The sequence below is a fragment of the Agelaius tricolor genome, unplaced genomic scaffold (genome assembly GCF_023055355.1).
Source record: "Agelaius tricolor isolate 1412-34295 unplaced genomic scaffold, bAgeTri1.0.p SCAF_45, whole genome shotgun sequence".
NCBI lineage: Eukaryota > Metazoa > Chordata > Aves > Passeriformes > Icteridae > Agelaius > Agelaius tricolor.
This window is the reverse complement of record NW_027269305.1, coordinates 1,233,058-1,305,146: the sequence shown is the minus strand read 5'-3', so window position 1 is coordinate 1,305,146 and position 72,089 is coordinate 1,233,058. Positions and strand designations below refer to the sequence as shown.

General features: G+C 34.9%; 1 long non-coding RNA gene across 1 annotated transcript; it reads left to right on the top strand.

Moving 5' to 3' along the window:
- The first annotated feature begins 16,158 nt into the window (after positions 1–16,158).
- LOC139604165 (uncharacterized) lies at positions 16,159–41,384 on the top strand. Its single transcript, XR_011683902.1, has 3 exons — positions 16,159–16,579; positions 41,010–41,142; positions 41,228–41,384. It is a non-coding gene; the product is annotated as an uncharacterized lncRNA (long non-coding RNA).
- Positions 41,385–72,089: the final 30,705 nt, after the last annotated feature.

Genomic DNA, 72,089 nt, shown 5'->3' with positions numbered 1-72,089 from the left:
GAGAGTGGAAACTTGTGTTTTGTTAGCAAATTAGTCAGACTAGGTTAGTTTTATAGGAACTGTATTTTGCAATCTTCCCAAAACATTATTTAAAATAATTCAAGAGTTGAAGAAGAGCCTACAGCCTCAGGGAGAAAAAAGCTGAAAAGAAAAAAATGGGTATTCTTGTTGTATGCTTTATTTTTCTTTTTAATAACAAATATACTGACTATAATCCACTTCCAAAAAGAGGTTGAAGTAGGAAGGAAATGGGATTTATTTGGATCTTCTGTGTCTCATATACAAAAAGACTGTGAGAATTAGACAGAGTATCCAAAGTCACTCAAAAGACAACCATATCCTAATAGCCTGTTCAGCAGTTCCCTTGAAGTTAAGAGGTACCACTGTCATCCAGCAGGGATGAACATCTGTGTACTTGCAGATCATGAATTGAGCCAACTGAAACTCAAGAGCAGATCATATAAATATGTGCTGGGATTATAGTTGGTTGCATGAAAGCAGCTGATTCTGATATGGATAGAAAGTTTTGAGACTCTATGGCACAATATGGGTTCTTGCACAATTTCTTATCTGAGCATGAGCTAAGGAAAAAATGCATCTGGAAACTGAAACAGTGAACACTGCTAGCAAGACGCAATTGGGTTTTGGTTTTCTGATAAGAGAAAATAATTTGGATTTTTTTGCTTTAAAAATATGATTTTTTTTTCTTTGCATGCTTTAAAGGTTTTCAGGGGAGACATGATACAGTATACACCATGTAACCATTTAAGTACTGAAAGATCAAAGGAGAAAGTGTGGTCTTACATACATGCATTGAGATAAAGTATGCATACACTATGTCAAACTATATTTTAAAAGCCTGAATTATTGTCCAAAGTTTATTCTCATTATGTTAGGTAGTAATAACACTGTATTCCAAAATTCCTGGTTAGGGAGGAAGAAGTAGAAAAATTTAAAAAAAAAAAAACGCTTAAAAAAAATTATTCATTAGCTTTAGCATTTCTTTTGGGTTATTTAAAGACACTGTATAGGTACTCCACATTATTATTAAATTTTATTTTTAGCAAACATCTGTGTTCTGTTTATGTAATGCTGGTCAGAATGTATTGCTAATATTATTGTTTCAATTATAGGTTTTGAAGCCTGTAACAACAATTTCTTAGAAATTTCTTTGAGAGTGGAATTTTGTCCTTTTCTTTAACTCACTTAAAAGAACTATAAAAAGTAGAATAGTTTCATAATACTTTGATCATCAACAATTGTATAGGAATGCTAAAAGAAAACAAAATCTGCTTAGGGACATAAAAGAACATTTACAATAAACTAGTTCCAAAACTAAAAATGGAATTTTGACTAATATCAGGTCTTGACCTTGAATCTCCTGAGTCTGAGCTCTGATCTAAAGTCAGGACCATGTCTTTTTAAAAAAAAATATTGTCTAGACCACAAGCAGTGGAAAATTCTTCAAGCTTACAGTTAACTATGTCGAGGAGAAATGAACCCTGAAAACTACTTAAGGTGTTTGCAACTGTCAGACAAAGTAATTTGTATTTTAGTAAGGTTTAAATGTCTCCTAGTGAAATAAATTTCACCAGTAATTTTAGTTGAAACATTCTTTTGGGTTACAGACTTTCCCTTTTGGTCTGTGTCTCATGTAATATCTGATGAATAAGTGAACAATATATAGTGAAGTCTTCTATTTTAGGGCAAAAAATAGCTTTATACGCTCAAGAAAACTTGTAGAGCCAAGAAGAGAAATCAGAAAGAAGTCATTTAACTGGACAGAAAACTTAAAACTACTATTTAACAAACAAAACAAAATTTGTCTCTGGGAATAGGCATGAATGCAACTCACTACATGAATTGCTGATGCTGCAGAAGCAGTGGTCAAGATCTCTACAGCTTACTAAATTTCATTAGGGTTTTATGTAAGAAAGCATGCAACAGCCATTGAATTGACATTGTTGAGATCAATTTCAAGTCAACTGTATATTAAAAAAAAAAAAGAAACCAAACCAAAAACTGGAAAAGTTTGTAGAAGAGAGAGGAATAAGATAAAGACGTATCTGTGCTGGAGTTTGTCAAGAAGGTAGATTGCAGGGGATTTCTTTTGGTTTATGAAGGAACAGTAAGAGGAGGGTATGACAATAGGTAAAGAATATTGTTGGGATGAAAAAGTTCTAAATTCACTTTAGGTCTTTCAAAAATTTAGTTGCCTTCTTAGAATTAGCTCTGATAAATCTGCCTTTGCTATTCAGAATGAAGACATTGAATAACATTCAAAACCTTTAGGTCAAGTTAGGAATATATTATTTCTTTTATCCTTTTCAGACTTTTACTGAAATATCTTAACAACTTCTGAAGTAATTGCCATTCAAAGTGCATCCATGGAGAGAAGGTCTTGATTTGGTCCTATTTAAAAAAGATATTTGTTCATTTCTTATCTTTTACTTATTACCCCAGCCAGAGAGTTGACATCATTGCCTGCACAATAAAGATATATCCTGTCCTTTGTAATTTTATAAGAGCATATGATCTGCAATTAACTTAGCTTATTCTGAAAAATCAAGAGTCACTGAATCATGAAACCTTCTACCATGACCTAGAGCTGAAAGAATACCCACTGTGAAAGAATTATATAAGCTGACTATCCAGAACAGCTGGAATTGCTTAATTGGTTGCAATTCTATTTTAAATACTCTCCTTCATGTCTGTCTCTTTGAAACACACTCATCTTAAGGAAACTTCCCAGTCTGACCATTCATGACATTCTCTGGTAGTCACACTCCCAAGGCCAGAGACTTCTGCTGCTGGGATTGAAGCCCCTTCAGAACAGGCAGCTCCAGGGAGTGATGGGAGCCCTCCCACACATCACACTCTCACACAGTCAGACCAGGTTTCCTCACCATTTTGAGCCCAGGTTTGCCATAGTGGAGTCTGAGATGTCTCATTCCATAAGGACATTTATTCACAGTGCATAAACACAAACAGCCTGAGCTGGTGCCTCCAAGGAGGACAAAAGAACTCCTGAGGTTTTATACCCTCACAGTTTGCCTGCACACAAGTCTTGCTCTTCCTCCCGTCTTTTGCTCCAGAGGTGTCTCTCAGTGTCCACTCATCTGGCTGGTGCCACTGGGCTTCATGACCTTTCTTAGCCAAAGGATTTTCAGTCACAGCCTCTTGTCTATCTGGGCTCCACCCAGAGCTCAGTCTGCATCTCTAGCTTGCAAATTGAGCAACCTTCATCAGATGTATTCTCCAACACCAAATCTCAGAGAAGCTCAAATAAGCAGTCACAACTTCAGCAAAAAGCAAAATTAATCTTTTATTTGTATTGTCAGAATTATAATTTGCTGTTTGCTAAGTTCCTCTCTAAATTTTTCATCTTTGTGCTATTAAATCATAATATAACAATTCCGGTTGGTGAAAGCTATACTCCTTTCTTAAGTTTTATTTTTTGTTTTCTTCCAATTGCTCTGGTACACAAGGAAAAAGATGTTTCCACCTCTTTGCTTTGCAATTTTATTGCATACTTAGATAATTTTTTTAGGAAAACAGAAGGAGACAACCAGATGATGCAGACAAGAGCACGGTGTAGATGCTTGATGCAAACAACATTCTTCTGAGAGGTGGTAAATGTGAATTTTGAATTCTCTGGGCTTTATGAGATTTTAAATATGGGACTGGTCTTTTAAAATAAACTGCTCCTTTTCTTTAATTTCAAAAGAAAGTAACTAAGTTTTGTATTATCTGAGAATCCCAGCCTAGTCTTTATGAATTAAGTTTCCTGTAAAATTTCTCATAGGGGCAAGACTCCTCTCTCATCTCTCTAAGAACACTAATATTGAATTAACAGGCTTGAATTGTCACACTTGGTGTCAGTTTAGGTTGCTCAGGATGGCAGAAATTGCCAATATGACACAATACTCATGCTCTTCTGAAGCAACCATTAGAATGCCAACAGGATACAGCAAATCCTCAGAAATATCAAAAGGCAATAGTCAGGCATATGAATCCTATGCTTGGGCTTAAATAGTTGTAATAAACTGTAGTAAACTTGCTTAGCCAAACTTTAGACCGCATGATTAAAAAATATCTGATGAGGTAGTATTTTGTCTTGGCTAAATAGAAAGAAGCAATATGTTAAATTAATAGTTAAAACTAATTTTTGGATGCCTAGTAATAAAAATCTATTGGGTAGTACATACCCAAAATTGCCTATTTCTTAGTATGTCAGAGCTGATCTGGTGTCAGATGCATCTACATTATGGACTATTATTGCATGTAAAGGAAGGACCATAACTTATTTTTGTATGGTTAATTGTGGTTCTTGGAGTACACATCCATATTGTGTTTTCACAATTAAGTCAATGAAGCTAATGACAGCTGTGGGTTCTAGGCATGAATTGCACATATATAGAGTGCTAACTGCTGGAGGATCTTGCTTTCAATTTGCAAGGAGAGATCTACAGATGGCTCCCTGTTGGATGTCTTTGCTTCTGCTTCACCAGGAGGGAAACTGCTTTGAGGAAAACAGCAGCACAGCTCAAGTGTGTATTGTAAGATTTCAACTGCAAACTAAATTTGCACTGAAAAGAAACCCTTCAAAGAAACCCTGCAACACACTAAGAAAATAATGCATCCACTGTTTGAGTTCACAAATGAGCAAGTAAATGTGCCTCTGTACTTTGTATATCCCAGTTCTTAGACACTCACTTTGGGACATTGTCTCTGCTTTTGCTATTTATTCAGACAAATCTTGAATGACAAAGAATACTAAGCTTCTAGTTCCTAAGCAAGACAGTTATTAGTTCAGATAGTCTAGATTCCTCTTTCCATTTTATGGATTTTAAGTCTGGTGTTATTGTGTTCCATTTCAACAGAAGTAATAGATATTGCCCTCCTTCTTCCATTGAAAAATACTATTTATTTTTCAAATGTGCACATGCTGCCACGCCTGAAAAGCAATCTTTTTGCAGCGTTCAAAAAATGTGTTTGATTCTTTCTTCCTTCTGGGATGGGTTTGTTCCAAATCCTTAATGGGTATAATAAAACATCCTTCAGGCTTCCATGCTTCAGCTCTGTACAAATGCTGCATTTCATTTGCACCCTGAAGACAGTATTGCTTGCTGGCTACCTGCTTGCTGGTTGTTGTACATCCTAAAATTTTCTTTCTTTAGTTTGAACTCTAACATGGACACATTTAAATCTCTTTATTCATTTCAGAAACAGATCTAACAGATTGGAAAGCATGTGAAAAATAATAACCATTTCCTTTATAGGTTATGGTTCTTCATACTTACTTTGAATCTATAGAGCTAGATGGTTCCCTCTGTTACTTAAAATTTAATGACCTTTTAGATCTCATGATAACATCACTCAAAACAATAAGACCCTTCTATATTTAAGAAGGGTCTTATTCCTAGCAGTCAGTTTATTATCTTAGAAGAAAATAATTGTTTTCTAGCTTGTCAGAGGTGTTAATTGCAAACTGTATATTTAAATTGTTATTGGCATGCATTAGTGTGGTACATCTGGTAGAAAAGAGATGATATCATTCTCAGCCATTTCTGTAGCACAATTTTTTCCTAATTACTCTCTCATTAATCTGAATAGCTAAATAGTTGGTATTCATACCAATAAAAAAGAATCTTGGTTGCTACCCTGGGGAAGTTGTTTCTTTCTTTACATGATCTTTTTTACTTAGTATCAACACTAGCACCAAAATTAGTTGCGCGCCTCTTAAATATGTGTAACCAGCTGTGAATGTATTTTTTTAGTATGCTGCATGAAAAACTTTTTCCTTTTCTTGAGCTATAGGTGTTAATTGGTATCTTTGTATCTTGCTAATTAAGTTCTAGCAACACCTTTTCCTTCTTCCTTACTCTGAATTTAATGAGCTCCCTTGTTGTAATAATTTATTAGATAATTAGATAAAACACAACCAAAAGTTTTTTAGAGAAACTTTGAACAAGGAGGTTCAATAGATTTTAGAAAGACAATGTGCACTCACTAGCTTTTGGCTGATTCAGATTGTAAGTCTTCAGGAATGAGCATGAAATACTCTTAAATCATACTCTTCATGCATAAAGTTATTTTTTCTGTTCAGTCTCAGTTACAGGTTCCCAGGCACTGCTCTCCCTCTTTCCCGTTTATTCCCATAATTTGTAAGCATGAACATTCAAAAGCCAGCTTTTTGTAGAGCCCATATTCAACCCTAAGACAGGAAGGTGGCTATGAACCAAAATTGAGGGGTTTTCCATAGAATGTGTAGATTGTATGTCTTCTGTCAACTCAGGATGTTCCTTCTCTGCATAGTTTATCCAAGCAGATTAGTTTTGTGGTGATCATCCACCCTAATGGTCAGACACACTTGGTGACCTCCTTGTGGGCAAAAAAGCTCCTCCTTTCTTTTTTACTTGTTGGTCTAACCTTTGAGTCTGTTCAAAACAAACCAAACCAAACCCCCAGGGCAACAAAAAAAAAAAAAATAAATAAATCACGTATTTTCTGTTTCAGTGAGAATTGTTTCAGACCCTAATGTGAAAAAAACTGCATAAAAGAGAGCAACAAAGGATTGTGCCTGAATTAAACAAACAAATAAATCTAGTATTACAGTTCACTCTTTATCACATATAATTGATTTATAAGGTCTCTAAAGATTATAAGGAGTTATAGAAAATATTTGAAATAGTATGTTTGGCTTCCAAAGTTCAAAGAAATTGAGAAATGCGTACATATAACAACTTTTATTTATAAAAATTCAATTATTATCTTCTCATTTTAAATGTCGTGATTTCTCACCATGTCCTATATGTGATAGCACATATAAGAGAGAAAAAAAAAAAAAGAACAAGAAAAAAAAGCAAATCAAAATCTTAGAAAGACTGCATCAATTAAAACTCCCCAAACTCCAGTAAGGCCACTTTGGGAAAAATATGTGCCAAGCGTGGTTATTTTCCAAGTTCCATGGATACTTTCAACTGGACAAGGTTGCTCAAAGTCCCATCTAGCTTGTTCTGTTCAGGGTTGGGGATGGTGAATCCAAAAATTCTCTAGGTAACTTGTTTCAATGCCTCACTACCCTCACAGTACAGAACTTCTTCCTAATATCTAAACTAAACCCACCATTTTTCAGTTTAAAGCCATTGCCCCTTGTCCTATCACTGCATGCCCTTATAAAAAGTACCATTCCTTCTTGCTTGAAGGCCCCTACTGGGAGGCTGCTAAGAGGTCTCCACAGAGCCTTCTCTTTTCCAGGCTGGATAACCCCAAGTGTGTCAGCTTGACTTCCTAGGAGCAATGCTCAGCCCCCGATTGTCTTCATGGCCCTCATCTGGACTTGTTCCAATTGGTCCATGTCCTTATGCTGGGGGCCACAGAGCTGGACACAGCACCCCAGGCAGGGTTTCATGACAGCAGAGTAGAGGAGCTGAGACTTCCCTCAAACTGTTGGTCATGCTGCTCTGGATGCTGACCAAGTTGGCTTTCTGGGCTGCAAACATACACTTCTGTCCTGTGTTGATCTCTCTGTCCACCAACACCACCACTTCTTTCTCCCCAGGGCCCAATCCATTCTTTTCCCAGCCTGTATTTGTGCTTGGGATTGCCCTGATACAGGTAAAGGATCTTGCACTTGGCTTTGTTGGACTTCCTGTGTTTTGCACAAACCCACCTATCCCTCTGGGTGATATTCAGTCCTTCCAGAGAGTGAATTGCACCACACACCTTGGGATTGCTAGAAAACTTGCTGAGGTGCATTCAGTGCCCAGGGATATAGAGGATGACCAAACAGTTCTCCTTTCCTTAAGAAATAAGGCAAACACAGTAGAGTTGCTTTCTTCTTCAACTACTTAGAAAGCATTTTAATATTTTATGCAGTGACAAGGAATTGTAAGATAGTCTTTAAGGCATTAAGTTTATTAGTTTCTTCTCTCTATCGTTGCCGATTAGTTTTGTTTGTATTTGTTGATTTTTAAGTTTATTTATAAACAAGCATTTAGGAAGCAGTCAGTGTCTAGACACCTTTGGTTGCTGTTCGGGTTTGTATCTTAACATAGATTCATCCCACACAGATCCAAAAAAAAATTTGGACTCTTTTGCTCTCCTCTAGCTTGGACTACTTCCTAGAATTTTCACAAGGCTTACTTGAATCAGTAAGTCTCTTAAGACTGCTCTATCACATATGTTCCACATTATGGGGCACACATTTGCAAAAGATTGTCCACTTTTGTTCTTTTTTGGGATTTTATGTCTCAGACTTCCTGATTTTCCATATTTCTTTGAGTGTCACTTTTTAAGTGACTTTTTTACAGTCTATGTGAACAACAGTAGTACAATTTAATCTTCTCTACATGATTTTGTGAATGCAAAACTAGTCTATCTATTCTCTAAGTCTCTATAAGATTATTAGTTTATGTTGCAATTGATGTATTAGTAAGTTAAGCATGAAATCTGCTCATGTGTTTATTTGCAACTTCTTTCTCCTGCCTTCATGACTATTATGTGTTTAGTTTTACTTTCAAGTTTTAATGCAAATTGCTTTATCAGGAACTAGCAGAAAATATTTTGTTTAGTGCTTAGGCTGAAAGTACTGCTGCTTTCTTATATATGACATCCTCAGTATTAGCATAAATTTGAATTTAAATGCAAAAAAAAAAAAAAAGAAAGTTAAGATTCAGATCCGTTTCACTCAACTTTGCTAAATTAATAGTAGATAACTAATTCAAGATTTAAACCAATCTAATTAGTAATTTGTGGATGTCTTGAACTAATATTTAGGAAATATCTTTCAGTCCTATATCCTGTGTCATTTATTCGTTTTCTTGCTTATGATTGTCTTTCCAAAAAGGTTTGCATGCCTTTACTGGATCTAATATCTGCACCTACAGTTACTGGCACAGATAAGATTTAATTCCTCAGCATCCCATTAGTATCCCTTCTAGAGAACCAATTGCCTACTCTGCAGGAGACTACCAATAGTAGAAAATTATCATATCATCTCTTAGGAAGGTGCAGAAGTTTGAAACATACAATATGCTGAAAGAAACAAATGTGCTTGCAGCCCAGAAAGTCAACCTTGTCTTGGGCTACATAAAAAAGAAGAGTGGCCAGAAGATCAAGTGAAGTAATTTCTGTTGCTCTTGTCTGCTCTGCTGAGTCTCCACCTGGAGTATTGCCTCCATCTCTGGGGTCCCCAGTGCTAGAAAGTTCTGGGCTTGTTATAGTGAGTCCCAAGGAGGGCCATGAAAATGATCAGAATGCTCATCAGAATGCTAATGATCAGAAGGCTATGTAAAAAGGATGAGAGTTGGGGTTAAACGTGGAGAAGAGAAGGCTCTGGAAGACCTTGTTTTTGCCTTTCAATGTATGAAAAGGGGTTTATAAGAAAGATGGAGAGAGATACTTTTCCAGGCCCTATAGCGAGAGAAAGAGGATTATTGGTTTTAGACTTAAAGATGATGGGTTAAAATTAGGTGTAAGGAAGAAATTCTTTATGGTTAGGGTGGTGAGGCACAGGGACAGGCTGTCCAGAGAAGCTATGGATGCCTCATCTCTGGCAGTGTTTCAGATAAGGTTGGATGAGGTTTTGGGCAACTTGATCGAGTGAAAGATGTCTCTGCACATGGCAGAAGGGGCATAAGGATTCAACCTTTGAAGGTCTCTCCCAGCTGTAGCTTTTCTAGGATGAATCTGAAATTGTGGTTTGTCCCAGTTTTCTTATCTGTAAAAAATTAAATATTTTTGATACTGTTATGACGGTGATCTCATCCTTGTATGTTATAACTAGTATGGTTGCCTAGGTTACTGGCCTTAAAAAATTTTGCTCTCCAGAAGGTTTCCCAGTGTTCCCCCTCAACTTCATACAAAATTGAGTCACTTTTCAAGTAACTCCCCCTTACCCACTCATGATATTCAGCTTTTCCTTGTGATGCTAACAACTACCTCTGGGTGTTTTTTAGAATCCCAGAATCCTTTAGGTAGGAAAAGACCTTTAAGATCGTGTCCAACCACAAGCCTAAAACTGCCAAGTTCCACTATGCCACATGACCATCCACCAATTTATGTTCAGTATTTCCTCACATCTTGCTTCACAGAGCAATCTAAGGCCAGGGATGAGTCAGCAGTCTAGTCATATTTTCCCAAATATCCTTGTGACTTACTGTTGCTATGGCAGAAGCCTGAAAAAAACCTGTGTCATAGTCACCTCTGAGTGCTTGTAAGGCTGGGATTGTGTGGATACTTGTAGTATCAGTGTTTGTTCTTTGGTCTAGCCACAAATCTTAACCTTCATGGCCATTTGTTTTGGGTTTCAGTTTTTGACTGCAAAAGTAACCTCTAACTTAACTTTCCTGTGTTATGTGAAGGAAAAAAAAGTTAGATTATTTCCATTCCACTTTTCCTGTGCGTGAAAATGGATGATGTTTCTCAAAGCTCTGAAGTATCAGCTTGACATGATCAGTGCTGTATTCGAGGCTTACACAAATGCTGCACAGATCTGTATTACTTTATTTGCTTGACTCAGAAAGACAGCCTTTGACTCATCAAACACAAAGACTGAGCTTATTCTCTGTGTTTGCTAAAGCATTTTTCATGCTCCTTAGATTCATGGTGCTTTCTATTAACTTCTATCTGCTCAGATATGGCCAAAATAGTTGATGTCACAGTTATAAGTCTGCCAAAGTTACAGTCCCTATGAAGCATTATGTTTATAGAAAGATATCTGAATGCATTAAAGCAGTAATAAATTAATAAAATGCTGTTAAGAGTTGTGACAGATAAACTAGAGTTTTAAAGAAGAAAAATAGATTTTTAAAAAATACCACCCTACCCCATAACTTGTCCCAAGTAAAAAAAACCCAAAAGAAACCCACCCAAAATCAATAAAACCCTTCAAAACCACAGTTTCACTCTAACCAATTAAAATAAAAAAGTAAGGTTAGAAACTTACTAATAGTGGCTTGAAATCTTATATTTGTCTTTTTCATGTGCTTTTTTCTTTATTGTTTTCATTGTCATATTTTTCTTAGGATTGCAAAAATTTTGTACCATTTTCAGTTTTCATTAAAATACAGATTGCTTTGAGAATAGCTTAATTTTGTACAATTTTTTCATTTAATTTTTTTTTTTTTCACTGAAATGGATTTTTTCTGAGACACTTTTTAAGATACTTCAGTATTTTGAGGGGAATTCTAACATGATAGATTAGGTTTCAAAAATATGGAATCTTATTCTAACAACAAAGAACATGACCAGAACAAGTACTGGTAGCTGAATACAGTCACTAGCAACACAGTGTTAAGAGAATCATGAGAACAGAAAGATGCATACCTGCATACATATGTGGTAGATATTTAATGATACTGGGAAATTTCCTAAAATTATTTTCTTACTATTATATTTTGAAGATAGTTTGAATATGTACTTAGATTTCTACAGGGTTTATGGTGGTTTTTTGGGTTCCATTTTTTTTTTTAAATATAAAAATAAGTCCTGGTTCTGCAATCATGTACAATAGCAGGTGATCTTGTAAACATCCACAGGATTAGCCACGTGAATAAAAGATGTTGGTTTGGATCTGGTAAAAAATATCAATGTAAGAAGAGGTTCCAGTGAGATTTCCATACAGGTGATTTGTTCATAGAAGCAGTATTGTACCTTTAAGTGTCTTTATATATGTTTTATATGTATGATTGTCATGCTACTGGACAGTATGAATTATGAGAGGAATGTTATTTTGGAGAAGAAAACTCTTGTTATCTTTATAGCTCTGTATTGTAGTGATAACTGCAGTTCGTATTGAGAATTTAAAAATTGACAGGTTTCATATTTCTAATAATGAGAGCTGTATAACACAATGAAAATTCTACTTCTTCAATGATTTATTTGCATTATTATTTACTGTGATACACTCCATACCCCTTACAAATTACATTTGATACTGAAAACTTTGCATATATTTCTGTGCTAGATTGCAAACTTCATTTTGAATCCTTGTTTCAGTTTATTCTGTACCTGAATATTGGACTAAAATAAACAAATAGAAAATAGATGAGAGCAGTCTTACAGTAGAAGAGTAGGAAATGAATAAAGAAAGGATTATGGGCTCTCACCTAACAATTTTGTTTGACTAAACAAAAAAATAAATTCGGGCTGGAGCATAATCACAATTCTACATTATTGCACTGCTTCAAACATAGCTTAAACATACAAACAAAATGCAGGATTAAAGTAGTAGAAATTAAAATTTACTATTTAGTTGTGGGATTTGTTTAATTCCTCTGTCTTTTATTGGAGGTGTGAGTGGTGGAGGCTTATGATTTTTATGAAGACACATGGAATGATATTAGTTGAGCTGAAAGGTCTTGGTATCATGGGTGAGTACCCAGTATGCTTGACAAACATCTCACTGAGCATCACTTGCTCTTTAGATTTGTTACTGCTTCCTTACTTCAGTTTCTCTCACAGGCTTCTGTCCCACCAGTTGTTTATTTTTCTTCTCAAATAGAGGTTTTCCTTTGTTCTGTCTCTTACCATTTTTCTTTCTACTTCCTTAAGCTCTACTGTTAATAATGTGTCATTTTGCTCTTAAGTTCTCATTTCCTCTAGATCTCTTTTGCTCAAACTCCTTAAAGTCCATCTTTCTACTTACTCAGCTCCAGCCATGGTGAAAAATTAGAAAGAGGCAGTTACTTTGACTCTGTTCCTTTTTTGTTTAGTGAACCTGACAAAGATTTTGCTATTTGAAGACTAATTCCATTCCTGTGGCCAGGGCTAACAGATGCTGGCAGTAGTTCCAATTAAGAGGAAGAGTCTGTGAATTTTGAGAGGGGAAGATTTTACTAAGAGACTTTAAAAAATCTGTAAGCATCAAAAATAAATAAATACTGCCACAAAACTTGTTAATCTTTTCTGATTTTTTTTTCTATCCTCAACTCAAATATGGTTTGTTAGTCCAAAACTAGACTGTTAGCCAGCAAATCTATTGAGGCATTTTATATGATAGATAAAATTTTCAGGCTCTGTAAGCAATGAAGTCTCAATGAAAAACTGAATCAAAATGCTTCATCGTAATAATATTTTTATATTAAAAATACTTAATGGAACTATTAATTTTTGATAAATAGCTAGTAGATTGTAATAAGTAAAAAGATGAAATGTTTTTGTCCTGCATTTTTTCTTTTTAAAAAGATTTTGGCTTGCACCTAGGTTACATATAATCTGAAACATAGCATTGTTACTTTAATTTATCTTTAAATATTTAAAAATTTTGATTACATAAATATTTTTAGGGGCATTTTTGTTGGGTCTTTTAAATTTTTCTTTTTGGGACAAGGAGAAAAATTAAATTATTTTAGACATTGCAGATTTCAAGCCACTGAACAAATTAAAAAGAAAAATACAGACTTGGTCTAATACAGAAGTAAATTTCATCCATCAGCTCCTTTTTTAAATTCTATTTCAATATAGACATTTTAAAAAAGCTTAGCAAAATTTTTACACAGTCTTAAACTATCATCTATTTCTTTCACTTCATTTGCCTCCATATACAGAGACTTAGCTGAAATGTTACCACAAACTGTCTATTTGTCCCCTCCTTCCAGTTCAGTAGTCAACAAATTACAAAGAAAAAACAACATCTTCATATTTGAATTATTAATAAACAGTATATATACACTAATTATTACAGTTTATGTTTTTCAGAGAGTTAGTCTTTGGCACATGTGTATTGGAAAAATTGTTTCAGATTTTATGTCCTTTGCACACCATATCAATAGTATTAAAAGTGTTTATTATCCTGAGTAGAGAGTCATGGCTTGTTAGACCTTTTAATCTTCTAGTGTAAGTAATGTTACATACAAAAAGTAGATAATACTATATTGTGAAATCTAACATCTGATACTTACTTCAGAAGACACTTACTACCAAAATATTTTTTGATAATTCAGTCACATCTCTTCTAGCCACAAGAAAAAAACCCAGTATTTTTAAAATCAAGCCATTTATATTATCTGTCTGCATATTCTCCCTTCAGAGTGTTGCTAGAAATTAGTTTACTGTGTCTAGCCTCTAGAGACAGCCAGCAGGCAGTTTTGCTTTAACTATTTTTAATGTGTGTAAATACACCCCTCAGTTACTCATTGGATCATGTGGAATTTTTATTGCCCCTAGGAAGATACTGCACAGCAAAAAGCTGAGCACTGGATTTGTCTGGGAGTGGAAGCTTTCCTCCCACAGGCATCAGCCTGTGCACTTGGTGCAGTTAACCCACATTTTGTGACTGAAAAGCAGCACTGCTTGTTTGAGATTGCAACATCACCATGAAGCCACACCATATCACAGCATTCAGCCCCCACCCTTGAGACTAAATGGGTGTTCAGACCATCAGTGACTGTCATGATATATAATTTTTGAAAGATTGTACTTTAAAATGGTTAGTCTCTGGGCTGTTGTGAAGTTCATGATATAATTTTACATTATTAGTTGTCCTTGAATAGCTGCTGATAGAAATGAGATGTGAAATAGGGTCCTTTTCACTGGTGATTATTTCAATTCCCCGATGATTTGTACTGGGATGCTCTGTAAGCTGTGGTACACAAAGCAAGCTATTGAAATTCTGGTTACTAAATCCTTCCTTTCCTCTTGACATTGTGCACCAGGATTGCATATTGTCGAAGAGAAAGTATTACTGAAAGTTTATCAGGTTAGGTGAAGGGATTTTTTCCTAAACTGAGCAGTTTTACAGACTTTTCTCATGCATGAATAAAGATATGGAAGTTTTAGATCAAAGACCAAACAAAAGCATCTTGTGACTGAGTTATTTTTTTCTTTACTGAAATGAAGGCTTTGACAAAATAATGTTATTTCTTTCCTTTTCTCCCAACTTGTCAGAGGCTGTCCAACTATTTCCTTAATAGTTTCAAGAAATTCTTTCCATTCCTATTTCATGTTGTCTTAGACGTACATTCAGGCACGATGGGTTTACCTTCAAGATAAAGCACATTAAAACATATCTACTTACTTTTCTCTTACATGATCAGCAGTTCCCACAGTTAAATAGTTCAGTGCACCATTGGGTGACCAGAATCATGACAATCCTCTCATAAGTTTTTTTCTTCAGGTTAACAAAAATATATTTCAATGAAGTGTGAAGTAGAAGCTTGTTCCTTTAGCTGGAAGAATACTGTATGAAATTACTTATTAGCCACTCTCCTGGTGAACCACTCAGACTTTATCTGAATATCTTGCCAAATAGATGTCAGATCATGATGTGCAGCAATTTCAGGCAATAAAAAAAATAAATATTTTCCCTAGTTAACTGCAACATCCCATTTTAATTTTGCATGACTTTGACATAAAAAAAATAAAAAAAAGAAAGGTAGAGTTGCTGCAAAAGCAACATTCATACCAATAAATAAACTATGATTTAGTCTTACTCCATCAGGCATTTCATCATCTAACATTTCAAGCACTATATTGGGAGAGGTGAGATATGGTTGGGAGGGATAAAAGTTGATTTTTAGAACTTTCAAGATAGATAATTTTAACTCTTCATTTACTACAGGGAATAGAGAAGGCACAATTATTTCTGAATAAAATAAAGGTAATAAACCAACTGAATTAAAGGTAACATCAGTACATAAAAAAAAACAACCAAAAAAAACCAAGCCAAAACCCACACCAAATCGAACCCATAAAAATCACTGCCCTATTTTTTGTTTGAAATACTGCAGATATTTACTTTCAGCACAAAAAAGTTTTGTATGTTTGCTGTAGGGAATGTATTTATGGTTGACTAAAATTCATTAGTCTAAAAGTTCAAAGACACAATTTGGTTTTGGTGTTTCTTTATTGACACATTCTCTTCTATGGAGGTCTTGCAGATTTGAATCTCATACAACCATATATAATCTATTTCACGTCCTACATAGGAAATTCCTCTGAAAACATATTTGATGAATATATTTGAATTAGTGTTTTGCTCCGTACCTGCAAGGAGAGGAGGAAAACAGATTGGGGAAAGATGTGCAATTTTACCTGAGGGGATTGCAGGCATGGTAGAACTAGGTAGTAGAACCTCAGCAGATAGAAGATCTCCAGCAGGTGGACTTACTGTGCATAGTCAGCATGGAAGCAGGCATTCCTGGGAGTCCCTGATGGCCTAAGAATCATGAAAGAAGACAGCTCATAGTATTTGGAATATTACTACACATCTGCCTGTTAAAAATTAGGGGAGTTCAAGTTAGGGAAGCAGAAACAAACCAAGGTAAGTTCCCTAAAAGCGGTGTAACCCTAGTCTCACTTCTGAAGCAGAAATCCCTGTTAAAAAACAAGATATTCCATACCATTTTATATTTTTTTTTCTTCCTCTCATGGGAAACAAGAGCAGAAACAGCAATAAAAGCCTTCTACTGGCATACACATGCAGAGTTTTATTGCTACTGCTGCTCATGCTCTGTGAGAGAAGAGAATGAAATAAGGAACTACACACTGGAACAGCACAGGGTAAGCAGGCTCTACTGCTGAGCAAGTTTACCCTCACCTTCAGATATGGCAAATTACAGTACTGGATTTAAAGGTATTTGCACTGCATGATCCCTAAATAATAATGATAAGCTACAATTCTGTTATTTAATATTATATATAACCACATCCTTTCTGATGGATTCATTAATGTATAAACATAGTGATTATAACCCAGACATTTGATGTGGTGTTTGATACTTTAATTTTAAATTGGACAATAATCTTACGTGAATTAATCCCCAGATTTTTCTACTCCTTATACATGTCTCAATAATTTCAAAAGAGTAATAGTAAAAAGAAATTGTACCCTGTTAGGATAGAATTAATCATGAATGTTATGAAGAAATATGTTCATTCTGCAGGGGTTAGTTGCTATTAGTTACTGGAGATAAAATTCCAATGAACAAAGGTCTGTTGGTTTTAACATATGTGCAATGAAGGCTTCCCAGAAGGTTACATGGCTTTTTATTACTACTCAGGGTTTATTCATTTTTAAAAATATTTTACATGCTGCACTTTGGGTTTTGTTTTTATTTTCTTCTGATTTACAACTTAGAGCTTGCAAGAAAATCAAATTGACATTTCATACTTTTCAATTTTATTGAGATACTTTTCTGGCCTTCTCAATAAGGCCAAACCAAAGAAAATACATTCTGAGTATGTATTTAAATGATAATTTAATCTTCTGAAAGCTGTTGAATTTTCTTTTTAAAAACTTTTTTTTTCTTGTAACTTTAGAAGTAAATGTGAATTATGATGTCTTATGTTTATATGGATACAGTGTTTATCTGAAAACAGGAAGTAATTTTGACATAGGTCTGAGTTGGAGATGTAAATTCATAGTTGCTTCTTGTCAAAAGATTAGCAAGAGTATATGAAGAAAAAATGAAACTGGCACAAGCCAATTGATGAAGTTGCCTTCACTTTTATTTTAAATTACTCAATCTAATGAAGTTTTTTGTAATTATGGGACATGGTCATGGTCAGATTTCTGGAACTTGCTGTGCTTGATATGAGAAGTTCCAATGACAAGCAGAACACATTCTTTCTGAAAGACAGGAAATTGAGGATGAAAAATAAGTACTTAAAATAAGGACACAGTGTTTCCTGCTTTAACTTTCCCACAACTGCTCGAGTTTATTTATAATATTTCTATTTAGACTTCAGTTAAAATTTGTATATCTGGATAGAGTTTTGAAGTCTGACAATCATTAATTGAATTGTCTGAATGTGTTCTCAGCAACAGCCCTGTGTAGAATTTGACGGGTTTTCACCTTTTCAAAACATATTGACAAAGAAGTTTTAACTGGAAATCTCATGCATTCTATTTTTGTGGAACTTGACAGAAATATGAATTTTGGTGTTCTTCTGAGTGGTATGAATAACTCTGCACATCTCTGGAAGGTAATTTAGCATGAATGAATTCTTTGCCTTGATATTTATGAGTGCAGCTGTAGGCCATAACCTAAAGTCTGGAATAAATTTTCTGTGAAAGTGAAATACAACAACGGTTTTATGAGCCCCAGATCATATAAAGTGTTTGCAAAATTAGAATGATTAAAGGATGATAAAGCACCAGGCTCAGATAAATTGTTCTGTGACATGTTTGGGAAAACAGAAAAGTCAGTGTCAGATATTTCTGATAACTCACTGAGGTTAATGAAGTAGCAGAGGTGGGAAAATGTGTTTCTCTTTAAAAGTTTAAGAAAGAGTCTATGAAAGTTTTAAAAAATGACATGAAAAGCATACAACAGTTAGAAGAATAGTGTGAATGGAGCACATAAGACAGTATTATGAGCCATTTAAAGCAATGGCATATAAGGGATATGACTAATTTGCTTTATTTCTTTAAAATACACATATATTTGCTAAATTTATGAACAAAGTGGTAGTAGTGGAAATAATTAATGTGGATTTCAGAAACATTTTTATGTGCCATTATACAAAAGTGCATTTCTATGCTAGCAGTGTTTTGGCATAAGAACTGCAGGAAAGGGATTTTGTGCAATAGCTAAAAACTGGGCCAGGGTTACTAACTAACTCTCCATTTTTTATGGAAAAATAGGAATTTGGCACCTGAAGTAGAGTGAAAGGTGGCTCCCCAAATATTTCTGAGCTTGCATATTCTGTCAAAAGTTCCAGTCACATGTCTTACTATAGTATGACATGCAGATTTTAGTTAAACTGCATTTTATTCTTGAATATGAAATTCTGTATGGCTATGCAGATTGGAGTTTTTTGCTACATCTGTATTCAGAAATTAAAAGGGTTAAGAGCTCATTCTCTTGCCTTGATTGCTACTGATGCAGAAAATCTCTCCATTCCTTTAAACTGTTTCCTTAACCCAAGCAAAATGGTCAGCATAAATCTACCTAGGAAAAGATTTCAGAATTTTCATGGGATTTTAATTCACAGATTAATAAATTATGGGTGCCCGTTAGATAGGGATATATATGTGAATGGAAGATAAGGAAGAATGAAGAACTGTACAAGGATATCTGTTTGTCATATCAGAAAGTTTCTTAAGAGAATATTATCTGTGAAGTTGCATTCTCAGGAACTGAGATTATTAATACAAAATTCCTCCTAACTGGGTATGTAAATCTTACTGTGATTAGATTTCTGAAAATATCTGATTCACACAAAATAGTTCAAAAAGTTATGAAATCCCTAAATATAATTTTAAAACAAGATATTTTATAATTAAAATAATTCTGTTGTTTCTCTGCACACAGTGTGTGGTACTCATCAAGCTGTAGGGATGCATTCCATGGATTGTAGCATGGTAGAGATGCAATTTTTTTTATATGTGCTAATTCTTGTTTCCATGACAGTTGAAATACTGTAGCAAATAATAATAAAAGAGTATATCAGGTAGCATTCTAGTGACTTGAGAGAGTGTATCATCTAGTGATTAGAAAGATCCTGTCTAATCTTGATGACTAGGGAAGAAGTAGGAGGATTGGGAATTCAATGAGGTATGTCAAATCTTATTAGTCTACATAATTTCCCCTTGCTGAATTCTGACAAGGCAGCACTGTCATTGAAACTGAGCAAATATTCCTAGTAAATAATAATTCAATTACATTTTTAAAACTATGTCAGCAAACAATAATTTTCTTTCAAAAATTTATTTTATTTTTCTTACAAATATGTAGCTTGTTACTCAATATTTAACTGCTGTTGCTTAGCAATTATTAGTAAAACAAAAGATAGTGTGTCAGTTCTGTTACATCATTGGGTAAGGATATTTCAAGTTTTTGGCAATAATATTTAATAAAACAAATATCTCATTTAGGTTTCTGTTGACTTTTCTCAAACAATATCACAGTGAATCATGACACTGAGGGAGAGCATAAACTTGATTTTATTTAAATAATTAAAATTATATCAAAAAAATCCATATCTTATTATAATTAATTTTCTTCTTTATTTGAGACTGATCATTTAAGTTTTTTGTTTTCCCTGTAGGGAACACAAAAAATAGGAAATAAGCAATTCAAGAAAGACAGGAAATAAGCAATTCAATATACTCTCTCCTTTCTTCAAAGCATTTCTCTACAGTTTATTTCAATTCCAATGTATTTCCTTTGAAAAAAGAAAAGAATTTCCTAGAATTTCAATGTAGTAACATATTAGGCTTAAAATTCTATTTCTTGCTTTTGCCATATTCCTACTGCAATCAGATATACTGTGGTGGCACATTCTATTTGACACTTCTTCCTCTCAGCTGAAATTTGTCTCTTGAAATTCAAAATCTCTGTCATCTGACCCCAGTGATCTGTTATTCATCTATGAACAGGCAATCTGTGAATAAACATTATCTGTTCTTAAATCACCCCTCAAGAGGTGGGCGGATTGACATTATGTTTTTGTTACCTGCTGAAGCTTTGTTTCATTTAATTTTGGGAGTTTCTTCCCTTTACTGGGTACTGAAAGATGTTTGCCAGTGAGGGCATGTAAAGGATCAAGAGCCCAGACGACTGATCCCGAATGAAGCGGAAACAAATTGATATCAGCAAGCAGCAGAGATAGCAACTCGTTGCAAAACAAGAGGTCACAGTCTGAGGTTAAAGGGGATAGTAGCTGAGAGGCAACTCAAACAGTTTGTCTTTATACAAGGAAAAATTCAAATATAGAGCAAAGCAGCAAGGAACTGTAAAATACACAATGGGAGCTATGAAATGGGGAGAAGAAAAAAGGCATATTTCATTGATGGAATTATAATTAGAGGAAAGTCTGTGAATTTTGTTCAGATCAGAGTTAAACCTCAGAATCATAAGGGGGATTAGAAACAAAATTAACTATCAAAAATATATTCTTTCCCCCTGCTTAAATTGTAATCTAGGTAACTCCTGCTTTACTTTTATTCTTAATATTTTTGTGGGGTTTGAATTTTATAAGAATAATTTCTCCTACTCATTTTAAATTAGCTTTTAGACTACACCGTATTTCAGACTGATTTAACTTCTTCCTGTTTATATGTGCTCTAAGTCTGATCTTAGGATTAGTCTTTCATCTGCACAATCTCTTTTGACAATAGTTTCTCAGTTTTATTGTAAGGTTCCATGCTCTAAGTGGAAATCTCATGTATTGTCAGATAGCCTATGGACAGATACTGGTACTCAGAAAAAAGAAACAGAAACACATGAAAATATTATGTGTAGTAGGTGGGATGTTAGCTTTTTGCATTTTTTCTTGATTTTATATCTGGGGAAGCATATTTCTATGCAAAGTGATGGTGGCTACAATTGATTTTGTAAGGAATTTTGTAATTGCTGTCAAAAAACTGAAATCTTCTCTGGCTTCCAAGTACTTGTGGACTAATATTTATATAAAATAAAGCCTATGTGGTGTAGTGAGATTAGATGGAATTTATTGCATTTCCCCAGACAAGTTTTTATATATGGCACAAAAATTAATGTCCATACAACTTTCCTCAAATATTCTTCAACATTTTACTAGAAACAATATGATCAGGCAACTAGATGGGTTGAATCATATGTGAATCATATGTGAATCAGCTGCAACTGAAGGAAGTAAGGAAAACATGTAAACTGAAATATGTGATACAGCATTACATTATTGTCATGGAAACAGTAATGACAATAGAAGAAAAAGACATAAATTAAACAAGTTTACATTTAATTTTTCTTTTCAATTTTGTGGCAGACTGACCAAAAATGAGGAAAAAAATTCTCATTGTAACTTTGGTTGTATTCATAACAGGATAAATAATGTTATGCATGCTACCAGTATTAACACAGTATTACTTCAGTGCTACCAGTGCTAACACAGTGCTGCTGGAGTTCTGGTGTCAGGTGCTTGTAAAGCTAATATGTGGCATGTTAAGAGATCCATACAGTAGATTACAGACTCACTCATCTGTCTGGCTTGTGTCTCTTCTGCATGACTACAGAATACTGAGTGCAATACAGGATTTGGTTCTTCCTTCCACCTTAACTTTCTCTCAGGAAATTAGTAAAAGAGAATAGCAATGGCTTTTGTGGTATTTGGAATGTATATACCTAGAAGTAGAGATATAATGTTCAAAGAAGTCCTTGGACAGCCATTTCCAATGAATGCCAATAAATTAATTATGCTATTTTAATTCCTATTGTTCTCATCAGAGTCTAAGGATCTAAGTAAGACATAGGAGAATCTTAATTTCAACAGACTAGAAAAAAAGGGTGAAAGAAAACACACGGTATGAGAAGAAAGAAGTAGAGCTAAAAAAATTACTAGTTTTAACATAGAATAATTACCTTCAAGTAATTACATTCCTGTAATGTATCTATACTTAAGAGCTGAGAGAAAAACAACAACAGCAACAACAAACTAAAAAACCAACAAAACTACAAAAACATTTCCATGTCAAATGATGAAAATTTTAAGTATCTCTATATTTATATTAGATTCATCATGTAGAAACAGTAGAGAAAACTCCAGCTGAGAAAACATTAAACCAATTATTAGAAATCTTCATTATCATGTTCATTAGTGAAATCAGGGTATTTTATTTGCTCTGTTTAGTTATTTGCTAGCTTTTTTTCCTATTTGTCTATATATAAAGTTCATAATGTTTGTATTTAGAATGCATGTCATTACTCTAGATATTACTAAGAAATATTTTAATCAGGAAGATCTTTTCAAAATATGTTTTTCGATTTGAAAGTTTTAGTTATCCAATCACAGAAAAAAAGAATGTTGAATAATTCAGAGGACCAATCAAGTGCATGGAATGGTAAATCAATTATATCCAGTGAAAAGAGGGAATCTGCAATATAAACACAAAAATTGAATTGATTAGCAGAACGCATTCAGAGATTTAGATACTTTTTAATGCGTAAAAACTTTGGTATGATTGAGGGTGTTTTGAGAAGAATAAAGGACTGAATTTACAGCCAACATTAGTAAGCATATCATTTTACTTTTAATGTTTGAGTTGATGGATTTATATGTCTCATTTATAAAATTTTGTTTTAGAAGAGTGTGACTATGTGAACAAGATTGTGGGATGACATTCTGACAGTACTTATTACTCAGGCAAAATGAATTTGCATTGAAGTAAAGACAGTAAGACTGTAAGGGGGTTTCCGTGTCTCAGCTCTGGGTTCCAATTAAATATGCACTCCTACATTCATTGGGGTTTTTTTTTTAATTTGCTTTTCTTGTGAATTAATTTTGTTTCCCTGAAGTGTCTATATTCATCTGTCTCTTCCTTCTTCTAGATGCCTACTCAGTCTTTTGCTTAATCATAGAATCATTTAGGTTGGAAAAGATCTTTAAGATCTCTGAGCCCAACTGTTGCTAAGGCCATCATTAAACCATGTCCCTAAATGTCATATCTATATATCTTTTTAATTCCTCTAGGGACAGTGACCACCACTCCCCTGGACAGCCTGTTCCAATGCTTGACCACCCTTTCCATAAAGAATTTTTTCCTAATATCCAATCAAAACCTCCCTTGATGTCACTTGAAGTCTTTTCCTCATCCTGTTGCATGTTAGCTGTGAAAAAAGACCAACCCCTAAATGGCTACAACTTCCTTACAGGTGGCTGTAGGAAGCAATAAAGTCCCCTTTGAGCGTTCTTTCATCTGGACTAAACAACCCCAGATCCCTCAGCCACTCCTCATAGGGCTTGTGTCCAGACCCTTCATCAGCTCCATTGCTCTTCCCCGGACACACTGCAGAACCTGAGCATCATTCTTGTAGTGAGGGGCCCAGAACTGAGCAAAGCATTCAATGTGTGGCCTTGCAAGGGCCAAGTAGAGGGGCACAGTCCCTGCCCTGGGCTTACTGGCCACACCATTACTGATAACAGGCCAGGATGCCTTTGGCCTTCTTGGCTACTTGGGCACACACTGGCTTGTGCTGTTTAGCCACTGCTGACCAGCACCAGGTCCTTTTCTTCCAGGCAGATTTTCAGCCACTTTTCCCCCAGCTTGTAGCCATGTATTGAGGCTGTTATTATTTAAGTGCAGGAACTGACTTGTTCAGCTTCATACCACTGCAATGGAGTCCAGCCTGTCCAGGTCCTTCTGTAGATCCTTCCTACCTTCAAGCAGATCAAAACTACAGACTAACAAGCTGAATAAATAAGTGAAAGACCTCTGAGAAAGAATACTTGTGAAAGCAAACAAACAAACATAAAAGATAATTAATTGTAAGAAATTATCCTTCTGCCACAATTAGACTCCTGGCACACAGAATTCTCATAGAGGAACAATTACAAAATATTCTGTTTTGAAAGGTTTTAATCAAGAAATTAGTATGGGCTTGATATGGTCTAAATGTTTTGTGTTTGCATCACGGTAAAAATAACTAATTTAAAAATACCTCTTGCTTTCTCTCAAGTAGTTATTTGGACTACTGAGTGTTGATACATGGGATCACGCTATTTATAGTTCATGTAAAGAAAGGCTGAGAGTGAAACGTTATAAGAAATAAATTTTTAATTTAAGTTTTCATTTTAATGTCTTAATTGATTAAAACAAAATCTCTGCATATTTCTGCAAATGAGGATATTAAGCTAAATAAATGAACTATAAAGTGTCTTAGCGAAAAACTTTGTTCATTAATTTGAATGGATAAAATAAATCTAATGTACATTAACAAATGATGGCTTTATGGCTCATTTTCTAATGTCTGAATTAGAAAGTGAAGCAACCATGAATTGCCTGCTCCTCTGGTGAACAAGATCCACAGTATTTTTACAATTAATTCCTGGCAGGCTTACCCTTCATCATGACCCAGAATGTGTCCTGAAGTCCCAGGATGAAAGCTGAGATGTCTCTGCCCTTGACCCCTAGTCCCCAACACTTCATTTTCAAAAAAGCTGAATATCATTCAACAGAGTTGGTGGGAAACATAAGCTTTCCATGTGAGGGAGCTGACAGTACTGCTGAACCGAACATAACATTCAGCATGAGATCAATAACTCATGGTCTCCTTCTGAATGGGATTGCTTTTCTTTTGTGCATGTAAAGGGAGCCTGGGGCTGAGCTAGTTACTGCCTTGGAGTGATTGAATGCAGAGAAATGAATGAGCAGTAAAGCAGAGCTTGCCCGCCCTCCCCCTTCCCTCTCCCCTTTCTCTTTTCCTTTCTTTTCTTTGCTTTTTTGTTGTGTTTCAGGCCCAGTGTCAGCAGAGGAGGAGAGGGACAGGTTCAGGCAGTAGAAGTGCCCTGGTGTGCCCGTGACTGAGGCAGTGAATGCCATTAAGTGGAGTGGCTGTGCCCTGGGTGCCTGCCCCACCGCAGGGATCCTGCAGCACCGCCCTGACCTGCTGCCCTGGCAAGGTCAGCACTCAAAGGCAGCCTGGGAAGACAAGTTAGAGTTACTAACCTCTCCTCAGGGCACTCTATCAGCATATGACACTGACCTAAACACCTCCTTAACCTAGAAATTAGGATCTTATGCTAGGGAGGTAAAATGGTGGCCAGCGGAGAAGTTTAAATTCTACAGAGGCTTTTGATAGCTGAGTAGGTGTAACTTGTATGACAAAGGAGATACAATAGAAGCAAATAGAGTAGGGCAGAATTAATGCAGGCTTTCCAATTTCTCATTTGTTAATGTATGTTCACTTTAATCAACATTAGTTTTAAGCATTCAGTGGATGAAAATAGTAATAAGTACATATGCTTCTCCTTCCTTTATAAGGTGTCAAAGCATTAAGGATATTTCTGGACTTCCTACAGGATGCTAATGATGGGGAAAGCAACTTCTTTTGGAGAGACCACTGTATTTCTGTAACAGGGATGAGAGTGTTTCTGTTCTGTCACATGCTGAATGCAGAACTTCCATGAATTTCAAATGGGATTTTGCATTTTTCTCAGCTTTACCTGATTTTAATTTGTCTAAAACATTAATGAAAAAGAAAATTAGATTTTACTATAACATAGAATCTTAATAATTTCTGACAGGATCTTTTATTTTATCACCACTTCAAGTGTCAATTTTTAGCATGTTTTTCAAATTGTCTATTTTACTATTGCCACCTAATTCCCCTATAAACAGATTGACCTCTGCTCTGAAGTAAAGGGTTTGGTTTTCTTCTTCTTTTGCCATTGATTTTTGTAATTCTTCCTCTGCCTAATAGAAGTGACAAAGGAAAAGAGTGCTTTGACATCATACATCTTTGCTCAGCAGGCTTTCTTAAGCTTGCCTAACTAGTTAATTAAAAACATTTGACATTGGTCACAGAGTAATGGTCACCTAAGTACATTGATTGGTTACTAGTTCATACACTTGAAGTTAAAAGTACTAGAACTTTTACAACAAAAAACAACCTTTTGGTATTACTATCTGTCAGTTTCAAGCAATGATTATTTCATGTTCACGGTCTTTAATTGTTACATTTTTTTTAAAGTGCAGTACCCCATGTACCAATAAGTATTAAAAGATTTTTGCATGCTGGCTTTAGAGTAAATTTGGAACAATACTAATCTTGTTATAGTTGTATTTTTATTACCTTGGACATAAAAATCTTCCAAAGGTATATTACTAGAAGGAATGGAAAAGAAAGTAAAATACAGTTATATGAATTATAAAGACCACTCGAACAAACTAAACTACACAATGGTTGAAAATAGCTGAATGTCTTTTTTGCCCTCTTTTCTTCTTTCTGTACAGTAAAAGAGAGTAAGATTGAAAATTAGAATTAGCAAAGTTATTTTTTTTATGAAAAAAAAAACAGTGAAAGAATGCAAGAAATAAGTATATAGATTTTTCTGTGTCTAGAAAATCTGGGCTTTTACAGAATCCCAGCCTCAATCTAAGTCTTTTAGAGGGGAAGGAGAAAGACTTTAGGGAAAAAAGTTGAGAATAATTAAAACTATTGTTTTCACCCAAAGACATCTATTTTTATGGATACATTATGTTCATAGAATTATCTTTATTGAAATAAATACTCCTCTCTCTTTTTTGCTACTGAATTCTAATCATAGAAACCCCAAACTAACAAGGAAAAACCCTCCAATTCAAAATGCATCTCACTTTTGCAGTGACCAAAATTTAGCTGGTGAAAAAAGATTCTTAGTAGACTTTCTGCAGAACAGATACGGCATATTTATTTTATAATAACTGAGAGAAGGGCTACCAATTCTTAAGGGAGGAATGAAGAAATCCCCATTAATGAAAAATGTATATTCCAAAACTGTCTATAAAAGACAGATGTAAAATTAATTCTTGTGGATACCTAGATTCTTCGGCAAAACACATCTGAGGACCAAAAAGACTTTAGGCTTTCTCTTTACAGAGCTTTCAAGGATGATCAAATCATTAGCAAGAGCCAATCAGCAGAGACTGCATCTTCTGCTCCTAAGCTGAACAGAATATTGCAACTGATGTGTGGCAGGGAGAGCAGAGAGGGAGAAGATGCTGAAGTGGCCAGGTCACTCCATCTAATCCATATTCACACTGAGGACAGCAGAAGCTACAAATGTGCAACCCAAAATTTGTATAACACTAGGGATTCTAGAAAGTAGATGATGAGAGGATATACCTCTTTCAACTTAGTTTTAGAAAGGACTTCTTACCCTATTTGGTGGTGGTAAAAATGTTTAGCTACAGATGGAATCTGGACTTCAGCACTTCCTTCCAAAACAAGGACAGCTTCACAGTCTTCATTCTCCTCTTGTGTTTAATCCTGTATATCATAATGGGCAGGGGGTGGGGTGTGGTGGCAGTTGTTTGTTTATTTGTTTGTATTGTTTACGCCTTTTAAGAGAGGAACAAAAAATAGAGGCCTATTACTGTTAAATGACAATAACAAATTAGGTTTTCATTGCACTTAATCAATCTCCTTATCAACAAACCCAGACTAAGCACTTCTACCAAACAAATTTAACATAAAATATATAGAGCAAGCAAACAAAACCCCTACAGAATATCAGTGGATAGAATAGCTCCAGAGAAACACAAGATATTTGATTTTTCTTTTAATGAATTTTCATGTGCTTTTTGTTCCTGGTATCTGATCTCAATATTCTGAGAAGGGAAACTTTATTAAGAAGGTGTGATTTTGGAAAATCTGCTAAAACATGTTCAAATCAATGTTTCTCTTTCAGGAAAAAAAAACCAAAAACCCAACCAAACAAAAAATCCCACAAAAAACTCCAAAAAACCCTGGGGAGAGAATTAACAGGAATTACTCTATGGGTTGGTCTGCTACTTGTTTTGTATGCTTGACTGCTTGTCAGTTGGCAGAAATCAATGGTTCCCTTTTCATACAGAGAAGAGAAGGAAATGGGGGTCAAATTTTTCCTTATGGATAGTTTCAGTATAGATTGAGTATTGTACCTGTGTGTCTCCAGTGTATCCCCTAAAAATGAAATTTGCTATAGCATTTCAAAAATACACATTTATGCATGCATTCACAGTTGATTTATTTATGGTACATTTCTCTTTCTTAATTTGCTGTAACAGTTATTGTAGCTTATAATAAATAACTATGAGGGCTAAGAAATAGTAATGTATGCTTTACATTTAATACTCTATTTTTTCCCAAAAAGTCAAAAGTTGATTTTATCTAAAATCAAGAGAGTTTGAATTCCTTTGTCTAGAATGCCTTTCTTTTGATCCCAAAATACAGAGCACAACAGATAGGAAGAAATGCTACCTGTCTAACAAGTAAAAGAAATTTCCCAAAGGAGTGTTCATCCAGCATACTCATAGTGCCATGTGGCAGTAACTTGTTTCAGTCATTGATAATAATAATTTAGAAAAGAATGTTTCAAAGTCATTCTATATCTCAAACAAAGAAACTAAATGGGATACTGCTCAAATTGCTAGAATGACAAATTAAATTATTTTTGAAGATGCAGTAATTTTTGGCACTAAGGTAGGTTTTTAATGTTATTTTCCTGTGAATTTTGCATTAAATAATCATGTGAACATTGTCAGGCTGTGCTAACTATTCCTCCTCTTTCATTCATGATTATCCTGATTTTAAATAGGTGTTCACCTTAAGGTCAAGGGTGCAAAATCTGCTTTGATTGGACATTCATTTGTCTGTCAGGGTTTGTGATGTGGACAGCTGCATTTCCCACTATGGTGTATTCATTGCAGCACAGTCACAGCATCTGAATTATGTTATTGGTTCACAGGCATTCTTCAGGATGGCATATATTTTGAGGACAATTTTCTGTGTTTAACCACTGCTTAGCATGCTCTACTCTATACCCTTTACATTATACCAAATGTCAGGGAAACTATTATTGAAAAATGAATGCTTGCATGGCTGGCGAGGATTGCTGCATTACAAAGGCTTCAGCAAAGCCTGTTGCAATCTGTACTTTGGGCTGAGGTTATAGCCTTAACAATGCTGCAAGACAACCCATTCTTTTGCTGAAGATTATTGTTCTGACAATCCCTTACCCCATAAGAGAAAAGAGAGCTTTGATGGCAGCACTGAGGAATGGGACCGGGAAAAAAAACGTCCCTCAGTTTTATTTTAGTGCTGAAGCGAGAGATGTGGATGGCAAGTGTTGTGAGCTAACATCAAGTCCTGTTCGATTATGTGCTTCTGGAATGTAAATCATTTCAGCAATGTATTAATGTCAAAAGTCATAATTTAACTTCAAGTTATGTTTTCTTTCTTATATACTAATCTGTAGTTTTAGCCACACTGGATTTGAAATGCAATTGCCATAATCACATTTCAAATTTTCTTCCTGCTTTCATTTTGGTCTATAGCACTTATTTAACATTGCTCTCTTTATGAAGGTTTTTGCTAAGAAGTGAGCATATCTTTTTGAAAACTATGCAAACCCTTTTTACTGTAGTCTTCACTAGTTATAATTAGAAAGAATTTGGGGAGCATTGGAGCATCATCTGTTGCTTAAAAAACATGATAAATTATAATTACCCTCCTGATACAATTTCTTGATCTACTCTACTGAAATTTATGCAAGAACTAACTGATTAAGTTGCACCTCTGGTTTACACAGATGCACTGGAAGCAGTTTTAACACATTTAACACACACATTTTGACTCTTCATGTACATCTATAAGTAGTCTCTCTAAATTCCCACTGAAATTATTTCAGAATCTAAGCTGACTAAATCCATGAAAACCAAAAGGAATAAAAAGGAGGTAATGATTAATAAATAATAAACAGAAGTCAAATTTGCCTTGAGTGTGATTTTTCCATCCTCTGCTAATCACCAAAGCTGTGCCTATTTTACTCCTTTTCCTGCAAATTTCCTCTGAACTATTTATCCAATATTGGAATCCTTAATACATATAATACAATAATATTATCCAATATTGGAATCCTTAATAATAAGCCTTAATACTTATCCAGTATTATGTACCTATTTAGAAGTGAAAGTTATTCTGCTAAATGTATTAAAATTTTTTCCAGTGTACTGTAAGTGCAAGAAAGATAAAAACTAAATCAAAACAAGTGAGTAGTATGGGTCTTGAACAAGAACAATTCATGGCTCTTGAACAAGAACAATTCATGTCTCTTTTTGAAACTGTACATGGATGTATTTACAAAGAGCTAGCTAATTAGTTGCCTTTTTCTTTCTGATTTGGGCTGGTTTGGGGATTTTTTTAGAGTCACATTTATCTTATTGTTTTTACTTTGCCAAAAATACTATTCTTCTTTTTTACTATTATTAAAAAATTACATGCATCTTAGTTTAATTATGAGTTGTAATTACACAAATCTTATGTTTTCTCACACAACTGAAATTCAAAAACTTAGAATTAAAAAAATGTAACATATTTTCTGTTTACAGATTTAGTTAACTTTATATGCAGGCTATTGGATTTATGTCAAGATACCACATTTTTGCTTTTATTTTTTCTAAACAGAAACTTGGGGGATTGATCACTTCTATGCTTATATCACAGAATTATAGAATCATAGAATGGTTTGAATTTGAAGGGACCTTAAAGCTCACTGAGCTCCAACTCCCCTACCATAGGCAGGGACACTTTCCACTAGACAAGGTTTCTCAGAGCCCCATCAATCTGGCCTTGAATACTTCCAGGGATGGAGTATCCACAACTCTGGACAACATGTTCCAGTGCCTCACCACACTTACAAAGACATCCACCACACTAAAAATACATTTATCCTGCACTCTTTTACAAAAACGCAAAAAAAAACAGATTAAGCTTTCAGTTTTGCAGGATGTAAGTCTTATACAATAGGGCATTTCTCTTCTGTCTTCATTTATTTTCATCACTGCTTTGTTGCCTTTAAATAGGTTAAAAAACCACTGTCATTAATATTGATATGATATTTTTATCCTATCATGTGATCCAGACTAGCATAGAAAATCTTGTCTACCCAATCCTTACAGCTGGAATTACTCCAGGTTTCTTGAAATGTGAAATGATTTACCAACCAAGAATGACTGTCTCCAGAATTTTGTCAGGTAAATCATTCCCCAGGCTCTTTGGTTCTTCACTGTAAGTTAATCCAGTTGAGAAATAGTTGAAGTCTTAGTCTGATTTATGCAACGTTACTGGTGGTGTGTGCCAGTTTCTCTTCACATTTTACAGACCCATCTTTGGCAAAATTGAGTGTTTGCAATAATGTATTTGACAAAATCAGTTACAGTAAACATCATGATCTGACAAAGAGCTGGCCAGCTTTGAAAGGCTTAAAGCCTCTGGATAGATACAAATAAGATAAGAAAATGCAGACACGTGTTAAATCATCCAGCAGCAAAGGGGATACTTTATGGAAATGAACTTGCAAGATAATAATTTGAATTTGACAAGGTGATAATTAAAGTCCCTAGATAGACTCTTTCCACATCTGTATGCCTTTCAGTGAAGTTGGTTAGCATATTAACTACAGTTGGAGAATGATAAAAAATATTCATTGGATGTTAAACTGCATATTGTTATTCATTTCAATTTGTATAATAAATGTAACAGAATGCAATGCATACAGTATTACACAAGAGGTACTTATTGACTTATTTTAAAGAACTCAGATACCATACTAGGCTCTCAGATGCTAGCTTTATCCAGAGAAATTCAAAAGATTTAATATTAATTAGTCTTTCTGGCAAGAACAGCAAGGTGATAAATTTCTTTTGAATGTGAAACACCGAGGCCAAGAGTTTTTCAGTACAGTAGCTGGAACTATTTATATTGTACTTACTGAATAATGACTATCAATAGGTACTTTTACTGGAAATACTTTAATAGCAACTGGCTTCATGGAAGAGCTTTGAAGCTTACATCTGTAATAAAAGGTTTGTTGTTAACTGCTGATAGCTTTTTGGACCAACTTTAAACAAATAGTCCCAAAGAACTATTGGTAGATCATTGAAAAGCCAGTATTCTCTCCCATGGATTTACTGCATCAATGGGAAAGCATTCATATACTTCTATAAAAGACATAATTTCTTTTCAGACAAAAAAAAGAAAAAAAAAAAGGAAGGCAATTTTAAATGTAAACATTACATATCTATGTTCCCTAGCAGATTCAGGTGTCATTTCCATTTTACCTTTCATTAAAAGTACATTTTTAAAGTAAGACTTCTGCTTTTCCACACTTAGGTGGAGTCATGTAATGGAGTAGTCTCAGGGTGCTGGAATTGGATTCACTGCAGGTGAGACAGTGGAGGAATACATGTTGGGAGGCTCAGCTAGGACATTCTGTCTGCAGATGGGTATTTGGACCCTTGGAGACAGATGAGGACTGATCTGAAGTAAAGCCACTCCATATCATCTCCCTGTGGTCATCAGGTCCTTGGCACCAGCTGCTCTGCAAATCTATTCTATGGTTTACAATAATTGTTCCTGTAGGTGTAGTCTCTGTGTGATAGATAAAAGTGGAGTGCACGCACATTAAAAAGTGGGAGCCCTTGGGTCTGGAGAATGACTGGCAGCACCAGCTGGGGAGAGAGGGAAACTTTGCCACTTAAAGTAAAGATTGAGTGTGAAGAGCTCAAAACACTGAGAGAGCAAAGGATTATCAAGTCTGCTGTAGGAGTGATTGTCGTCTCTGAGTCACTGGAGTGAAAGACATAAAAAACACTGTGATATCAAAGTGCTGTAAAAGCCTATATGACCAAAAGGAATGTGTTTAATGTTCTTTTATTTTTCCTTTCTTAATATGCTATGTCCTAAATAAAGGAGAATTTTGCATTGACATAGCTCTTCTCAAAAGTTGATGTTAGTCTGTCATCTTTTACAGTAGCAACATAATTATCATATAGCCAAGAATTTATGAATCATTTTGAAATGCTACATGTTTTTGTTAGCATTTAATGCTGTAACTTAACACATGGTATTCATATTCTGTGGAGTGATTTCCAAGCATCATGATTTTCCCATTTAACTGTGCCAAAACTTATTTACAACTTGGAATATTTTCTCCTGACATTTTATTCTTCTTTTCCAGTCTTCATATCATCATATCACTATCTGTAGAGATCATGGATGCCACAATTAGAAAAAAGGCCAATTTATTTTTGCAACTAGATAGATTTTCCTACATCTCTCTTTTGCTTTTTGCTCCAAATCCTTCATTTAAAATAAAACAATGCAAAACATCAACTTCTGTAGCATGCTAAGTCAGTAGTTAGTGAAATACTAAATGACATTTCAGCTTGGTTTTGTTACAGTTTCCAAAAACATAAAACACATGCAATACTTCTTGATCTTGACAGATTTAATTTCATGCAGTTTAAGAGCGTGGTTTTAAAATCTCCATGACTGAGAAAACATCGATCTGATAATAGCTTTTTTTCCCTGGTTAGCTGCTACACAATTGTCCCTGCAGGAGGCTATATAGATGCAGATTTTAAAGAGCTAAAATTCACAGGAAGTAACTATTGTCTATTGCATTAACATCACAAAACATGCATTCATACATGTATTCATGTGTTCATATTTTTAAGGGAAATATATATATGTCAAGTTTACTTGCCATCAGTGAAGTAACTTCAGTATTGTATGTTAAAAAATTCAGTATTAAGTTAACATACATGCCCTCTTAACATTGTATTTCTTTGGTCTCAGTTACAAAGATATAAATAAGGTCTCCTCCTTTATCTCAATTCAGTAATCACCACTCTACTTCCTAACTCCTGAACTGCATTATACATTTAATTTCCAGCTGCTCTGGTGTAGCTGTGAACAGCTGAATTAAAGCTCTAATGCAGAGTCCCACTTTGTTAGAGAATGTCCTTTTGCTTTCTTTACATGTACAATATTTCTTTCAAATATTTTAAGGTAGAGGATGCCATGTCCTGGTTTTAAACCATGTTATTATCATACAATACTTAATACAAAGCATTATTATTAAAAGGAAATATCTCAATTAATTAAAGCAAATACATTTGTTATAAATTAAGAAAAACATAACTAGTTCTCAGAGAATTTTGATTTTCAAATTCTATGTTATCATTAAGAGATAAAAATTATTTTTGCAAATACCCCAAAGTAGAGAATATAATTTCCTGATGTTGAAATTTACTAAACCAAAGTCTCTACAACAATAACCAAAATGGTAGGTCACAGAGGGGAATATAAACAAACAAACAAACAAATAAATAAATAAATAGACACAGTGATATATTTTAATTGTAGATACCATGCAGAATATCATCTGGTGCAGTGTGACAAATCTGTCATTTCTGGTTTTGCTGTTGTTGCCACGGTGTTAATGAGAGAGCTCTCATTAAAATTGCAAAACTTAACACTTTCATTCACATTATTTCAAAACTTATTCAACATTGATAGGCAAGAGGTACCATTCAAATTTAAAATACTTTGCAAAGTACTGACCCTTTCAAGGAAGGAGATACCAATAGGATAGAAATCTAGTAGTTATGAAACAATAAAAATTTAGTAAAAACAGAAAAAAAGTGTTAGAAGAAGAGAGAAACAAATTGAAAATATCTTTATGGTAAGTAGAATTAGGCCACACACTTTCAAACAGACTCTGTTTAGGATCTTCTTGATTCATCTAGAATTTTGGACCTTTCTCAATATACATTCTTGGCTTTGTATTTTTGTTTGGGCATGATAACTGGTTAATGTAGCCTTAAAATGATGGAGGTAAAAATAGTCCACAGCCTCTTAATGTTGTGTCTAGCAACGAGGAAGTCTTGTTTATTAGTTTTAAGAAACCTTAAATGAATATAAATTTCACCTAATGGTGGGAAAAATGATAAGACCCAGGCCTAAAAGCAAAAGCTAGTCTAAGTTGCTTTAGTGGCTATTAATTCTGTATACTTCAATTTGATCTCACAAATAAGTGAAAGTGACTAATATTTTCCTTAATCTGAACCTCAGCTTGTAATGTTTGTAGTGCTGTCTGGGGGACACATTTAGATTAATGGGTTCAACAGCGAAGGTCAATAATAAGCCTGAGGGTCCACTGAAAATCCTGACAGTAACATTTGCCAGGTGTTTTCTGGACACGGCCTGCTATCACTAACTGACCAGTAACCCATAGATAACAGGAACAGTAAGCCTTTCACCACAAAACCTTGCTTATTTGATAAGAAAACTGACATTTCAGTCCTTTTGACTAGCACAATGTGCTCAGTGATTTCTGAGCATGGAAATGTATTTCTGTATATTTCATAAGTCCTGAAATGTATGGGGCTGCTCTTTCTTAGGAGGGGATCCATTTCAATGTGTGTGTGAATGCATGTGCATATGTATGTGTGTCTGTCTCCCCATTTTTTGTCCCCAGCATGACATCTCACTTAGTCTCAGTGGGACTATTCTTGCTCTGAAGCATCCGTTCAGCAGGAGTGAAACAGCTTGCATCTACCCTTGGAGGGTTTGACTGAAAACAAGAAGAGAAAAAAGAAGCTTGACTTCCCATCCAGTGGTGCTCTGAGGAACAGAAAAATAGGTGTTGTTTATGAAATGGTAGGGGAAAAAAGCAAAAACTTAGGATTTGTGGAGAGTAGAAGTTGAAAGAGTATAAGGTCATTGTGTAACAGGAAACATTTCCAGTATAAGAACAGAAGCAATTCTGTGCTGTTTATTAATTTCTTTTTTTTACCCCTTAAAATTTAAACTCATACTTTTTTTTTTTTTCATTCTTCTGACTTACTTCCCCATCATTCAGCTGTTATACAGCCTTCTTAAAGTACTGGCTTTGCATGGAGGGGGGTGGCACTTTAGATTGCCCTAGGGGGAAACCAGCAGAGTACAGTAATAGCATGCACAGCACTTTGGGTTTCTCTGAGCATATCAGGACTTTAAGATGTAGAATTCAGAAAGAGGGGACTGTTGGTGAGAAAAGCAGTTGGATATAGTCAACTTGAGCTTCAAAGATAAATCATTCAAGAGCAAGGTCATTATAGCCATGCTGTGAATTTGGGGCCTCTCAGCCTCTTACTTGCCACCCCACAGGAAGATTTGAAGAGAGATTAGAAGTTTCTAGCAGGATGAGGAAACAAAAAGACACGCTATTCAGGGAAGCTCTGTGCAAACCCAGTTTGTCTTTTCCTTCCCAGTTGTGGGCTTGCAACCCTGATGTCTGCCTTCCCCTCTGTCCCCTGTCAGTGACTGACCGCTTTCAGCTGCAGCATCCAGGAATTCACTCATTTCTAGTGATTAAAATGTTCACTTTCTTCAGTAATCACTGAGGTAGGCTCAGCTGCCTGCTTCTGCATTCATGTGAATATTAACTCACCTGGAAAGCCTTTCTCTGGAGTTGGATGTGGGCTGTAATTAAAGAGTGTGTTGGGAAGGAGCTAGCATTGTATTTTCAACGCTGAAGGTAGTCATAAGGAATGTGTACACAGAGAAAGAAAATAGATGAGCTAATAAGCCAGTAGCAAACGATCCACTTCAAAGCACTATCTAAGTTATGACAGCCACAGGCAAAAAATAGTGGGAGAGGGCTGTAAATCAGGGCTCTGCTTTGTAAAACACACTTCAGCCTGAGGGCCTATAGAAAGAGTCTAGTCCAGGGAGTGCAGACAGGGAAATAAGGCTGCATCGGTTTCTGAAAATGGGATAGGGCAAGCCTATTTTAGCTGAGGTAAGAAAAAGGTTTTGAAAATGTCAATAAACATAATCCACTGACAAATACCTGCTAAATAATTAATTTGCATCCCAACTGCTCAGGTTTAAAAACTTACACTGAATGTGCCAGCATTAAAGCGAGAAGAAATTGCAACCTTTACTGAGCAGTTAGATTTCCCACAGAAGTTTCTGGAAAGTGCCTGCACTCAATGACAATCAAGCCTTAAAACACAGATAAAGAATCTCACCAACTGAGTTTTATAGCATGTAGAGATAATATATCATTGAATATTAGGGAGTTTGAATTTTTTTTCATCATATATTTTCCACTGACAATGCTGATTTGCCCAACCTTTTTTCATTATTTCTGTCAATTCTGAACATTAGGGAGATAAGATTAGAAAATTGTCGGTATGCCTTATTTTGACATTTTTATTGAAAGTATCAAGTTTTATAGTTCAAAATTGCTTTGTTTGGCAATTAAACTAGTTATAACTGTAAAAGTTTGGCATTTACTGAATCCTACTTTTTAGGGTTTTGGTCTTTTTCTGAATCTTAAAATATTTTGTCTGAAATATGGTTTGAGAAAGTTCTCACTATGTTAAGCATAATTAAGGTCATTTTAAAAAAATAACCCATCTAATTCTCAAGCCATCACAATTCTGATCTCTGTCAATATTTGTTTATAATACCTGAGTAAGAGCAAATACCAGATGAAAATATAACTTGAGTAATAACTATTATATTAGTAGATCAGAGTTTCCTTTTCACTTCATTCATGTAAGTCTTATGGAAAAAGCAGTCAAAGTATTGCTTAAGAAAAGCAATACAATATCTGATTCCTTCTGATGCAAAATATACAAGCCTTCAAACACATTCATGAGCACTCACCCAGCTCAACAATAATAGACTAGCTGTGCAAAAACTGTGTAAATATAATTGGATTCTTTGGTTCAGATCCCAAGGCTTCACTCAATTTTGTTCAGTTGTTATTGAAACAAGCTCCTATTGAATGAAAAAAACATTCTATCATAGTTGAAATTTAACTGGGACCTCTGAATTTGACCTGCTTATAAGGCTGTATGTGAAGTATTTCATGCAGTGCATGAGAAATTTTATGTGATAATCAATGCTGACAAAAGTGCTATCAGACCAAAAAGAGTCTGACCAAAACCTGATCATAGTTATCAGTGTCTGAAAAATACCTATTGACTTTTTTTTTTTTGCCAAAGTACCTCTATTTCCTTCCCAAAATACAGTTGTTTTCTGTGATTGATAAGTTCACTAGCTTTTAAGCTCATTCACATCCATTAGTTCTGCCTTTTCTCCTCCCTGTTGAAAATCAGGAGCTGTCAGGCTGAAATGTTCTTGACAGACACAAATAGAGTCCCCAGGGGTAGCAAAAACCAGTCTGAATCAGTAAGAGATAGATCTTAATGCATTGCTTTGTTGACACTGGTCACTCCACTGACTTTACAGAAAATGTTGACATAAAAGACAATAATACAAATACTGTTTTTTAATGTCATGCTAAATTTTGTTGTTGTTGGGCAAAGCAATACATTTGAGATATTTTGAATAAAATTCATGGTGCAACAGTGTAACCTATATGTTGATCTTTTACAGATCCTTCACAGAATAATTCAGGTGTTGTGCATTTTCAGGCCTGATCCACAGCCCATTAAGGTTAACAACACTAATCTCTTTTTTTTTTACATTAATGAGCTTTGGGTCATATCCAGTATGTAAGCAGCAGTGAGCTATTTAAACTTGCAGAATGCATGATCCCATGTTACAGAGCCACGATCAGTCCTGGCTCTGCTGAAACTTATGTGAGTTGTGAAGCCTTCCAGACCAGGATTTTGAACTTTATCTCTGGGATATAAGAGCAAGCAGAGCTTTGGAGGAAAAATAATCTGCATTTACAACAGAATTATTGTTATTTGAGTGTCTTATGTGTGGTTAAGCTCAGAGTAATTGTCTATTTCCATACGTCTTCTACATAAAAGGAACAACTTACTCTCATGTAGGAGTATGCACAGTTCATTTAGTAAAGAATTGCATTTTTTTATTAGAAATGGTGACCCATTAAAAATTATTTCCCTAAGAATTTAAATTATTTTTGTTTTCAATGCTAACATATGTATAATTTCTCCCATTGCAAGAACATTGTAGTGGGAGAAATTACAAAACAAAGTGTAAAGACTTATGATTGTGATGAACTCTTTCTATTTTCTCTTTAATATGTGAATTTAATACATTGACGGATCATAATGAAGAAGTCCAAAAGTACAAGAAGTTTGAGAAAAGTGACAAGTGGGCCCATAACCTTATTCATTCTAACAGTGTCCTTTATTCCTGCCCCATCCCCTGCCCCCTCAGCTGTTGGAGTTGCAGTCTGAAAGGCCAGATGCTGGTTTAACAAGTTTTCTAGGCTCAGCTGCTTTGTCTCAGCCATGGCTTGGGGGAAATGGTGGCTGAAGAGGTGTAGGCTGGGTTTCCAGATACTTTTGTGACATGGGTGATCTTCAGTGCTAATTGGGTTGTTGCTTTCTGATACCATTTGAGGTGGTTACCTACACCACAGGAGACAGCAGACGTGACTGGGATGAATATGTGAAAGATTAAGGGACATTAAATGCTGCAGGAATCAGTTTTTAATGTTGATTGGTTGATGGAGCATAAATACTGTGGTGGGAAAAATCACTCAGGTTCTTTACAGATATACAGAAGATAAAAATATTTCTTCTGTATGAAGAAAACCAATGCTGAAGACTCCACTCTAAATGAGAAAGGGCTAGTCTGGCTTTTCCCATGTATTTTTTAAAGCCACCTAACTGTGATCTATTAGTACTTGACATACACTAACTGCTATCATCTTTATTAATACTGTTGCTGTCTCATCTGCAGTCATCATTATACTTGTCATTATTTTATAAAGTGAAATTGCTGTTTTCTGGTAACTGGATTGCCAAGACTAGGTCCCAGAGGACGCATGTAATCACATTTTTGGTCTTCAGTATGTGTGGTAGAGGAGAAAGGGGAAAAAATGTATTATTGGATAGGCTATGTTTTCTAAAGTGTCCCCTCAGCATTTTACACCATTCAGAGGGAAGATTTCAGAGCAGATGGATTTCAGGTCAGCTGCAGGGTGGGAAGTTCTGTAGTATGTTTCGATGCAAAAAATTATTATGAAAAACATGCTGAGGTTTAAGCAGTATCTGAAAAAGCATAAAAATCAATCATATAATGGTAAAACCTCCAATAAGTAGGATGCTAATATTCACATGGTATTTAAAAAAAGATCTGAAATATTAATCTTAGTACATGTTTAGGAACTTTAATATAAAATATTACTTTACAGTTTACACTAATTTTTATTGTTATTTTCCTATATTTCTCACATGAGTTGGAGCCTTAATAAAGTAAGATTAAAGTCATCTTTCCTAACACTGTGCTGGAGATTTTCTCACCAATGTCTGCTTTTGTTGGTCTATTGTTATTGCTAAACTAGTAGATTACCCATGTGTCAGGTAATTAAAATATTTCCTGACATATTTATTAGGTATTAAATACCTTGGGCAATGATTAAATAATACTGAACATTATATTTTTTACAAAATCCTTACTCTTTGACTGAGTTCTAGGAGTAGAGTTGGGGTAAAGAGAGGCACCTTAGTACCTAGTAAGGGGTAGTTACACATTATGTTGTTTTCCATATCTATCTCTTCCATTGTCTTCCCAGAGCCAAAATTTGTTTTGCATCTCTGAGTGAGGAAAAGCTATATTAGCTAGAAAACCTTTTCCCAGTGAGAGATGTCAGAGAGAATTTAAAAGTGGCCATCAGAATCAAACACATCCTGTTATCTATGATATTATCCCAGGATAATGCTTTACAATCCCTCCACCCTGACAGGGCCCTGATGCACAGAACAACAGGGAATCACACACAGAAAGAAGAAATAAAATGACCACCTCACATAATAATGTTTCTGTCTGCTTTGCGAGGTGACTGGTTTGATGGAGTCAAATTTCTGCACATATTCCTCTCGAAAATGAAAGAACTCTGGAGAGAAGAAACAAAAGTGAATGACACTCCCAGCACTTGTGACTACTGCAGGACACCCCTACATCTCTCAAAGTACATGATGCCACATAGTATGTCTGTGTTTTCTGTGTTTAAAACATAAAAAAAAAAAATTGAAAATTTTATTTTTCTTTTACAGAAAGCTTGGATTAACATAATGTTGCAGTTGAAAGAAAATGAAGAACATAATTCTGATGTACCTGGTCAAAAATAAAAATAAAGGTGGAAATACTCTTATGTCTAATGTCTGTGTTACTGCTTCCCCATCTTCATTAACTTTCTTGCTGCTGCATATTTGTTCATAATCCCCACTGACCAATAGCTTCTTTCCATACTAAAAGGGTGGAAATGGTTATCACATGGTCAAATACACTGTGACAAAATGGCCAAACACAGAGACATAAAACATGACTAAGAGCAGGGAATGGTGAATAAGCAAGCACAATGAATCACAAAATTGTCATCAGTGTGTCTTGATTAAGTCAGAGAGCCCAAGAGAGAGATCCCAAGCACAAATACAGGCTGGAGATAAAATGGATTGAGAGCAGCCCTGAGGAGAGGGAATTTGAGAACTTAGAGGATTTGGCTAAGGAGAAGGTCAATATAGACAGCAATGTGCACTTGCAGCCCAGAAAGACAAACATATACTGGGCTGCACCAAAAGCAGCATGGCCAGCAGGGCAAGGGAAGGGATTCTGTGCCTTTCTACTCCACTCATGAGACCCCATCTGATTACTGCTCTGGGTACCCCAACATAAGACCAATGTGGACTTGTTGAAGTAAGTTTAGAGGAGAGTGAGGAAGCACCTCTCCTATGAGGACAGGCTGAGAGAGTTGGGGTTGTTTAACATGGAGAAGCAAAGGCTTTGTTGGAGACCTTATGACAATGTTCCATCACCTGCAGGGGGCTTACAGGAACAAAACGTTGGATGGGGCATTGAGCAACATGGTGTAGCAGAGGATGTCCCTGCCCAAGGAAGAGGAGTTGGGACTAGATAATGTTCCCTTCCAACCCAAATCATTCTATAATTCCATAATTCTATGATTTTATTATTTCAGTTATCATATGAAAATATAGCCTGAAGTACATTTTCCTCATGTTCAGGGTAACAAGCACACTAATTGACTTGTATAATTTGTTCTTCAGAAAGCATACTAATTTGTGTAACTTAGAAAAGCATAAAGAATTCCTTCTTCAAATAGATAAAAGAAAGATGTATTGTACTGTGTGGTGTGATTAAAGTCCATAAAAACAATCTTGTGTGATACATAACAAATACTGTACCATTTAAAGCACAGCATTTATAGGTCCTCAACTAATATAAATTTATGGAACTATATCACAAGTAAAGTTATGAAGGTGACAATGACTCTTACTGGACAAGTGAAATTTTTTTTTTTCTTCTTTATGAAAAATTAGTTCAATCTGTGGTTTTTTTTAGGGTTCTAAGAGTTTGCAATCTTCTTCCGAAGGCAGATTTGGTGCATTCAAAAATAACACTATGCCCTGATAAGAAGAGTTAGGGCTCCTAGTGTAGTCAGACAATTGCTTGTAAAACGAAAGGGAGTCTTGGAGCATTAGTGGTTCTTGAAAACTAATTTATTGGCTAGTTTTCACTTTAAGGCAAATATGAGTTGTGCAATAAGATCCCAGGGGTGAGATAGTGCATGTAGTCTGTGTGCAGGCTGCATGTGTGTGCATCTGAGAAACCCACTTTGCCTGATTGACACTTCACTGCTTAACACTTGGCTCTTTGTAACTTGTTTATCCAAGTGGATGATATATTCTTGTGCAGCATGACTTTTTTTGAGGAATAAATTGTGATAGTCCAAGCCTATAATTTGATTCCAGCAGCAGGCCTTCAGGGACTAGAGTATTTGTTCTAACTTGACTTTGCTTCTCCCTTCTGAAGTACTTCACTCAGGATATGCACACCCACTTGCCTCTATGTTTAGCTAAGTGTGCTCCTTGTCCTGTATTGTAATCTCAAAGGTCAGGGCATTGAACCATTAAATATTAAATTTATTCATGTAGGTACTTTACATGTGTTTCAGTGTTGTCTTAAATGATTCGACATTAGCAAAAGAACACTGAGGCAAAAGAAACTGTGCAGAAGAGATAGGCCTTAGGCAATACACAACAACAAATCATAACAGATATTAAAACCAGATTTAATATACATATTGTTGTAAAACCCCTTCCTTCATTGCAGTAGTAATAGCTACTGATGGCTATTACAGCTCATGCAATTTGCTGTACATTAACTTACAAAATTCTATTAAACTTCTTGATAAAAATTCTGTTATAAATTAATTCATTGATGTCAAATCAATGTCTTTATATACATTCAGGCTAGAAATACATAAATTTTTCTTGTGTGATTCTATACCACCCTGATTCTGAGAGCTCTTACTAGAGCTGAACTAAAAGTGATGTGTTTTCCTTTTCTGCATTGAAAGCAGGCTTTCTTTCAGCTGTTTACTCATTTACTGTGTCTGCTTTTCATAAACATTGAAAAGTTAAAATTTATTGAGCCAAACATTCACTATTCACTATCTTTCAGTTTCTAAGTTATAGATATGAGATTTTGGTTAATGGTATATTTGTAGCTGTGAGTATTCATGATAGAAATTTGTGATTTTCCCTCAAGGGAAAAAATATCACTCCAAAATCAAGACTATTAAAAAAATATAAGCATACATTGCATAATAAAAGCATATTTTAAAAAATGATAAAAGAATAAAAAAATGGACTATAAGATAAAAATTATTTGTAGATATCTTGTGAAAATCATATACCTCTCATCCTTTTCCCTTTCAGGATTCTGCTGGCGTGAAGAATACAAAGACATAAAATAACATTTTTCATAATGGATACATTCTAAAAGGATATAATTTTGCAATTAGAAATATATGCTGCAAACTAATGTTCACAGTATTTACTGCTCTGAGAATTTAGCAAAGAAAAAATTTACTAATTATTTCTTTAAACATTTGGCAAGGAACAGTACTGACCTGTAGAAATAGAATGTAAGGAAGATGATAATTTAGAGACAAAATCTACCAACCTGCTTATATTGACCAGTTTTTTACTCTGAAGCTGTCCTAGTGAGATCAATAGGATTACTGGAACAGTAATGCCCTACTTACTGAGGGCATTACTGTGAGAAAGGCTTGCAGAATTTGGCCTTTAATGTGTCTTACTGGCAAAAATCTTCCTTTTTGTCCAATTCTTTTTTTTGTGTGTGCGTGAGTGTGCATCTGTGTGCATGTGTGCATAGATGTTAAACAGCTTCACTGTAGCTTTGGGAAATGTAGCTTTGGAACCTGGAAGTTTCCATACTTATTTCAAAGAGAAGACTTCAGGTTTGCTCATTCATTTTGAAAATGTTTTCTTCTTTTATTCTGCAATTAGATTTATGAAAACCATTTTTAGAAATAACACAATACCAGGACTACCAGGACATTTTTTTTTCCTGTAAGTATATTTATCTTGCAACTCACAGTAGCATTCTCCACTTAGAAGGATAAGACCTCTTCCTCTCCTTGTGAAACCAGAAAAATATAATCTATGTTTGCTCTTCTTCACTCTTGAACCACTGAAAGCAAAGCAAAAAATGGCATTGATTCAGTAAGAGTAGAGCCTTGACCCTGACATTCTGAGCCCTCTTGGGGACAGTGTAGCCCTTTAGTGGTGCTTGACATAGGCCTGGATCATGCCCGAAGTACATATCATTTGCAAAAGGTGAGTCACTTCACAATTTTTTTCTCTTCAAGAACTGGGGAAGACTTTCTTGCAACAGCTTGGGAGGGAGTAGAGACTTGGGTTGAAATAATCACTAAATCTTTTGCTAGACAATAAATTCCATTTTGAAGCTAACATGTTTTTCCTTTTTCGTATTAGTTGCTGCTGCTGCTGCTGCTGCCATACACTTGTCTTTGTTACAAGTTCCATGTGCCTGAACACGATTGGTTGGCTCCATGTTCTCATGCTATTGTTCAAGATGTTTCTATGGAGAGTGATTTAATTTCACTAGATTTGTGGCTTTCTCCTGCTGTGCCTGTATAATGGCATTGAGGCAGATTGTTGAAAGGGAGCGTCTCAAGCCAGGTGGAGTTAATTAAGCTGAGGTAGGTACCCCCAGTCCTTCTCACATGCAAAAGAGTACAGAGGAAACCTGGCAGCTGATGATATAAAAAATGTAAATATATTTTTGATGACAGATTATGTCATGTAAAAATAGTGAAAGCAACTGAAAACTAAGGCAATGTACTGTCTGCTTAAATTGCAATTTCCACTAAGAAAGAAGTAATTTATTTGCTGTGAATAAATGAACAGTCATAGGGCTTGAGAAAAACTCACTGAGTCTTAAAACGAGAGGACTTGATATACATGCAAGAAAGACAGAGGACCCCCCCTCTTCCCCTCCCTGCAAGGGTCCATGTTATGCTCACACACTGTTGATAATGAATTTGGAAATTCTTCTAGCCTCTGACATGATAAAAAGTTACAGAAATATATTAAACAGAAAAAAAAGCAGATGAAGTCCTATATTACTTGTGGCTCATTCTGTTGAGGAATAATTGTGTGAGGTTCAAGATTTTCCTGTAAACAGCTAAAATTTACAAGCTGCAGAAACATAGACTTGCTTAAACTGTATTTGCAATGACAAGATGACATGAAACAAACAACATAGAGAGCAAAGTACATATAAGGAAATCTCATACTATTTTAAGTAAAATCAATGGAGGAAGTTCTTTAACTTTTGCTTATATGAGCATATTTATAAAATTAGTGTAACAGTACAAGATACTGTGACAGAGTCAGGTGAGAACAAGCAGAAACTTATCGATCATCTGTAGTAAAGAATGGTGCTAAGAGTGGTAAAGAAACTCTGTGGATCTGGAGCTTGAGTGGTTGAGAGGCAGTGAAAAGATGAAACTGGGAAACAGCTAATGGCCACAGCATGCTTTTTGTCTTGATGAACTAATTTCCCGGTGGAATGTGTTTTTTTGCAGGAGTATGTTTGGTATGAAAATTAAATGGAAGTATAAGCAGTTTATCTAAGGTATTTTATCTAATCTCTGGGTATATTTTAAATCCATCAGTATAGATTCTCAGCACTAACAGTCTTTTATAGCAAAGCAGTCAGAGGACTGAAATTAACCACTCTGCTTACATAATCTGAAAATAACATATTTTTCCCTTGTCTTATACTCCAAGGGAATACTGTTGGGTCACTCAGAGGTGACTGCATCTATGCAAATGAAACGAGATGGATCTTCACTTTCACTTGTAAGGTCCCATGGTCCAGAACCTTTTCTAATTTTTGATGAAAAGAAATTTTCTGTCTGTAAAGCAGACAAAGGCAGTTGCCAAGATCTTAACCCTGGTCTCCGTCTGTCACAGTTACTAAGACTACAGCTGCCACACTGGGGCAGAGTAAGCAGCAGGTATGAAGGAGTCATGGCCTAGTTCTTTCAAAGCTTTGAAGAATAGGGCCAGCATTTGGCCTTGGAGTGGATTTGATGCCACCCAGGTAGAGAGAACAACAGAAAGATCATCAGAATGACGTGCTCTTTTTGTGCTGCTGAACTTAAGACATGCACTGAATAAGATGATTGCAGCCAAGTGTTTCTCACATTTCTGATTCCTTCTTAAGGGGAGAGAAAAGACACAGTTACTGAAACATGTTTCCTGGGTAATTGATTAGATAATGGACTTCAGAGTGATGTGGCAGTGGTACATAGCAAGATATTAAATGTATTTCTAGTTCAAGTTGTAGTTCTGGGCTTTCAACTTTCTCGGAGTTCTTATGATAAATACAGGGAAAAGAATCCTGGAGTTCCTGTGCCTCCTGTGTCTGTTGTAACACTAACACATTTCTTCGGTTCCCTCTGTTTAATCTATTGATAATAAACTTGTCAAAGGTAACAGAAGAAAAATTCTTTGGATCAAACAGACTCATGAGCTAGTTAAGCTAACTTCTGGGATTAAGGCCTACTATGAAGTGAGAGAAGTGCTAACAAGCACACAAAAATAAAATCAAGCAAAAATTTGGAGGTGAAAAGGAAGATAAGTATATGAAGCTCAAATAATGTCTTTCTAATGACAAATTTTCCTAGTTGAATTGCTAAATTCATTTTACAAGATAATTTCTAGCCTCCACAATAATTTCTTTGACCAAAATAGTTGAATTTATTATTTTTAAACTAGAGTTTCAATCCCACCCCAGCTATTTTTACATTTAAAATTAGTTTTAAACACATCACTCATTCTTGTTGTACTTAATTCCTGGTGTTCTGAATCTCTTGAAATACTAGGATTGCCCATGAATGCACTAAGTACATTAACATATTATTCAGTATTTCAGACACCTTCATTCCTAATGCAGAAATAACTCATTAGGAGTGAAGAAGACAACTTTATGGACCTTCATCAGGACTGGAAATGAGAAGTTTAATTTTCTAGGAATGACAGTAGGTTTTGGAAGTTCTCTGCAGGAATTTTCAGAATCTCAAATAACTTCAAATACTATCAGGTATAAATACATTCTCTGTACCAAACTGCCATACACACAATTGTTTTCACACAGAAACAAGGTCATTTTTTTATATTTATCTGGCTCACACAACTTCTACTCTGTCATTCAGTGGTAGGCTCAACATTAAGAGAACCTTCCAGTTTCCAGAAAATATTTTTTCAAGATACTTTTTCCTCATAATCACACTGCTGGTAAAAGTAGCCAGCTTGTAAAACTAAGGGTTGTTCTGCCAGAGGGTGAAAATTTACTACACTGAAGTCAATGACAAACACCTAGAGAGACAGTATTTCACTCATGATGTTTCACCATAATATATTATGACTCTAAAAGAAGTGGTGATTGTTCGTAATTGAATTGTGATTACAGATGAGAAGCAATGAGAAGAGACAGTGAAAATGCCACCTATGTTAAGAATAAGGTAAAAAACAATGAGTTAGATGAAAAATTAAAAAGGGAAATCAAATAAATTATTTCATTTTTCGGAGGCTAAGATACCATATTATTTGAAGGACCACATACTTGACCTTTTCTTTCTTTCATTTATCTATTTTCTTCTCTGCAGATTAAATCAAAAATGAAACCTTATTTTGGACATTCATGGGAAAAAAACCCCAGCAAAATGTAGCAATTAGTTTTTAGCAAATCCTGAACTATAAGAAAATTGTGCTATATCACAGTCATTTTTTCCTAAGTCATTTGGGGAAGAACACCTTTAAATTTGGGTGCAAATCAGACTTAGAAAAATGAGATCTGCAAAGTGTTTTACTGCTAAAATTGTTGTAATATTATTAAGAACAATTCTAATAAAGTATATTAAAAAAAAGCAGTCATCTCAGCACTTTCTATTTCCTGAAAATTTTTATTGTAAAGGAAATTGTGTTATCATGACCAGTCTCCCATCTAGAATGATTAGGCATGGAAAGCTATTTCAAAATATAAAAGCAGTAGGAAAAACAATAGAGTTGAAATATAGCATACCATAAAAAGCTGAAAGTATAGCGCATTAGAAAAAATTTGAAGGAAAGAAAGAAAAAATGTGCATCCCTTGAAGAGGCTTGAAAAACTGTCAGCTTTTAGCAGCAAGCTAATATTTCTGTTTGTGGGCTCAAGGGACTGTTAAATAACAAGCAATTATTTCAGGCAAGAGTAAATGTAAATGGCAGCATTCAAAAACCTATGAAAAGATACTGTTAAAACTGGTTTAGTACCTATTAGAATATTATGGCTGTGCAGTCCTACATATCACCAAGAAGATTTATTCCCTGGAGAAAGATCAAATAATAACAGGATATTCATCAGAGAGACAAAATTATGAAGCCAACCAAAGTGTGTTGCAGAATGACATATTCAATACTAAATGATATATTAATTCTCTCTAATGAGTTGAAGGCAACAAATAATTAAGACTCAGAACTTATTTTCTGCTTAAAATTGAACATTACATGAATGTTTAAATTGCATTTTTAGAGTCTTGTTTTAAAGTTGAATTATGAGTTTGGGGTGTGGGGGTGAAACCAGTGATAATCCTAATACAGTAACTCTCTGCTTGTACAAAAAATGGAAAAGTTAAGTGCACTACTTATTTTTTGTAGGTCACATCAAAAAATGTAAAATCAGTAGTGAGAAGGAGGTATCAGATTTTGAAAGTTTCTTTTGACATTATATTTTTGGATGTGCATTAAAAAGCTGAAAGTCTTGTAATTTTGGGGACTTGAAACAATACATACAGTCTAGATCGTCAGTGATCCTCTGTTCTATTGACAAATGCAGAAAAGATTCATATAGGTGGAAGTAATTCTGAAAGTCTTGCCATAGTTATGTATATAATTTATTAATTACTTTTCCTTTCTTCTGGTATTTTAAAAATAATAATAGTGGGTCATTTGGGAAAAGAAAAGGTAAAAGTTAGTTGACCAGCTGTGTAAGAAAGTAACTAATGTCTGGGAGTCAATATAAAGTGAATGTGTGCACACAATTAAGTATTTTACTTACATTATGAATATTGGAAAACAGGAAAGGCACTCACAGAAAGAAGAAATATCTGGCAAATAAAATTATGTGGTTAAAAAAAAAGGAAAAAAAGGTAAGATTTAAGACCTTGGTAAATAATGTTAGATATATGTAAATAGAAGCAGTAAATAGCTGCACAATGAGTAGCCACCTGTATCCCAAATATACACAACAGAACTAGCTTCCCAGCTGTATCTGATGTGAATAAAGTATCCATTTGCAAACCTGCTTTAGTCATGAACAAACGTATCTTAAAGGTTGCCAATGTTTAAATTAACTCTTTGGGAAAAGGAATATATTTCCTTTGAGCATGCACAATGCCAAGGTAAATGGCACCCTAATCCCTAATGAAGGCTTATCTGCACTGCCAGAACACAAACGTGAGAGAAGGAATAAAAATCCCCCAATGCACAGCATAAAACTACTTTACTCTGTATTGTCTGTGTTCACAGCTGCAGACCTTGCAGTGAGTAGGAGCAGCTCTCCAGACCCTGTATGTACAGCAGTGCCAAGTGAAGAATTTTGCAACAGAAATCTGTTCTCCTCATCAAGCATGTCCTTGCTCACATCCTTTTCCTTAGTGCACAAACAACACAGAGAGTGACTCTCTGGGCTCATATAACAAAAACAATTCAAAATATTGCAGCAATTTGAACTTCATGCTTTCAATCCCCTGTTGCTTTGCAATCCTTAATCCCTGAATACTGAAGACCTCTGAGAATTTATAAATAAATCTGTTAATTATTATGTGTTAAAATTAATTTAAATTATTTTAAAATTAATTTAACACTTAGTATTAGACACTGACATTTCTGTCCCAAGTGGTCTTATCAACACCCTCGTGCTGCAATTTCCTATTTACTTAAAACTGGCTGAATTGTTATGCAGGTTATCACTTCTGATTTTTTAAGGATGCAAGGAAGTTTCTCATTTTGTGGAGATTGGAGAGAAAAAAAACCAAAAAACCCCACCAACTCAACAACAACAGATAAACAGCACTTATGAAAATGTCAATGAGTTGCCATATCTCACAATGAATGCTGTCTAAATGCTCTAAATAGTATTGAAGCATTACAATTTCCCCAGCAAAGGTTTATTTCTTGTATCTCTCTCCATCTTTCTTAATCTTTTAACAACATAAGTTTTCTGCCATTTTCATTTAGAATAGCAGAGGAAATGTATTGCTATTTTGCCTGGTTTTCTCAGTAAGAGGCAGTAAAGATAACCCCTAAAAAGAGATTTAGATGTCCAAGTTTAAAAGTTAGCTTCTTTTTCTTGTTTAAAGTAGTTATCTTCATTTTCTCTATGTAGTAAGAGGCTTTTTCAGAAATTTCTAGAATCATCTAGTTCACTACCTCTAGTTTACCCACTTTTAATTATATAAAACCATTTCTTAGAGTTTACTTTGTAACAGTTTATTCCACTTTTGTTTATCTCAGTATTTTGCTATAGATTTCCCCAGACATGACTCAAGGCACTTGATATCTCACTTTAAGCTGTTCTCAGGAGAGAGACTCTTCTTTTATTTATATTGAGAGCCTAAAAGACAACCTTCCTGAAGATGCACTCACAATTAGGCTCTAAAAACCCTCCACCTTTGTCCATCAAGAGGGGAAGAGAGAGAGGGAGGGAGAAAGTACACTTCCATAAATATTTTTCTTTAAGATATACTAAGATCTCAAACTCAGAAACTTAAAAACAAGAAAAGTAGGCAAAGAGTGAAGAACTATAGCACAAACTAGTTATCTGCAGGATACACCTACTTGAATATGAATTCTTTACTGTCACAAAATGATAGATAATGGGACATATGCCACAGATTTTATTTATAGAGAATCAAAGGATGGAAGAAGGTGGGGAAGGAGGGGGGCAGAAAGCGTAATAAAATATAAACCAAAATAAGGTAACATTATCTCTGGAATTTTGTATTAGTTTGACATTGTTAAATTGTTATAGACTATAAATGAAGAAACATCTTCAGTAAAAAAATTAGTTTGAAGGATTAATGTAGTAATTTTGAGCATAATATATTACTGAGGTAAACATAAACAGTTTACTCTGGGACTAGATTTTAAAATTTATCATTTTATGTCCATGACATCCATTTCAGTTGGGTTGGTGATTTATGATGATACAATAATAATGCATAATAATAGTGTTAGGGCTAGAAAGTTTTTTAGAGAATTTCTGTAGTATCTTACATATTATAGTTCATAATAATAGTATGTGTAAGTTCAGGTGATTTATTGAGCATATCTGTATCAGAGACAGCACTTCTAGACATTTCAGAGATTGGGGTTTTTAAGAAATATTGTCACAATGAAAATTAAAAAATGTTAGGCACTATTATATTTTTAAATTTCTTTAGGGTTGGAAAAGTAATTAACTTTAATGAAACATTTTGTGTTTTACTGAAAGGACAAGAACTTTGTGGTGTTCACCCATTTATAATTAATGCAAGCAGTGAGCACTAAAAGCTTTCACTGAGATTTGCAGCGTGGCTTCTGTTTTCTTCTCTGTATCCCAGTGGCTGCTTTCTCTACCCCTGCATTTGACTGGATGATGTCCTTGGTGGTGTAGGCCTGGTTAGTCACTGTCTGAGACTATCTAGCAGACTCTCTCTCTTTATTCTCATGGAAACCATATCTAACAAAATTGCTTTGTCTCAAAAGACTGGAGCCTCCCAGGCAGTATCTGATAGTCTAACACAGCCTGCTAATGCATTATTTCAAAGTTTGTTGCTTACGCTTATGGGTGGTAACAAAGTAAATGAAAAGAGGTTTGCTGCATAATGCTGAAAGATAAGATTCCTTTCCTTTATTATTTATTTATTTTTTTAAATTTAATTCCTTTTTATTTTTGTTAGTCAGCACTGGAGATGCCTAACTCACATTAACAATTATATTGATACCAAGCATCTGAACAATAAGAGAGAGGAGGCATATGCTATGTCAATTTAGGCCATCAAATATCATATTGTATCATCAGTCATTTCTGAATAATCTGTTGAGAGTATATAATCTGTTTTGATATGCGTTCTTTTTTTTTAATATGAAATACAGATTGGAAAATATAGGTGTTATCTGTAGGAGGTAGGGAAAAAAAGGAAAACTGGCAATAAAGATTCAATTGTAAACAAAAATGGTCAAGAATAAGAAAAAGCAATAAATTTTCACAGTCAAAAAACAAAGTATGAAAACAGCAAAATTTTTATTTCTGAAAATATGGAAAGATTCAAATTTAATTTATAGAAAGAGGAGTTGTAGGCTATGTTCAGAGTTGGAAATACTATTTTTATGCAAATTATTACGATGTGGCAGAAAAATGAAATCTCTCATCTCAGTACAAAACATGGAGAACTAGAATATCACCCTGAGTGTCTGAGCATAGCATAGTATATATCCAAATGGGATTTCAGAGTTTAAAGTTATGCTCAGGGCAAAGAATGAACTTAATACAGCAAAGAATCCTCATTTTTAGCTACTTTCAATACCGAAAACCCCCCACTTTTCCAACATCATTGTTCAAGAAACTCTTAGAAATTATTTAAGGAATCAGTACTTTGAGATAAAAGGCTGTTTAATCAATGCTGTAGGTACATATCCTGGAGGACACTATTGACCAACACTTGTTTTTCATGTTCACATCTCATGAAAAACTTGAGCACAGAAGTACAAAACACTCATTACAAAGGTACTAACACTGCTCACTAATCCACAGGGAATTTTTACCAGCCTAATGAATGTATTTGGACTCCTGTTTATGGGAAAGGTATTTCCTTGATGAGAACTGAGCAGAGGCTTTCTGAAGGAAAATTCTGATCTGTACTGTCACATGCTCTAAAGACAAATGTAACGAAAAATCTGCTTCTTTAGAAAACTAAGCCAAGACAAACCAAAACAAAGCCCCACTTGTTTTAAAAAGTGTTTTTCTGACAACTTTACATAGTTTTCACCTTACTAGGTCTCAATGCAGTCTAATATGAATATAAACCCCAAGAATATGGATGTGTTATGACAAGAAAAAATATGTTGGCATATACACAGAGTCACAGAATAGCTGGGGCTGGAAGGAACCTCTGAAGTTGACCTAGTCCAACCCCTCTGGTAAAGTGTGTCCAGCACTCATGCCCAGAAAAGTTTTGAATATTTTCAGAGAAGTGGACTCCAAACCTCTCAGGGCAGCATATTCCAGCACTCTGTAACTCCCAAAGTAAAGCAGCTTTTCCTTACATTCAGATTGAACTTCCTCTGTTATGGTTTGTGCCTGTTTCCACTTTCCTCACTGAAAATCACTGGAAAGAGGGACGTTGCTGGGCACATCCTTTTGACACCCACCCTCAAGATGTTTCTAAACATTGATAAGATCCTCTCTCCAGCCTAAAAATGTCCAGTTTCCTCAGCTTTTTATCATAGGAGAGAAGCTCCTGTCCCTAATAATTTTCATAGTCCTTCACTGGATCCCCTCCAGCAGTTTCTTGTCTTCCTAGAACTGGGGAATCCAGAACTGGACACAACACTCCAGTGGCTTCACCAGCGAAGAGCAGAGGGACAGGATCACCTCCCTCTGACTCCTGGCAATTCTGTTCCCAATGCACCCTAGGATACCATTGGCATTTTTGGCCAAAAGAGCACTGCTGCCTCATGGACAGCTTGCTGTCTGCAAGGACCCCCAGGTCCTTCTCTGCAGAGCCTGCAGTGGTGCATGGGGTTGTTCCTCTCCAGGTGCAGGACCCTACAGTTTGTTGCTCTCTGCCCAGCTCTCCAGCCTGCTCCCATCTCACTGACTGCTAGAACACACTCTGGGGTGTCAGCCACTCGTTCCAGTCAGAAAACTTGCTGAGGATGCAGTGTGTCCCTTCACTCATGTTGTTGATGAATAGGATACCTGAAATATCAGCAAATTAGGTCTTTACCATAGTAAAAAATGCGTCTTTATATGGAATTGCTTTCAGATATGCAAGTGATCTGGAAATGTGTAATGAATGATCTGCCAAAACAATGGATCTTTAAACTCAGTTACAAAGGACTGTTGTTTTGCAGTGATGAGCAGAAACAGACAGGCCACCCATAAAAGGCTGGAAGTGCCAGACACCATGGATAGTACAACATAGGACAATTAACAATGACATGTTTATGCAATATGAAGTAAACCAAAAGTATTAAAATAAAAAATGTTTGTGTGTGCATGTATAAATATAGAATATAAATATAAATTATGTTTGTAACCCTACTATGGGGCTTTCCTGGCAGAAGCATGACCAAATTCAAGAGTCTCATTAAAAAAAGAAAAAAAAAAAAAAGGAAAAAAAAAACAAAAGAGCAAACAAAAAAGAAAAATTCTGGTCAGAAGCCTCAAATTTTATATTCAACTTTTTGTTTTTCAGTGAGAAATTTGCCCATTCACACATATGAATCCAATCACTAACATGACATTTGTATTAAAGAGAGAAAATAAAATTCTCTGTAGCTAGATCAGTGAGGGAACAGTAGCTCATTCTTTAAATGTCAGGGTAAGAATTCATGATCTTTTTCTCGGAAGTGGACATCCTTAGGCAAAGTTCTTTGCACCTTGGTACAACACAGGGCCTCTCTTCTCCAGTAAGTCTCAATCAGAGGTTCCACTGGGTAGTCTGGCATGGTTTAAGTTGATCTGATCCATCAAGTTACCATTTTTCATCAGCCAACTCGGCTGTCACCTGTTACTGCACCTGACCCTGTTAAAGACCTGTGAGTGATGCCATGTCCCAGCACTCACTTGCACATGCAATGCCACATGACACAGCCATTCCCCAGTGCTGGGGTTTGTGGCATCAGCAGTAACAATTGATACTTTGCTGCTTGCGATTATTTATTTCTCAAGAAACATTTTCTGTTGTCCTCCAACCATTTTATCTCTAATTTCTGTAATTTTTGTAAGACACACAGAAAAAAAAAAAGAAAAAAATGGAAAAAAAGTAAAATCATACTTATGTTTTAAAGTGAAAATAAAGTGGTGGTTTTGCACAGTTTAGTTGTGTAGACATTGCAATAACATCAGCCATATATAAGTGAAGCAGCAACAGCCCAAGGGCCTGCCCAGATGTGTTTTCATCACAAAACCATGAAAAGTTTTTAGGCATATATGGCATTTAATACTTAATTATGTGGGTGATTTCATCCAAAGCTCTTTTAAACATTGTTACAATGGATTTCTTGGTTTCAGTTTCCTGTAACTTATTGTTGCTACTGACAGCTAGAGCTGTTAATGAGTAGTCTTTGAACTGCAAGTACTGCTATTTTCCTTCAATGAACGAGAAGCTCTGCTAAAAGAGGCCAAGAGTTCCAAAAGCATATAAATGCCAATCAACACTTCATATATATTAATATTTCATGTCAAGTAATCAGGCTGACAATGCCTTTCTTCTATTGTACAGCGCTAAGTCATGACTATTTTCATTGAAACAAGTAAGAATTTTCCTGTGAGTAATCCTTTGCACAGAAGGCCAAGGGAAAAAGTAAGGTTTTCAAAGAATTGTCTAGAAAATTTTTGTGCCAATTAAATTCCATATGATATTGCATAGGGTTTCAAGATAAATATGGGAAAAACAAAGATTTATTTCCTTGATTAAGCTGCTGCACCTGTTCTCAAATGCTGGATCTGTCATTCAAGAGGGAAAATACTTTTCTAGTAGTCTCTGCTGCTTTATGAGTTATGACTACCAGTTTTATGTCCTTGTTTATTATCTCCTGGCTATAGTATTTAATAGGAGTACAGAGCTGCCCACATTCCATTCAGAATGTGGTAGGATTCACAGAAAAAGTCAAAAAAATTCAGTTTCATCTAAATTGATATGTTTACTTTTTGGACCACAGGGAGCTCTGTCTGGCTTTACAATAAAGTAATGATACAGGTTTTGGTATCTTACCATGAAGTGACATGATATCCTGAAACCAAAGAAAACCCCTTATTCCCTAGTATTTCTCAGTAGGTTTTCAATCTGAATGGTTTTTTGTGTTTCTTTGCAAGCTGTCATTTCCAAAGGACTCTAGCTAAAAGATCAAAGCAATCATACTTTAGCAGTTAGCTAAAAAAACCTTGCACTCACTCATTAAACAGTGTTGAAAAATAGATATTTTCTTTTATAACTATAATGAAGTTTCAGAGCCTGAAGAATCAATTCCACATCAAAGAATCACTGTCATGATAAATACGTATTTTTTCTCCTGTCTAACAAAACTTCATGGAAGGATTTGTGACGTATTAAAACATCAGTTTGTGAGAAACATTTGCTCTGAACTTTTAAGTAATTAGATTCAAATCACACACAAGAAATTTTTATATCAGACATTCCTAAAGGGATGAACCAAGTCAAAACCACACTGCTGCCATCAGTAGGCAGCACTTTAACAATAGAAAAAGGCACTCCTGAGTTTTATTATACATAGTCTACAAATATGAAACATAATCTACAATAAACAGAGATTCATTTAATTATGTTTCTGTGTGAGTGTCAAAATAACCAGCTGTACAGAAACATGTGGCTCAAGTAGGTAGACAGATCACCTTGGTTAGACAAATTAATAAATTTCACCTCTGTGGTGGCACTCTTTGTGGTCACAGGCAAAGCAATTTAACATGGAAAATATTTTGTTTCCACCTCCCAGTTAAATTCTAATCTATATTTTAGGTAACCTTGTGCATATGTGCATGGGGTTTGTAGTCCTGAAGGTAAATTTCCACTGGAGTAATTTTCACCAGCATATAAATAAAAGGACAAATACTCTGTTGCGTGTTTTGTGGTGAGCCAGACACATATATATAGCATACGTCATATGAATAAAGTGAACAGAATTTGCTTTATTCATTTACATAATCTATTTTGGGAAAAATCCCAAATCAACAAGAAGAGAGTATTTCTTGATTCTGATGATACATTTCAAAATTTGCCTATGCAGACAAAGAAAATCTCTTTGTCACTAACAATGAAGGTCATTGATTATAAATGAACATGAATTTTTTTTTTTCCAACTCATGTGTGGTTTATGCACTGTATTATCAGACACTAGACCTGGAGTACTGCGGGAAATAAAGCATCATCAACACTTAACATATATTGTTTCAGACTGCACATTTTGGAAAACACATAAACCATTACCTTGGATTTTCAAAGTGATCTTTAAAGCCTTACTACTAGTAAATAATTTCTTGAAAGAAAAATGTGTTATTCCGCTTCTCCCCCACCCCATGGAAAAAAACCAGAGTTTTCAAAGAAAAATACCTGCTGTTTATTCTCTTCTTAATTGATCCAGTATAAATTCTACATCTGCTTGTGTACTGTTATAAAATCTGTCTGTTCTATTAATGACTGACATTGATTCCAAAATTTGGTATATTTGGTAAAATAGTATAGGATTACTTTAATATGGAAAACTTTAACAGATTTTTGTAATCTTATTCTAGTTTCAAGGTATCACTAAGTCAAGGTGAGAGAGCTCTCAATCAACCTAACAGTTGCTCTACTTATTTTTGCCAAAAATACTAGAGTAAAGATGTTGTGGTGTATCTGATGAGTGACAGTGCGTGGGAGGAGACCCCAAACACAGATGAAATCACAAAAATACATCGTGATGTGGCCTTGTTACCTTTTAACTCTACTCATAAAAGGTAGTTTAGGACACACAAGAGTATAAGTGGGATAGCAATTTTTAGAGAGTTTACTGTCATCCTCCACAACCCTGAAGAAATGGCACTCCCTACTTCCTTAGGCTGTTGAGATCAGAAAATAATTGCTGTTATGACTATGAATCACAACCAAGTTACTGTCAGAGAAATGTAGTTTATTTAAGCCCCTTTTTAATATCCTTTCCCCCAGCTGCATGGATATATTAGTAACCACTTACATCATGGATACTGAAAATAACTCTTTTCCTGTTATGATTTAGATCACAATCTACAATTTGCTAATTTTGATTTTTTTTTTTAATTCTTGAAAAATGAGTTGAAATTTTAAGTCTTGAAAATTGTGGTTTATATCTTTGATTTAAAAGACCACTGATTAAAACATTTTAATTTTTCTTAAGAAATGAAATAAATTATGACAACAATATTTATGATAAAATTAATGATTAATTTCTTGTAGAGCTCTTATAGAAATACACATGTAAATATACATGTTGGTGCATGTATACAACTGTTATTTATATACAGTATAAAGCATATACTCTATCCTTATAGCATTTTCTTTATTTTAGCATTATAAATTGAAAAACCATTCTGAACTCCATAGATAGTTCCTAGATTCTGACATGCTTTTTCATCTTCTTAGATAGATCTCTTTACCACAAGCCCATCTACTTTAGTTTAAATAAAGGGTTAGGTATTATGTTTTTAATGGTGAAGTTGCAACAGAAATTTACAAGAGATAGTGAAATCTAGCTAGTGTTTGGGATAAACTACTTGACACTGCGTGTGATATCTGGATGACATAACCTGGCCATAGATGCAGCAGTCAGCACAGAACACACCTGGAAAGCTTTAAAACAACCCTGCCTCCAAAATGCTGACTAAATCAAGAGATATGTACATTAAACATACATATTAAATTTATATAGGAAGTTACTTGAGTTATATAAGCATGCATTTAATTAATCACTTTATTTTTTGAATGCTATTTTGTACTTTTGAGTGAAAAAGATAAAATAATCTGATGACTCTGAAGCGTCTTCTTCTTAATTCTTTTTACATTTGATCCTGTACTGTTGACTGACAGATTAATAATTTTTAAATAGATTAAGCAATTGATCTCAACATTTTAAGAACCAGGTAAAAAGCTTTCTGATATTTTTAGCTATACACACTCTGTTAAATGTTAAGGGAGTTGGGTTTAAATTTAAATATACTAACCTGAAAAGGTAATTTTTGTTTCCTCCATAAAATAGCTGATCTGAATTTCTCAAGCATTATTATAATAAGGTATTTTCTTAGTGTCCTAAGAAACATATAGATAGAATTAAATATAGATAGATCAATTAAAGCATTATCTAACAATAATGCTGACACCCTATAAATGCCTCTCTCACAGAATTGGTTTGTTTAGACATTTTTATGCTCTTAGAAACCTTATCAGGTATGAACAGCTAGCCTTTTAGATGATGCAACTCCTGTTAGCAAGGATTTATCAAGACTGTGGGATACAAACTCTATTTTGTAATAAAAACCCTTAGCTAATCTGCTTTAACCACTGCTGAGCATTCCATCACCACAAAAAAACCCCTGCTATTTTAAGGGTAGATATCAGATGCATGTTAAGGTTAAATAGTGATAGAAGGGTGCTAAATGAAGTCTTATCAGGTTACCATGCATCAGAACTGTGATAAGGCTTCCTCAGGATAGTATCAAATGGAACAAGGGTCTATTCAGAAATGTTTGACAGAAGACACACCGTTACAGTGGGACCTGTCTAATTGACAGCATGGCTTAAGTGCAGCATTCCTGATGCATAGAACCTGGTGACTGCCTCGACTGCAGAAGTCTGTGCTGTGTTCAGGCTATTTCAGGGTCAGTTTTATGAGTTAACCAAAACCAGGGATCTGTATAAGCACGCAGGAAATTTTGCAACAACAAGCTTCTCTTATCTTTTTGGGGGGTTTTTTGGCTATTTGTCACCATCAGAAAAATATGAAATGTTCATAAATAATGAAGTACCATGCATCTCTGAACCTCAGTAACGTTTTTTTTTTTTTTTAAGTTATTTATGCTGGACTGATTTACTATCTTTTCCCCTAATTTTTAGGCAGGGCCTTAGCTCTCTCACAAGTTCTCAGGATGACCTCATCTTCAAAGTAATTCATGGAAGGAGAAGACACAGACGACTGGACGCATGCAGGAGTCATCTATTTAAATGAGTTTTAATTTTGGTGCTTTCTGTTTGGATGTCCCACTTCTGTTTCTATATGCCCTTACAAAGCTCTGTTGCTATTGAACAGAATTTTACTTTATCATAAGTTGACAGTGAAGTAAGTAAAGAAAATTTTAAATGAAGTTATATTGTTTGCTCTTGGTCCCATTCCATGGACATGGGAACTGTTTAATTTACAGAGATGACATACTCCCATATGTCATTCCACAATAATCTTTGTAAGAAAATGCTTATTTGAGAATTGCAGAGTGTAGGAAATAATGACTGGAAAGAAATGGCAAGACCAAAAACTAAGGTTTTGAGGTGTTTAGATAAAAAGCTGTACCACTGGTTATCACTTTCTGATCTTCCTTGAAAGATGAATATCAGATGTTTTAGGCATCTAAACACACAAAGGGTTGAAAGAGAATCATCTAAACACACAAAGGGTTGAAAGAGAATCAGAGCAGAATGTTGTTTTTTTTTTTTTCCTTCCAGGCATGTGTTTACTGTTTGCAGTAAAAAAAATTCTATAAAGAATGTTCAGTAGTGCCTATAACCTACTAGTGGCCCTCTTGAAAACATTTATGAACAGCAAAATATGTTGTATTTAATCAAGTAGTTAACATTAAATCAAGACACTATTTGTCTCAGAGAGTGCAAATTTGCTGTTGAGGCAGATTAACTAGAAGAAAGCACAAGTCATAAAAAACAAAGAGGAAAATCAGAGTCTCTGACCAAAGAACACTCCATGTAAAATGATGCTGGCTCAAAAGGCAAGCAAGATTTAAAAAGGGGAATATAGTTCTTAAGAGAAAAAAAAAAGAAAAAAAGTATGTGTTTGGTACAGGAGTAAGGGAACAGACAGTTGAAAGGGTACAGATAACAGGAATGTAAAGGCCATTTTGCAATGCATTGTTCTGGAATGGTGTTTAGCCAGTAAACTACAAATTGCTAAAGAATAGAAAGAAGGAAACTGAACTGAGGATTTCTGGACTGAGCTAGAAAGCCTCTTAAAAAATTCACTTTTGAAAAAATGATAATCACACACTATTGCACAAGTGTGGCTATATAAATAATTGGTCCAGTACTTGTGCTTAGAATCTTCTTTCCATTGCATCATTTGAGATATGATGAAAACCAGATACAACTAAGAAACTAATGTGGTTAGGAATGTTTTTACCGCAGAAGGGAAAAAAGGTTTCAAACAGAAATTCTCTTTGGGGTTTTCTTGAATGCTTTTTGTGTTGTAAATTTTGGAGAGTCATGCCAGCTTTTATAATCTACTACTTCTTGCTTTACAAATACTCTCTTATGCAATAGAAGACTTCAATAGATGTACCTGGACTTAGAATATCAGAGATCTTCTCTGGTTAATATTACATGTTCTATGTAAGTTGGAACAGTCTTCAGTGCTGTTAGTAGTACTTTAATTGCATAAAGAAGTACACAGTTCATTAGCTACTATAGTCAACTCCTTTAGTTTGATAAAATGGGAAACACTGAAATGGGAAGGTGCTTTATTTTCCATTGAAAAGTGGAATGACAAGTGGAATAAGTTGTTTGCTTTCATTATTAGGTGCTAGGAATTGTTTGACTCCACTCAAAATTCTGAGTGAGTTTATTTGCATTTTCATCTTGATTTGGGTTTCATTTTTTGTCTTTGACCATAAGAAAAGACATATATGCATTCTACTAAACAGTAGCAACTTAAACAAAAGCTCAGAATTTGTGTTCACATTTGCTCCAGACAGCATTTAAAACTCTCTTACCTCTACAGGCAAAGTGTAACAGACTGGAAAGGTGAAGTTCTTAATTTTTGCACAATTTTTTGTGTATTATAATGTACAAAAGTTCTTTTTTTCATTTATTTGATGTTTAGTTTCTTCTTGAAATACTAAAATAGCTAATTTTTTCTGCTGCTAGAACAGGAAGAAATTATAGCATAAATCTGGAAAAAAAGAAAAGTTTCTATAAAGCAGCAAGATTAGAAGAAATTTTGTTATAACATTGTTTACAGACAGATATTTCTAGGGATTTTAATTGTTTATTTGAAGACCAAAGTATTTTTAAAAGCATGTAAATTTTATTGACCATCATCTTAAGTGTGCTCAACTGATATCAATATCTGCATGTGCAAAGAAAGAATGCTAGGAAGAAAATTTAGGATTATCCTGCCAATTTTCTCTCTGGATCGGAGCATTGAGGAAATTTTCTGAATGATAAATATCTATATATATTAATTATTTATAATATCAACATATTAAAGAAAACCAAAAAACAACAAATATTCTTTCTGTGGTATATTAGACATCAACACCCTAGTGGCAAAAAATGAAGAGAAATTAAAATTGACACTAGCCTCTAGAGTAAATTTGGGTAACATTGGATATTTAAAAGAAAACCAAAAATTTGATGAAAATATAATTGCAGGAATCTTTAGCATTCTTGTGATAAGGTTTTCTTATTTTTTATACTTCTTATGTTAGGATAACACTATTCTTAATAGGAGTAATTTTTTGTCATCCTGGTTTTTTTTGCCATACTGACCAAGAATTTTGTGCAACTTTGAGATAATTCAACAAAATTACTTGACTCATTCTGCCTTTAGAGGATTATCTGTTCCCCACTGATGTCAGCTTTTGACATCTGTGTGTTCTGTGTACACAACTTGGTACATATTTAATATAGCAACAGCAATGGGAGTCATGGGTATCTGGGGATCATTTCACTGACTGCCAAAGTGCACCCACCTCTTGGGGAAAAGTTATTCCAACATAAACAATTTTGGTATTGCCAACTTGCACAATATTTGATAATTTCTCTGTGGCCCAGATGTTCTCTAGTCTTCACATATGCAGATATAGCTTTTATTTGGCAAAAAAAAAAAAAAAAGGATTTTTTACTACTCAGTGGAGGAGTCTGGGGCAAACTATAAAATTAAGCTTGAAGCATTAAAGGATTTTTGCCACAAAACCCCTACAACTACTTAATATAGAGTGATCATCCTTTATGTTTTTATTATTAGGCATGATCTGGAGGGGAGGAAAAACTGATGCAGGGAACTTGGGAGAGCTCTACTGTGTCTTTTAAGTGCTTAATATTGTGAACGCTATTCTTTAGGAAGAATAAGCAAACATGGCAGGTATTCAAACTCTGCTCAGTGTAATTCTAGTTGCATAAGGACATTCAGTTTTATTTTCCTACAGACTTCTGGAGAGCAAGGCCACCTTTTTTTTTTTTTCAAATGTAAGGACTTCCATGCCACAGAAATTCCTTGTTAAGTATTTTCTGTACTTTAATGAACTTCAATTAATTAGAATATAAAATCTTGAAAGTTTTGCTGATGCTGGCACCCTTGACAGATAAGACATTGGTCTGATAACAGCATTATAAAGTTTACATTAATTATGTTGCTTTTCCACTTACATTTATAAGGTGATACATTATGTATAAAAAAAGTTTCTTTAAAAACAATCAACATATTTTCCTAATACACTCAAAGGTGAAATCTTCACAGCTAAATTTCCTTGCTAATAACTTGAGACAGCATGTGTTCAAAATAAGTTATCACAATATAAATGGTTTAATGAAAGTTTCAAATGGTACTTCTGAATTGAACTTGGATTTAGCTGAGAAGGTTTTCTCACAACTCTGTATGCCTCCAAAGAGAGAGGTTAATCCTTAGGAATGCTAGAGAATCACTGGGTAAACTGATAATAGTACATTTTTATGATTCTGTCAAGTATAGCCACAATTAAAAAGTCCCTTTGTGGACCGAACACAAAGGCCTTGCAAGCCGCAAGTGGTCTGTGAGCTGTGATACAGAGAATCTTAAGCTGGTGGATATTGACGTGGCCCTATTAAAGTCAATGGCATTAACACCTCTTTTATACTAGCTAACAATCTGGCCTGTGATCTGCCCCCTACTCTCTCCATTATACACTGTGTTAACAGATTGTCAGACATCCCTCGAGAGAAAATGTATATCCTGCTAGACAAACTCCTTTTACATCTACACATGATTTTCAAACCAAAAGTTTGATCTGAAGCCCAGTAAAATAAAATAAACTTCTAGAAAAAGTGCTTACTTTCTAACATTTTCCCTTTTCTTTTTCCTTTTTTTAAAGTTCTAATCTAGGAACAGTACAACAAGGAAGTCAAAGACACAGCCTCAATAGAGCTATTATTTCCCCCTCCTGCACAGGTGGTAGACTCAGTTTTTCCCCTCCCAGTGTTACGGCCAGTGCAGCTGTATCAGAGCATGTATAATTAATTAATTATACATGCCTTAGTATATAATTAAGTATAGGGGTGGTGTAGGGGGATACATCAATGACTTTATAGAAGAAGAGAAATAGGAGGCATATTGTAACTCTGATTCACAGTTTGTAGGTTTCTCCACCCCCTGGGGCAATGCAACTGCCCTCTGTAATTGAACCCTCAGCTTGTACCTTTTTTTTTTTTTTTTTTTTTTTTTTTTTAACAGCAGAACAACAACATCAATGAAGAAAGTGCTCTAGAGTTCAGCTTCAGCCAAGTTGCAAGGACAAGAGACTAAGATCTCAGCGGTAACAAAACTGAAGGCAGGGACTGCTGAATAAGCGTGGAGTGCAAAGCAAGACTTTACCAGTGCAATTAGAAGTGCAGCAGTGAAGTTCAGCACAGATGAGATCTAGTTGCAACACTGGATCACATGAACATGGTAGGGGTTTTTTCTATGTGATTGAACTCACCCTTACTACAATTTTAAAGCATGTAAAGAAAGAACAACCACCCTGGAAGAGAAACTCCAGGCTATGTGGTTATGTTGAAGTCTGACAGGATTCCAAACATCTATTTAGATGATAAACTGTAATTCACGTGATTTGGTTATTCTAGGGTGTATTTATCTACCTTCTCTCCCATATGTGCATCTTGAGCATCTCTTTGCTGTCATTATTCTGAAAGAGAAACAGAGAACGGGGTAATTTTTCTTCTGTCTGTTGTTGGAAGGCTAATGAATGTCTTTAGCTTTTATTTCCATTGTGCGGGGAAAAATGTTAGTAAAAGTTAAAGTAAAGATTGCCTTTGCCATGAAAAAAAAATTACATAAGCTTCATGTTCTTAGAAAAAAGTGAATAATCAGAAATAAGCTAAGTTGAAGCTGAATGACTCTGCCAGTTTTGTGGGACAGCAGTTGGCCTTGATTTTAATACCAGCTGTCAGACATCCAGTTTAATATTTATCTTTGCCCTTCCATCATTGAAAGTGTAACGACACCTCTTGCTTATTGCTCAGATGAGAAAATATGTGTGTAAGATTTGTTGTAATTCATATGTGGCAGTCTTCTGTGTATCAGAAAGACTGTGCTGAAAAGCCTTGCAGACCATAGTTTTTGCAATAATTTACTTGGCTACAAAGGGATTTTCTTAAGACTTCAGAGGAAGGTAGGGTGTCTGGGAACTGATTTGTAGTCAAAATGGTGTAAATGTGGATGAGTCCATCCTCTCAAGACACATCAGTCTCAACAGGGTTATTTATGGCTTCTGCAATTTCCTAAATGAGTGTATTTCGGAAAGATATGGGATACTAACATCCCAAATACTACTTCCTATATTTGTTCAGTAACAGTGTGATTTAAACTACCTACACACACACACACACAGAGTGCTTTACCTCCAAACTCATTAAAATACAGTATGATTTCTGATATTTTCACAAGAAAAACACACTGCTGTGCAGGGTCAAATGACTAGTTTCCATCCCAAAGCTGTTACAAAGTAAATTCTCAATAACTAAATGTTGTGTTGGGTTTGGTTCCCTTTCTTAGACCACACTATCTAATGGAAGTCATTTCCATGTTTCTAGATTTTTTTCTCTCCTTTCAGGCTATTTTTTAATGTAGTAGAAACAGCTATCAGTTTAAGCTACCTTAACATCAAGGTAAAACATTGGTGGCTGTAAAGAGCCTGTTTTCTTTCTGTGTTAACAGTGCAGATGCTTCTTCTGCTCCTGCTGTTTGAACAGCAGCTGAGCCATGTAGGAGAAAGCACTGCTGCCCAGGAGTTCCAGGCAGAGACTGCAACAACATAGTTCCAATGACATTAACATGACTCAAATGATAATGAAAAAACTGATCTCTAGTGCATCTTTACATACTCTCTGTTATCATCCCAGGGTAAATAATGTGAGCCCAGTATGATGATGTAATGTTGAAGTGCTCTTCAATATTCACCATTTGATGGCTTACTGGTTTTGCTCATTGTGCCTGAGGAGCCCATGGGAGCTGCTCCTAAACTGTACAGCTGTCATGGCTTAACCCCTGCTGGCAACTCAACACTACTCAGCAATCCACTCAGTCTCCCCTCCCACATGGAATGGGGAGGAGAATTACGAAAAGGTAAAACCTGTGAGTTGAGATGAGAACAGTTTAATAATTCAAACAAGGTGAAATATAATAATAATAAGTTGTAATGAGAGGAGAGAAAAGAATAAGACCCAAGGAAAGAGGTGATGGAGGATACAATTACTCAATACCTGCTGGCTCAGGCCCAGCCCATCCCTGAGCAGGGACTGGCAGATCCCAACCAACTCCCTGTGGAGTGCAACTCTCCTCAATTTATATACTGAGCATGACAGTCTATTTCATGGAATATCTTCTTGGCCAGTTTGGGTCAGCTATTCTGGCTATGCTCCTTCCTGGCTTCTTGTGCACCTGCTTTCTGTCAGAGTATAAGAGTCTGAAAAGTCCTTGATTTAGAGCAAACACTACTGGGCAAAAACCAAAACATCACTATGTTGTCAACATTACTCTCACACTAAATCAAAAACGCAGCTCTGTACCAGCTACATGAAAGAAAATTAACTCTGTCCCAGCCAAAAATAGGATAACAGATGACCTAAAATTGCAGAACTTTATCAGCTACTTTCAATTTAAAAATATTTTTCTATCAAAATTTGTAAGTTTTTACAAAACCAAATAGAAATTGAAAACAGTTTTATCACTTCCCTTTCAATGTGGAGAACAGCTAGACACATACTTTTTTAATCTCCATCAACACCTGCTATGTGGATTTTTTCACAGCAAAGGCACTACTATTCACATCAGTAATTAGTTTTCTTGAGAACCTGTGAATCTACCTTTGAACAGACTGAACATTCATCATAAAAAGATAATGATGACAGAAAGTGGATACTTCTTTTAGATGGTCTGTGCTTCTGTAGCTTCTGTGGTGTTTCATACTTCAGAACCAAACTCATAATCCAATGTCTGTGACTCAAATCATGGATTTTGAAATACTCCTCAGTTTCAATTTACTTTTCTGTGCCTGTTAGTCTACAGAAGATTTTGTACAATGCTGACCCTCCTCTCTTTTGTTCTTGTGCATTGCAGCATTTGTGCATCCAGTTAGTATAAGTTGTTCAGAAGGTCTGGAAAATATTATCATTATGGCAGTGAGTTTTAGGAAGTTCTGAAGAGAGCCAATTAATTTGAATTGCTGCAATTCTGTTAAACTACTTGGGGTTATGACTATTCATATTAGCAAATGATTGTGTTCCCATTGTGCCTAAGGAATGAATATGTATTTGGTAGCATTTCCCTACAGTCTTGTGTTCAGCTTTATTACATTTGCCTGGAAGCAATGTCAATTTTTTCTTTACCTGTACAACTAATAACAACAGTAGTCCATCTCTTCTACATTTTCTGCTTGTTCAGCAGCTGTTTTGTTTCATAGCTTGATCTCAGCATCTGATGCCACTCATCCATTAATTCATTCATTAAAAACCTCAGAAGATGGCAATGAGTATTAATAAAAATACTTGTTCTCTCTACCATCCATTTTGATGTTAGTTTTCTGGAAGGCATTCCAAGCTTACAGAAGCAGCAAGAAATATCAACAAAGGTAGGTATCCTAAGAGATATGAAATAGAAGTGGATCCTTTTCTTTATTTGTGCAAAAATTAAAAACAAAAAAAAAAGAGAGAACTTGAAGGGCTAACCTAAGGGAAAAATTAGAGACTGAGGCTGTGATTATTAAACACAAATTTCATGTAATTTTTTCTTAAATTTTAGTTTCTTCAGGCAGGATCTCACAGACAACACAAACAATTCTTCTTTGCTAAACTGCATGTGCTTTCTGGATTTGTTCTAACAACTTACATATTTCTTTTTTTTTTCTTACATGTAATGTATTTGGTAAGACCATGCCACAGTCAAAGAAAAAGATGGAAAAAGAGTAAAATAATTTTTTGTTTTCTTTTCTGAAGTCTGATGTACTTACATAGACTTTGTACTCTTTAGCCAGAGAGAAGGACTGGACAAGAGTTAAAAGATTGTGTGAGAATATGAGAATATGACAGTAGTCTGAAAAAGAGCATATCTTATATAGAAAGGCAGATAATCAAACACAAAATGCAATTTAGGGTCCAAAGATTTTTATCTTACACGTTCCCTTAAAAATCTGTCATCTTTAAAAATTCATCTTCCATTCCTATCAATCCAAGTATTCTATAACTATATATGATGCAGGGAGCTATATATGAGGTAAAAGGCCGCATGATTCCTAAAATTTAAAGATCCTTACATGTTCAGTGGCAACAAGCAAAACCAATTTGTTTTTTTTTCCAATTAGATCTCCTGTTGCTTTGGCTGCCTCCATTCCTATGGCACTCCAAGGGTCCACATGGGCTTGCTTTGTTTTAAAAAGTTTGATCTAGAATCTCAGGTAAATCTGCTTCTAGAGGAGAAAACGTACTACACTATTCCCTCATAATTCTAAAAAAGAATGCTGATGCTGTATATCTCTAGGGATCCTGCATTACATTTTCTTTTTAAATTAGAATGAAGATTGAGAAATATATCATATGCATGATAAGACAGAGCTCATTCATACACATCAAACTACAACATCTCTGGCTGTTAAAGGCTTGAATCTTTTTTCTAGTGCCCATGCAAATCATTAACTTCACTGAGGTTACAGTGACATAAGTGAGACCACAATTTGACCTGCTGTGGAAGAAGGTTACAGCAGAAGGCAATTACCAACAATCTATATTGGTACATATTATTCCACAATGTGTTTCTCATTGGCACTTTAATCAACGGGGGGTTTATGACAGATTTCTGTATGGTATTTTTCAACAATCTAAGGAGTAAACTATTGGTAATTGCAGTTGAGTTATTCTTATTTACAGAAGCTGCACTTAGAGATTCAAGGGAAGAGGACCTTTTTGTTTTTTAAAGACTTGCAGTTATTGACTGTGCTGATTAACTCCATGCTTGCTGTTTTTTTCCAAGAAACAGAGAAAAGTTCTTAACAGAGCTATGATGAAAATAATCACTGCATTCTTTTGCCACTAATGATGTACTGATATAGTGATCTAAGCTTTCTGGTTATGGTTAAAAAATAAGTGCCATACTTCTGAGTTGTCTTTCTACATCTGTATGTGGATATTATGGATCTCTGCCATTTCATAAAGATCTAATTTAATTGTAATGAGTTATCACTTGATTTTATAAAATATTCTGATTTAATTCTTGTTCAATATACTAGAAAAACACTACTAAATTTAAAAGATTTTTTAATAAGGGAATAGCGATAATTGATATTTTCTTTTGGTTTTGGACAGTCCTTATTCATTACTTAATCACCATTTGTTTAATGGATTTTGAGTTTTGAGCATTTCTTCCTGCCTATAGAATTCAGATTTTCTGAGAATACGATGTATGCAAGTGCAACCAGGATAACTGTTGAATTACAAACATTTTTCATTGTTCTTCCTCTCTTTGTTAGTAAAAGAACTCAATGAAACACATAACTTCTGTTTCTCTGGAGTTTAGAGTAGTCTTTCAGCAAATCTATGCTTAATATTTAAGCTAAAACTAAAATAGTGGTGATAGTTTCATTACACTTGTAGAATTTTGGTTCTTTTATAGGCTTCTTCTCAAGGATTGAAATACACACATATTATTGAATTAATTACAAATGAATACTGTCTCTCAAAAGATTTATATCAGAAATTATCTATCCTTTTCAGATCTAGCTGAGCAAATGAAATCAGATTTCTTATTTTAAAATAATATTTCAACTGAAACTAATTATCATTTCAGAATCTAAATCAAACCATCAAGGAACCTGAAAAAACTTGCTTGGTTTTGGTGGAGTTTTTTGGAAAGGGAGCATGTGCTTTGGGTTTTTTTTCCTAGATTACATCACTATGATCAAGTAAGCCTCTTGATCAAGTAAGCCTCTGGCAATTTAATTTTAATTGCTTATTTGCATCCAGGTTTTGGAATGTGTGCTTGAGGCAGAGCCTATGTCTCCTTGGAAGACAAACATTCACTGATTTGGGGGCTGTTGCAATTTAAACAGTTAAATAGTTTAAATTTAAAAAGTTTCTTGAACCCTTCTTAGTAAAGATCACTTAATTATGGAAGGATCCCTGTGTTTTTTGAGTTGTATATGTAAGTGTCAGATGGGATTTCCTAAAATGTGATAAAGCTGAGTTCTTCAGGTTTAAGAATTTGGTTTCTTTATTTAGCTGTGGAAGGAAACCCTCTCAAAAACAAACAAAAAGCAAAATCCTAAGCACATGTAAAGTCTATTTTGTAAAGAGTGTATTTAATTTTGTAGACTTATGGTAATTTCAGATTTCAATTATGTATCTGTCCTTCTATGTACAAATTACTTGATTTTTGTGCTTTTGAAAATTCTGTCTTTGCTGCTTAGGTCTTACTTTGATTCTCTGTTGGTGATGCTTAATGAAGCACAGTGGGCCAAAAAATAAATAAACAGAAATTTATTTTTTCTATTTGTCCTCATTTCAGTATATAGTAAGTTTCACTAGTCATGTTTAAAGTACTGAGTAAGTAATTAAGTTCTCTCTATGTACATGTTAAAAGTCCATATGACATCCACATTCTAGCTAAATGTAGATTGAAATGTCATTGTTTCCTGCAATAGTTGCTGTGGCATGTGTTAGCTATTTAGTCCAAACTACCCAAGGAAAGTGAGTTGAGAAAAGAGTGAGCAAAAAATTCTAGTGTTTTTGTATGTTAACATACAAATTCAACAACACCTGAAATGAGCAGACACTCCTTTGGGCAAAGATGCTCTGACCTTTCTTTACAGAACACTTGAGTTTTGTGACTATTGAAAACTACTGATTACCTTCACAGTTTTTTCCGTGGAACAAAATAGTGAAATTAAGCACAATTACAGCTAAAAAGATTATAGGATAGAGCATCCAATGTTTTTATTGCTCAGTGACTGTTTTCATAACACTTGACCTGAGAAAAACTTGTAAACCAGTTTTAGTTAGAGAGTTCACATTGTCACTGGTGCAGTAGACAAAAGAATCCTTTATATCTCATAGTAAAGGAAGTTACTAATTTCATTGCATTTGTAACTTCCATGTCTTTTCCTGAGGAGAATGAAAATAAAGTACCGAACATTGTTTTCATTTTCAAATGAAAACTTCTTGTGAATGGGTTTTACTAACTGTGTATTGGTATGTCTACAAATGGAGATATCAAAGAATCTGGAAGATAGTCACACAATGTATAGCTATGCATGTGGAACATA